The sequence below is a fragment of the Glycine soja genome, chromosome 1, assembly GCF_004193775.1.
Source record: "Glycine soja cultivar W05 chromosome 1, ASM419377v2, whole genome shotgun sequence".
In the NCBI taxonomy this organism is placed as follows: Eukaryota; Viridiplantae; Streptophyta; class Magnoliopsida; order Fabales; family Fabaceae; genus Glycine; species Glycine soja.
Window position 1 is genome coordinate 34,156,350 of NC_041002.1, and position 72,089 is coordinate 34,228,438.

The window sequence follows — 72,089 nt, forward strand, 5'->3', positions numbered from 1 at the left end:
AAATTCTATTATTTTAATTGGAATCTATGATGTTTATTCAAAGATGGTGCAACACCGCTTCACTAGCAGAAGGAGAAGATATGTTGTTAAGCACAAAGAATATAATGAGAAGGGAAGACATATTTTATTGAATTGAATGGAAAGAGAAAATAGGAGAGAGATCTCTCCTCCATGGGTTTCGCCTTCACAAAGAGAAAAAGCTCAATCTACAAATAATACAAGGTTGAAATCCTCTTGCTTACATATAGCCTCCTCATATTTATATACCTCTCAAATCCCCTCTATTTGCCTAACCCTTCTACTAACCAACTAAAATAACTTTCCTAGCTAACTTCTTAATTCCTAACATAATTTGATTTGTAGAAATAAAAAAAAGTGATGCATTTTCTCTTTTTTTATTTTAATGCCTCTGGAATGGTATATTTAAGCCTTTGAATTTGAACATGATAACAATCTTATTTGTTTTCTCCCTGCTTTCATGTCATATACAGTTTCCCCCATTTTTATTAGAAAGAATTCAGCCAAAGCACATAATTCTTTTGTTTGATAATAGTGAATTTAACCATAGAATGAAAAAAAACGTCCCATTCAAGAAGGAATCCTACACTTTTTCCTTCCCCACTTTATCCTACAAGTTATAGCATTCCTTTGACAATTAAGAAATTAAAAAGATTGAATCAACATTAAATTAAATATTTTATAGCTTTATAATATGAAAGCACTATAATTGAAGAAGCAAAGGTATCAGTTATAAAAGAATGCAATCTAACCATGTAAATGATCCTCCAAAGATCCCAATGGCATAAATTCACAAACAAGCAGCCACTGATCACCATTAGCATAATAACTAATTAAGTTCACAAGATTTGGATGATGCAAGAGACTGAGCATTAGAACTTCCACCAAAAACTCTCAATTTCCTTGAAGACAATTTCGGTCAAGTTGTTTTACAACAACTACTTGCAAAGATAATGATTTCATCATTAAAAATTAACAATGAGGCAGAGTCATAGTAACAGAGCAATAATCAACAGGAAAATTGAGAGCAGATAGATAACTTTTCTAAGCTGAAATGCAAAGTGAAAGTTGATGAAGCCTATAATTATAAAAAATTAAACTCAGTACGCAGGATGGAATTCTACCTTAGTTTTTGAATTACAGTTCCAAGGCTTAGTAAACTGTGATTTATGTAGCTACCTTCTCTCAATCTTGTGCATGCTGTCATTGCTTGAGAAGCACGCTCACTTCTGGCTAGATCAACAAAATTCTGTACAAAGAAACCAACTATTCATTTCATCTACGAGTCAATTAACACACATAGAAACACTCTTGTATAGGATAAAAAGTGGAAAAGATCATACCACATAGGCAAATAGAGCTCTGGATCTTGCGGTGTCTGCATAATCACAAGGATTACTTTCAACTGTCTGCGAGAATCATCATTTTGTGAAAATTTAGAAATAAAAAATGAGAAGATTATCTTAATTACTTAGTAATTTAATGATAAAATAAATACCAATCTAAGAATTTGGTGAGATCTGGAGCTAGTTTCATTCATGGTTGTCTCTTCCGTTGTCCTTTCAGCTACAAGATACATGCATATATGGCTAGAAATCTTACAAAGCTTTAAAATAGTAAAATAGTATAATAGAGCACCCAATACCTACACATATTGAAAGGAGTTGCTGCAACTGTCTCCTTTATGTCAGTGTTTCTTCTATGAGTTTCTCAACAATAGTCCCTTTCTGTTTGAGGTGCACATATCACTACTAAAAAAATGACCTTCTATATCAGTTATTACTGATATTCTATGTTGGGTCATAGACCAACTTTGAATATGTTGTTGTTGAAAGTCCAGCCTTATACAACGGTTGTAAAAGACCCGTCTTTGTTTGTTGATGAAACTACGCCAGTGTTGTTGCAGTCACTGTTGTAATATACTTTCATTCAACGACGGTGTTTTCAATAACAACCGACGTTGATTGCCATAATTTCTACGTCAGTGTTAAGGTTAACACCGTCATTGTTTGTGGGTCATTTTAAGTCGGTGTAAAGGTAAACCTTGACTTAATAGAGTTCCATACAATGATGGTTTTTCGTTTATACTCGTCATTGAATATTAGGATTTCTACGATGGTCACCATAAAAAATGTCGTTGAATGAGACTATTCAAAGACGATTTTTTTTTCCAAACACCGTCATAGAAATCCTTACATTCAATGATGGTTATTCGTAATAACCGTCTTTGAATGCATTCCCTGTGACAATAAAATTATGTTAAACCATTGCATATATATATATATATATATATATATATATATATATATATATATATATATATATATATATATATATATATATATATATATGCCAAACAGTATATGAATTCAAATGAAGTAACAAACTCTTGACAGTCACACAAGCAAACTAAATCAGAAATCACAAATTACCAAATTTTGAGCACTCCTGTCTCATATCATCAAGTATCTCATCATATTCTTCATCATTTTTGAGCTCATCTGAAGAAACTGCACGAGTTTGAGAAATGAGGCTGGCTGCAACATAATTAAAGTTTCTATAGATCGAAATCAAAAGTATAAAGCAGTTAGAATTTAAAACACATGTACAAGTGATCTTGGTAAGAAACATATGTACAAGTAATGGAAAATCCCATGAAATCCGATCAGCACCATGAAGTCCAGCGGCCAACCCAGGTGTTAAGCCAACAACACCCCGATTCAGGTAATGGAAAATCCCATGAAATCCGATCAGGACCATGAAGTCCAGTGGCCAACCCAGGTGTTAAGCTAACAACACCCTGATTCAGGTTTGGGTTAGGTTGCCTTGGGCCTAGGGTAGCAGCTAAGGAAGGATTATAATCAATAGGTCGCCTGACCTTAACAGGTGCCCCCTGAATTAAAAAAGAAATTTGGATTACCACCAATGGATATACTTGCATTCTTGCATAAGAAAATGGAAAAAGCAACCCAAGATTTGGATTACAGTCCAAAAGATACCTAAAAAATAATCCCATCCAGAGCCATCGTATTGTTAGCTTCCTCAACAGATCTTATCTCCACAAAGGCAAACTTCTTGTAATGATTAATGTAAACATTGACCACAACATGACCTCCAAACAAATTAAATCAATTAGTCAAATTATAAAGACAACAAACTGGCACAGAATTCATTGTACACTATTATGTACCTGGGCCAGTAGTGTTACCACCAATCTTAGCCATAACTTCAATGAAGAAAGTTGCAATTGTTGACTATAGAATAATAAGATCAGAAAAAGATCATAAAATAAAGCCAAATTAGCTATGGTAGTGAATGAATCCTATCAGTCCAGCTTCCCATCAGTCCAAAAGGAATATGATCGTATAGAATTCATATCAACTTCGAGATTGTTCGCAATATTTTGTAGAATTCATCTACATGAAAATTACAAAAATCACTAGGGATTAGAAAGAGAAATGATCAATCATTTAGCATTGAGCTGCCAAACAATAAAAATACACCCAATTGATTTAGAGACTATAAATTGACCTCAACTATTATGTTCTTCAAGGCAAGAAACTGGTGCAGAACTTTATGCCCTTTTTCCATACGAGTTTTCTAGGACCCGCTGCTCTGGTCCATGTATCAAACGACAATGCTCAGTAAATGAACCAACCATCCTAGAGGCTACCTCTTTAAAGAACACCGATGCAATCTAATCACCATTAAAGAACTTTGCATTATTCATTACAAAAATAAATAAATAAATACAAAATGTAATTTATACAACTACAACCTGTGTAGCCTAAACAATATTTTTGTTATGAAATGAGTTGTGTAGGCAATTGTATGAATACAAATGCAGGTGCATAGGAGGGAAAGTAATGCAAAAGTACTGGTAATGCCTTAACATAGACACGTTTAAGTGAATGAATCGTGAGGACAATATAGAAAAGTGAAAAGTAAGGACGAAAAATGACATGCATGGTACAGTGCTAGAAAATGAGGACAACATAGGATTGTTTTTCCAGTCAAAGCATAAAGGCACCAAAAAGCAAGGAATATGATCTTTTTCTGATCATATTATTCTGCAACCTAAATAAAGGACATTGATAAGCTAAGCAGCCCAGCTTCCCATCAGTCCAGAAAAAAATTGAAATATGATCCCAGAAAACATCCCAAGTTGTAAAAAGGAATATGGTAGTGTCAGTAGCACTTGTGCAACCTATATGAAATGAAATCCAACAACAACCAAGGAAAATCATGAGACCCTTAATTGCCACACCAAAAGAAGTTTTAAATTGGTTCAATATGGGAAAAATACACATAATTATCAAAGCAGTGTGAGTAAGTGCCTCATTAGAAACACAGCTAAACCATGCATCATTAGAAGCACATAACTATGCATAGACAGAGCCAACATGCCTTCAACGAATTAGTATCCATGCACTTGGTAAAACTTGGTCACTTGTCAGAGTTATGCCTCGTTGCCTATATAGTTACTAACACCTCGTTGGTCACAACAAGTTTCGATGTGAAGTTTATTTGTCGGCATCACACAAAGCAACAAAATGTTAATTAATGACCTACTAAAAGTGCTAGGAAAATGGTGGCAAGTTATAAATGTTTTAGAGATCCACCTTCAAGCCAAAGTAGGTTGCTCATAACAAATATAAAATCGATTGCAAAAAAGTAAGTCATTGACACAAATTTCAGAGATGCACATCGCACTTTATTCAAATAGCTTACAAATAAAACAAGCCATGTAGCAACATGTCTAAGAAAGCTAAGTAATAAATCATAAAGACCAATATAAAGAAACACCTTTGATTAGAACCCTCCCCATATGACAAGATCGGCTTGCCTCTTAAGACTCTTTTATTGAAAATCCTACCAGACACGTTTGTCCAAAATGATAGTCACCAAGTAGGAGAATGTAATAAAGTGAATATGTAATAACATGTCATGAACGTACATATTTGAACAGATGCTTCAAGATAAATTTCTCAGTTTTTGAACTTGTGCATCTACTAAGGTTGTCAATCATTCCTGCAAGAAATCCATAGCCTGCTACGACAACAATAATAGTTACACCAACCTAAATCATAAAAAATATAATGATAAAAACCACTGCTAGTACACATAGGCCAATATGAAGGCACACAATAGGGTAAAATAACCATGTATCGGCCAGTTACGAAAATGACTGGATAGAATGTAAGAATAACTTCATAATAAGGGAATCGACTGTAAGCACAACTTTTAAACATCAACATGTCAACAAAAGCACCTCACAACAATGTAATATTATTATTGTCCCTTAATTGTCAACAATACTACAAGTGCTGATAAGAAAATTATACCAATTGTATCAAATACACCAAAATCTTTATTCCTAACTAATGATTAAGCCTTTTTACACCCTATGTCTCTATGCTTTAAAAAATAAGTTGCCCATTTCTTCCGAATTGTTGTCATGGTGTCCTTGTCCAATGGCATGTCATCACCAAACCGCTACAAGTTATAATATTTAAAAGTTACTGATGCAAATAACAAAGTTGAGTACAAGTCATAGTCAACAAATAAAGAAAGTGAACTTTATCTATACCAGGGACCAATCAGTCTTCACCTCCTCGCTTACGATGTTCCACATCCAATGCATCACGTAATATCCACATTCATAACATTCGGTTTGAATGTGACTCTACATATGAAAAATAATTCAATATGCTATACATTACAAAGTTACAAAACATCAGCAGACAACAATAAGGCATGCATGATATGACTAACCTTAACTTCAATCCACTTATGTCCAGCTTGCTTAGTATCACCATGCGAAGTCATCTTTAATTTGTTCATTGCACTGGTTACAAAAAACCACATCAACGCATATACAAGGACAACATATTCTATCATGAACATTTAAGAAGGCATGGAATAAGTTATATGTTATCACTTAACCTGTTAATTGCGGCTTTGATATGAATATCAGGTTTCCTACACAATGAATAGAATTAAACAACATGTTGCATAGGACACAAAACTACCAGCTGCCAATAGGCCCTGCATTTCATGCACATTACATATGTATGACACAAACATCGATTAAAGTATTATTCTTAAACATGATTTACTGATGGAAGTAAGCTCTAAGGCATACCTCTCGTTGGGATTCCTTAAGCCATGTTTCAACGTATTGTTGGCATTCACCATGTCTATCCTTTGCATTGTGCAAGGACTGTGGCTCAAGGAATGCATACACGGAACCATGACCCAAGCTTGAACTCCACTCATCCATATACCTATTGAAGACATTTCAATAAAAAACATAATCATGTATATCATAATGAATATTCATTCTATGAGGAACAAATAAAATAAGGATTTTACTTACATCATTCATAATTGTTGTACAGATATGTTCAAACTTTTGTCACCTACCATTATTTCACTAACATCAGAATATGTTAGGAAGATCGATGTAGCTCCATCTACAATTCCAAATTTACTCCCATCAAACACAAATTCTACAGGCTTGTTGTAAATATCAAAACTCAACTTTATCAGCCCACACATCAGATCATCTGCATCCACATCAGCCGGCATTGGCACATGTGCATCCACTTTGTTTGGAGTAATTTGTGCATCCTGCATGGTTAATGAATGTGGGTTAGTAGTTCATGTCTAATCTATGAATGTGTTAATTCATGTACGACAAAATAAACGTGTTACCTCATGTGATACAACTTTCACAAGTTATGTGGGCCATGTAATGAATGTGTCAAGGGCCTGCCTAACATACTGTATTTCTGACGTGGGGTACGGGACTTCAGCATCACCATGAATTACTTTTTCAACACTGACCCTTACCATATCATCTGCATAAGCCACACTGTGTATGGTGGAACCCTCCTGAAGTATTTTTCCTAATGCCACCAACTGTGTACCAACATGACATTGCACATACAATCCCATACTTGGTATGACATCAGCAACATCTTTCTCTGAAGGGTGCACACCAGTTTCAACTTTACTTCCCTTTATGCTGACACGAGCGCCTAATTCTAGTATGTCAGCCTCAATTGGGGTGAGCACGGGGATCCTTTTTGTGACAACTCTATTTTAATTGCCTCTTTCAACGCCATAGTCATTTTTTCCAAGCTCCCTTTGTTTTCTTCTTCTATCTGACTCTTCATTTCTTCCCTAAGTTGACTCCTCATTTCTTCCCTAAGCCTTGCATTAACTTCATCTAACTATTGTTGGCTGATGGATGTGGAGGAGTTACTAGATGAGTGTGATGCCCTTCCATAGTATTGACTAATCATCACACCTGACCCCGCTGCACGAACACGACCCCCATGGTCAAGTCGCCCAATGGTAGTGTTGAGTATGTCATCACGACCATGGGGTACAAAGCTGCCCTACATAGTCTGCTCTTCTAAGGAGTCCCACACAAAGCACATCACAGACAAACAACAATCACTATTAGAAAATACACTTTCAACATCAGTTATTTAGAACATTCTACATCGGTTTTAAAACCGATGTTGAATGTATGAATGTTAACAGTGGTTTTGGAGAACCGATGCTAACATACATATGACAACATCGGTTCTCTAAATAACCGATGTTAAACACAATGAACAACAGCAAAAAAAGTGTACGCATGATGAATGTTGACATCGGTTTTCCAGTAAAACCGATGTTAATATGTTAGTTTAACATCGGTTTTCGAGAAAAACCGATGTTAATATATACCCTTAACATCGGTTTTTCTAGAAAACCGATGTCAACGTTGATGATGCATACACTTATTTGGTGTAGTTCTTTGTGTATAACATCGGTTAATTATAAATAACCAATGTTAATATTCAAATATTCACATCGGTTAATTATAATTAACCGATGTTAATGTACACTAGTTGACATCGGTTATCTACAGATAACCGATGTTAAAATACAAACGCCGGCATCGGTTATTCCCCAAAAACTGATGTTAATATACAAACGTTAACATCGGTTTTGTATTATAACCGATATTGGTTATGATATTAACATCAGTTTTTGTTAATAACCGATGTTGTTTTCAAATATTTTTTTTTATATACACTTTCTGTTTTTACAGTAAACCCAAAATTGTACCTGTCAAATGCAATTTCAGGAGGCCCAATTCACAGCAAAGAAACATTTTATTCTGCTTTCAAGCAGTTTTAATGATAATAAATATCAAATAGCAGATTTATATATTATAAAGAACAATCAACAAATGAATTCAATGTTCATGTTACATAAAAAATGTCAAAAATGTTAAAAAATTTCCCTAAATCCTAGGCCTGATCTCTAACTCGGAGATAAAATTGTGCCCACTGGATCCGCAATGCTTTTAATCTCTCAGGCTCCAATGGTCTAGGGTCGTTAAAATACTGCATGATTAAATAAATCATATTAAGTTAATAATGTAATACAAATTATAAATAAATCGATTTTGTTGGAAATAAACTTACCGCTTCCCAATTATTTCTAAAACTTCCTAAAATGATGGTGGACATCTAGTGCATGACATAGTAGCCGCACTTAGTAGTTCCTTTTTGTCTATTACACTAAATACATAATGAAATTTGGATATTGATTAAACAACTAGTGTACAGACACATAAAGAAATATATATATAAGTGGAAGTTTTATGTAAATGACGTACCTTGACGACAATCCACCTAGCAGGAGCCTTTGATTTAGGCTGTGGAGCATCATCAAGACCCTTGATAGCACTGTTCCATATGAGTAACAATTAAAAACTGTTGTTGTACGTTGAGGTATTACAATGCAAATGTATTGAAAAGAACACTAACCTATTAATAATTCCCTTAAGGTAGTTGTCTGGCCTGTTATGCAATGAACAAAACCAGACAACTAAGTGTTCCTTGGGCAGGATGACCACCATCTGCCAATGTCCGCTGCAGTGGAACCTAAAATGGGTTAGTACATTAGTAAACATTAATTAAATTTTGTTATTTTGTGACTTACCCATTTAGGTAGGCTCCAAGATACACATCGCGTTGTGAACTCTGCATCCAACTCTTTATGTAACTTTCAGATTCAAACTGCGATTGCCCAGACCTCTGAATGGACTAAGGCTCGAGGAATCCATAGATATCAGAATTCCCCGCTCGCATACATGTTTCAGTGAGATGTTTGTTTATGTTAAGTCAAAGTTAAATATTTATGAATTGAAAGCCATAACTTAGGTAAATAAAAGCCTTTTATATAAAGACTTACAGAATCCACAACTGTAACACTGATATGCTGAGACATTGACCACTGTGTGCGATTTCGGAGAGGTCTTCGTGCTTTATGTACAGGGGGAAATCTGGATTAACGACCCTGAACATGGTGGCATCCCATCTAACCTGATAAGGCCTCAAGAAAAGCTCTGGGATGGTCAATGTCATCAGATAAAGTGGATCATCGACCTCCGGATCGGGCTTCGGAGGTGGTTTTGGCGAAGACACAGCTACCTGTTCATGAAACAAAGTTAAATAGCCAAATTTGAGGCACGCTTAATGAATTAATTTAAAAAGAAGAAACATATAGTAAGGACAATAAGTACCTGGTTTGATAAAGACTTGATCAGATGTGTCGGCCAAGCAAGGAAGGTGTGAAGTGCCTGCCCCACTAAGGAAACCTCAGTAGTGGGTACAGGAACTGCAGCATGTGCATCTTTAACCTCATCCACACTCACCTTTACTTGGCCAAGCAACAAAGGAGTGTTATGAATAAGAGTGGATCCCTCATAAACTCTCCCCACGGCAACCAGGCGGGCAGGATCTACTTCTATGTACAAGCCGCACCTGTCAGAGTCACTCGTCTCAGGATCGTTTCCTGAGGGATCAACACAACTCCCCTTTGTGCTCACCCGAGGACCGGAGGAACCAAGACCAACCAGAGGCTCAGGAGGTCCCTGAGATTGCATCTGTGACTGAAGCTGGCTGAAGGATGCCATGACCTGCCTCGTCACTTTCTCTGTGATGGACTCCTCTAGCTGGTCCCTGATCTGCTGAGTCAGCTGCTGTAATTCGTCAGGAGGCAAGGAGGAAGCGCTGCGGGACGTCCGTGGAGCCGATCCAAAGTATTGCTTGATGGTGACACCGGCTCCAGCAGCACGGACACGTCCAGGGTGCTCTGGACGTCCAATAGTAGCGGCCAGAACATCCTGACGTCCATGGGGGACGAATGATCCCTGTGTGGCCTGCTCCTCAAACGAATCCTGCACAAAAAACACACAGTGGTACATGGCATTCTCAAAATATTCAAACATAATTGTAATGGTTAGTTGAAAATGACTTACAATCTTCTCAGCGATTTCCTTTGCGGCCTCAGTCGTCATCTCCCCTGTCTTCTTTGTGCGGGCCATCTTCCACTTCACGTGGCGTCTGACCGGGGATGGAGGGTCGATGACGCCATCAACGCTTCCTGACTGTGCAGCTTCCTGCATCTTCTTCTTGGTCTTCTCAGCCAGGAGCTTCTGCTCCAAATAATCATAACCCCCACGAGACAAAACATGGGGGGCAGTATTCTGCTTCTAGATGGTCTGTGCCTTGATGCGCACATCCTGGAAAAATTAAACAATAATGTTTGAAATGGGTAGAATGAAGTATAACAACATCATGTTTAATATGAAAAACAACTTAAATGGCAAAGGAACATACCTCCCAAGAAGGGTCTCTGCGAGTCTGGCAAAACTGGGCCCACTTTTCCTTGCTGATGCCGTATTTGTCACAGACAGTGCCCTCGACACCGTCCTGATCGGCTGCAAGGGCCCATTTCCTCGTGAGGTCTGATTTAAACTGCCTCCATCTCTCCCCCACGGTTTGTAGTAACTTCCTTTTCGTCCTACTGTCAGAAGCCTCTAGGATATCAAATTCCGCCTGACAACATGAAACAAAGTTTATTTGTTACAATAATGAAATTTTTTGGCTATTAATTACACACAATCAAATAAGAAAAGAGAAATACCTGAATATCCTCCCAAATCAGGTCCTTCTGAGCAGTAGGGACCTCCTTCCAGTTCTCGTAGGTGATGTCCACCTTATCGCGTGCCACAATCCCCAAATATGTTCTTAATTTCTTCTTGTGGGGACTGTCGGCTTTCCCTGTAGCAGGATCAACATGCACCACTGGTCTCTCAACACCAGGTGGTCTAGTGGACAACGATCGTAGGCGTGAGGCTTTGCGTGTCCGCTTCACGGCAGACGTCGAAGCCGATGCGTCCGAAGTAGGAGGAGGACGAGGAGGAGAAGGAGGAGAAGGAGGAGGAGGAGGAGGAGGAGTAGTGGAGGCAGGTGGAGAACCCATGATCTTTTATACAATAACATACAAAATTGGATTAATGAAAAGAGGATTAGTCATAAGTTTTTTTTGGAAGGCAAAAGTATAACATTATTAAACAAAACCCCACCACATAAGGAGACAAGACAAATTAACCAAAGGACTCTGAAAGATAGGTAGTTGTGCTTTTTAATTGTGATTTCATCCATGTTTTCTTTGATATTGATTTTCTTAGGACTTCATCCATGTTTTCACAGCATTTGATTTTCTTTTTTGCAGAAAAGAAAGAGGGGAACGAGCAACAATTTGAAGGTTGTACATTCAAGAACTAAAGAATTCAAAATAGCTAGTAATAAGAGGGATTTGTTTTTGGGATTTTCTGAGCACCAAGAGCGGCTACGCAAGAAGCTTGCACTTGAGGAGGGAAGGATATTTGCAGCTAATGAACAACTTTCTTAATTATTTGTCCTTCAGATTTTACTGTTTTTTTTTCTTATATGTAAATATAAATAATATAAGGCTATGCCATAAGGACATGGTCATTTTTACCACTAACAATCTTAGAAGTAAATATAGACCATGTTTTTACAGAATACCCTTATACCATTTATATTTACATATTAGCAAAAAGAAACAATAAAATCTTAAGGACAAATAGTCAAGAAACTTGTTCATTAGCTGCAAATATCCTTCCCTCCTCAAGTGCAAGGTTCTTGCATAGCCGCTCTTGGTGCTCAGAAAATCCCGAAAACAAATCCCTCTTATTACTAGCTATTTTGAATTCTTTAGTTGCTGAATGTACAACCTTCAAATTGTTGCTCGTTCCCCTCTTTGAGAATGAGGAGGATCTTCATAGGACTTCATCCAGCTGATGTTTGTCGGCAGTTTCATCATCCACCACCCTTTTCTTCTGTGCCTTCTCACGTTCATTGTTGTTAAACCCATATTTATGCCTTCTTCCCTTCATGTCTTGTTGTATCACAACTTTAGCTGAATTTCCCATCTTCAGCATAAATCAATCTCCTGTCTTATTGTCCAATGATACACTTTGATGGCCTGTATCTCTTTTATTCGTATGGTCTACTGCTTCAGCTTCACAATGCATAGAGCAATCAGAATTTTCCAGTCATCACCAAAGGCTTCTGCATCAGCGTTGACACTCTCCACCCTCTTTGGTTTATGCTTCTGTGTTTTCTTCCGTGCTTCCTCCTTATAATTCTCAGATTTATTGGAGGTCCCACTAGAAGGATCAGCACCAATCCGTGCCTGTTCCTCCTCTACCAGCTCAATATCTTTCGTTTCACCTTTGCTTTTGTAAACTACACTGTAATTTACAAAACAAAAGTTGAAAGGAAACATATTGACCTGATAGACGAGGAAGAAGCACAGATTGGTGGTGATCGTTCTAGTGCAACCTCGAATAAAGCTAAGATTTATAACGAGGAGGCACGGAAGAAAACACAGAAGCATAAACTAAAGAGGGTGGAGAGTGTCAATGATGATGCAGAAGCCTTTGGTGATCACTGGAAAAATCTAATTGCTTTATGCATTCTGAAGCTGAAGCACTAGACCATACGAAGAAAAGAGATACATGCCATCAAAGTGTGTCATTGGAGAATGAGATAGGAGATTCAACTATGCTGAAGATGGGAGATTCAGCTAAAGTTGTGATAAAACAAGACATGAAGGGAAGAGAGCATAAATATGGGTTTAACAACAATGAACGTGAGAAGCCAAAGAAGAAAAGGGTGGTGGATGATGAAACTGGCGACAAACATGAGCTGGATGAAGTCCTAAGGAGGCAAATTGAAACAAAAAACCGATGCCTCAATCAGAGAAAAATGTAGCTGTCACTTACTAGGTTTGGTGACCTCTGTCTCTGCAAAAAATTACATTAGAGGATGTTAATCAATTCTCCTTCATCATGATCATTTCGATTAGTATGAACGTCGCCAGCTTCTTCTTCTCCCACAACGTTACCAGTGATTTGAGCGGTCAAAGGACTAACATAGGTGTCCATGTATGAATCATCATCTTCTACATTAACACCAACTGTTTTGCCCTACAAAACCACACACCACCTTTCATCACAAGGGTCTTGCACGTAAAATACTTGTCTAGCTTGTTCTGCCATGATGAAAGGGTCATTGTGGTAACCAAGTTTCTTTAGATCTACTAGGGTAAATCCTATATCATCGGTGCACACACCGGTATTGCTGTCAACCCATTTACATTTGAAAACACACTGTAAATTTCACATAATTAAGCTCCCAAATTTCATCAATGAACCCAAAGTAAGGGATGGAAGCTACACAGGGATTGGCGTCATTGACACTTGCAAAGTGTTGAGATTCAGCCCTTAGGGTGACCCCACTGTTCTGCATTGTACTTTTGTCATCTTGTGCTTTTGTGTAAAATGAATACCTGTTTATGTCGTATCCTTGCCAGGTTATAACATTTCTTTTAGGCTCATCTGCTAGCTTTCTTAATGTTTCTGAAGCATTCTCATCTGCAAAGATTGTATCTTTAAACCAATCACATAAAGTCTTGTTATGCTTTTTCAACACCCAATTCTTTGACATTTTCGGATTATTCTGTTTGACTAAAGCTTCATGCTTAACTATGTATGGCAAAACTCCATTACTGTTGTTCAAGACATACAAGTGAGCTTGTAACAAATCTTCTACACTTGGAGTGATCACCTGCAGTCCTCTTGAACCCTTACCACCCACTCTGTCATCATGCCAAGACTCAGGAAGCCCAACAGCTTTAGCCTTCTCTAAGTATTCTGAACAAAATTCAATGGCTTCTTCTGCAATGTACCTCTCAACAATAGATGCTTCTGGACGATATAGATTCTTTGTATACCCTTTTAAGATCTTCATGTATCGCTCAACCGGGTACATCCACCGTAGATAAACAGGACCACAACATTTGATTTCTCTGACCAGATGCACAACCAAGTGAATCATGATGTCAAAGAAAGCAGGGGGAAAATACATCTCCAACTAGCACAGTATAATTGCGGCCTCATTTCCCAACTCATCAAACATGACTGGATTAATGACTTTGCTACATATAGAATGGAAGAAAAAGCACAGGCGAGTTATCGTTAACCTGACTTTGTTTGGCAAGATGTCTCGTATAGCCACGGCTAACAATTATTGCATGAGCACGTGACAATCGTGAGACTTTAACCCTACAAGCTTAAGGTCCTTCAACTGCACAAGGCTCTTAATATTTGAAGAGTATCCTTGTGGAACCTTCACCCGACGAAGACACTGACAAAAACATATCTTCTCCTTCTTGGACAAAGTATGGCAGGCTGGGGGCAAGTAAATTTTCTTCCCATCAGACCTTGGATGCAACTGTGATCGTATACCCATATCAGCTAGATCTTAACGGGTATTCAAGCCATCCTTCGTCTTGCCTTGAATGTTAAGGAGCATCCCAATCACACTATCACAAACATTTTTCTCCACATGCATAACATCAATACAATGTCTAACGTCAAGATCACACCAGTACGAAAGATCAAAGAAAATGAACCTCTTCTTCCATGTGCAACTCTGACTTTTATCCTTCTTTTGGGTCTTCCCAAATACAGTATTCAGGTGTTCAACCCGCTGATATACCTGCTCACCAGTCAACGGTATCGGCGCAATATCATGCTCTTGACTTCCATTAAAAGCTTTTCTCAGTCGTCTGTAAGGATGATTGGGTGTTAGAAAGCGGCGATGCCTACTGTACACTGTTTTTCTCCCATGTTTAAGTTGTATGTAGCTTGTATTTTCTTCACAGATGGGGCATGCATGATGACCTTTAACACTGTAACCGCTGAGATTCCCATATGCTGGAAAGTCATTAATGGTACAAAAAAGCATTGCACGCATTTCAAAGGTCTCCTTGCGAAACGCATCAAACACTACAACCCCCTCGTCCCACAACTTTCTCAGATCTTCAACCAACGGACTTAGATAAACATCAATGTCATTTTCTGGCTGTCTTGGGCCCGATATCATCATAGACAACATCATGTATTTTCGCTTCATGCATAACCAAGGAGGCAAATTGTAAATTACTAGCAGAACTGGCCATGAACTGTGTTGAGTGCTTAAGGTGCCATATGGATTCATTCCATCACTGGCTAGTCCAAGTCTAAGATTTCTTGGCTCATTCCCAAAATCCGGATAAAAACCATCAATCTTCTTCCACTGGGAGCAATCAGCCGGATGACGGACCATTCCATTAGAAATCCTTCCATTTGCATGCCATGTTAGGTCTTTTGCGTCGTCTTCGTTAGCAAAAAGACGCTTAAACCTTGGAATGATTGGAAGATACCACAAAACCTTTGCTGGCGGGCCCCTCTGTGACTTTTCATCATAATTGTTTTCCTCGTCATCCTTCACTTTGTACCGCGAAGTCCCACACACAGGGCATTTGGACATTTGTTGGAATTCATGCCTGTAGAGTATGCAATCATTGGGGCAAGCATGAATCTTCTGACACTCCATACCCATGGGACACAGTATCTTCTTCGCCTTATAGTAACTTTTAGGCAGCGTGTTGTCCTCTGCAAGCAAATTGTGCACTACCTCAAGCAGTGAGGTGAAACTTTTGTCACTCCACCCATACCTGGCCTTCACATTAACCAGACTTAACACCGCATACAACAGGGTTAAGGAATTCTTGCACCCCGTATACAAAGGCTTCTTTGAATCATTCTGCAATCCTTCATAAACAGGGGCGTGTGCTTCTTGAAAACACTCTTGTCCAAGGTCACGAATCATGTCCTCCAAGCGATCTCCCATTTCTACATCAAACGGTTCAGATTGGGACCCACTTTGCATGTCAGTCACTTCACCATGCCATATCCACGTCGTGTAATTCTTCTTCATCCCATCACACAATAGATGGTCTCGTATGTCGTCAAGTAGTTGTCGTCTTCCATTCAAACAGTTGATGCAAGGACAATAATATTTTCCTTCTTCATTCGGTCAACCTCTTTCTAAAGCAAATTGCAAAAACTGCTCGACGCCATCCTCATATTCTGGGCTCATGCGACTTTGATTGATCCAACTTCGATCCATCTAAGCAAATCCATGCATGCAAATCTCACTTTTTTATTTATAGGTGTGGCCCTATCCCATTTAGGAAGACTGTCTTTTATGTTAGCCTCAAACGTCAGGGTTACCATTATTTACAAAAATTTGACTAAATTTCTGCAGCATTTCGCATTGGTCTCCAAGTACACGACATGACATCGGTCAAATGAATTTCTCGATAATCAAGTATGCACTCAGAGAACAAGTTGAAATGCATTGAACAGAAATTTAATCAAATTAATGAGAATAACAATAACCTTCACGAATGAATCTAACATAAAAATACCAGTCTCCCCAAACTGTCCAAACGGACAATTCAAGACTAAATACAATGACTAATGCAAACTGTCCGCAAGAGTCATTGCATTCAGTCTCAAACGGGAATCTAAGGTTCACTCACCATGAACAACAGTTGTTTATATAGAAAATTACACTGATCACATACAAGAACATACAAAAGGTAAAATTCAATCACAAACAAATATAGACATCAGTAGTTGTTTATGTAAGTAATTTCAAATGTTGGGTTTCAAGGGTGCTTATGCTTTATTATTGTAGTTGGGCATACGTGTGTGTGTGTGTATCATGAGGGTCTGTGCCATCCAAAGGCAATTCCTTTGTCAGCTCTAATATTAAGGCAAGTGTGGAGAGTAGGCAGAAAATTGTTGAGTGCGGAGACTAGTGGGTGTGTGTGTGTTTGTGTTTCTGTGTGTGTGTGTGTGGCTGTGTATGTGTGTGTGTGTGTTTCTGTGTGTGTGTGGGGGGGGTGTGTGGCTGTGTATGTGTGTGTGTGTGTGTGTGTGTGTGTGTGTGTGTGTGTTTCTGTGTGTGTGTGTGTGTGAGTGTGTCTGTGTGTGTGTGTGTTTCTGTGTGTGTGTGAGTGTGTGTGTTTCAGTCAGTGTGTGTGTGTGTGTGTTTTTGTCAGTGTGTTTCTATGTGTGTGTTTTAGTCAGTTTGTGTGTGTGTGTGTGTGTGAACTACAGCTGCTTAACTCTTCTTTTTGTGTATCTTGGCATACCTATAGGGGCTATTAATGCAACAAAATGGTGAGCTGTGGACCAGAGTTTTGAATTCCAAATATGGTGGATGGAGGAACCTTGAAGAAACAGGAAATTCAGCAAAACAATGTGTTTGGTGGAGGGATGTAAAACAAGCTTTCAATCAATCTCAACAGGAACTGGTTATTCAAAATAACATGAGGTGGAAGGTGGGGGATGGAGAGAAAGTTAGATTCTGGACAGATAAGTGGATTAATCAAGAGGAGTCGCTAGCAGAAAGGTACCCCAGGTTGTTTATTATATCCTTGTTAGACAAGTGGCCTCAGATATCTTAAGAAGGGGGGGGTTGAATTAAGATATTCCAAACTGTTTCCCCTAATTAAAAATCTATTTCACTTTTTACTCAAGTTATGAATTCCCTTAATGACAATCTTCTTAAATATTAATTCAAACGAAGCAACTTGAATATGAATATAAAGCAATAATAAATAAAGGAGATTAAGGGAAGAGAAAATGCAAACTCAGTTTTATACTGGTTCGGCCACACCCTTGTGCCTACGTCCAGTCCCCAAGCAACCCGCTTGAGAGTTCCACTATCTTGTAAATTCCTTTTACAAGTTCTAAACACACAAGGACAATCCTTCCTTTGTGTTTAGAGATCCTTTACAACAAGAGACTCACAGTCTCTTAATCCCTTAGAGAATGAGAAGAAGAAGAGGAACAAATCTCTCTAGAAAGAGATGGATTTTACAGATTGAGCACTCAATTAATTCCTTAATGAATTGCAATTGAATTGGCCAAGGAATTCTTAAAGAGGATAAAATGAAATTGCTTTTTGAGAGGATAAACACTTTGTTGTACTGAAAATCTCTGAGCAATTTCGTGTTTAAGTCACATATATATAGACCATTGGTGATCATGAGTAAAGCCTTTGAAAAGTTGTGACTCTTGATATTATTTTTCTGAAATTCCTGTCTGGTAATCGATTACAGTAATTGTGTAATCGATTACAGCTTTTAAAATTTGAATTAAAACGTTTACTAACTGCTGGTAATCGATTACCAAAATTGTGTAATCGATTACACAGTCTAAAATTTCGAATTCAAATTTTTATAGTTGTTATAAAACGTATTTGGCCACTGGTAATCGATTACATCCTCTGGTAATCGATTACCAGAGAGTAAAACCTTTGAAAAACACTTTTTATTTTAAATCACTTGGCCAAACCTTTGCTAATTCAATTAGGAATTCCCTTCCTAATATTCTAGTGATCATCTTGATGTTGTGCCTTGTAATCTTGAAGTTTTGTCTTGAATTTTAATCTTGAAAAGCCCATTTGCATCAATTGCAACACATCATCATGATCATCATCAAAACATCAAAGCCAATTGCATCTACAATCTCCCCCTTTTTGATGATGACAATACAATACCTGAAATCAAGATTCAAGCAAGCAACAAACAATTGTATATAGATAAAATGTGCATCCGTTTTCTCCCCCTATATTTCGGAATACATGATCACTTGATTTCTAAGTTTGTTAAGCTTTTTCTTAAGCTTTTGCTACAACCTTTTTCTCCCCCTTTGGCAACATCAAAAAGCCAAAGAACTCGGAAATCAACATAGATATAACAATGGAGTAGCAAGATATAAGTATCAGAGTATTAAATACAATAAGTCAAACTCATAATCAAGAAATAATCAAACCAGAATTCAAATAACATAAAATGTCAACAACCACAAGATATCCAAGACTGAAAATTTTTTTAAAAAACACAAGATAAATAAGCAAAGTACTTAGCATAATAATGTAAATTCTAAGAAACTAAAAGCCAAAATACACGGCTTATAAAAGATAAATAATCAGAATCTTAAAAGCTAAGAAGACGGAGGAGGTGGTGGAAGATCGAAACTCTGACGAATGTATCCGACATCCTCTTCAAGCTGTGTAAGACGAATGTCCATACCGGCAAAGCGTGAATCTAACGAGTCAAAGCGGTCACCAACATACGAACGAAGACCCCGTAATTCGGAGAGGACTTCATTCATGAGTGCGGAATCTTCACGTTGAGGAGGCGGTGAAGGAGTACGTTCATCTTGAGGAGGGAGTGCATCCTTCTTCAGCCATTGTCCATTCCGATCTTTACGATACCCAAAGGAGGTCACTGCTCCAGCACCAATTGCAAAGGAACGCTTGACTTGAACAAAGGTTTCATCATCAAGCGGAATTTGAAAATGACGCAAAAACAGAGTAATCAAATGTGGATAAGGAAGAGGTGCATTGGCCCGTAATGCCTTATGCATTCGGTACCGAACCAAATGGGCCCAGTCGATCTGACGACCGGTTAGAAAAGCCCACATAAGAATCAAATCCTCCTCAGAGGCTTGTGCTAAATTTGAAGACCGAGGAAGCAAAATTCTAACAATGATATAATGCATGATGCGATTATCAAAAGTTAATGACCCGGCCAACAATCTACCGGTCATGTCAGCTTGATCATTGCAGACCATGCGACGAGCATCATGACTCGAATAATCGAATTTCCAGTCATCAACAATGGTGCCCTCAAAAGGTGCACCTTGACTGGGTAAATGAGTCAAAGAAAAGAAAAGTGACTGATCAATGACCATAGAAGTACCATGCACCTCAGACATAATAATACCATCCTGAATTTTTAAATTGCAGTAGAAGACTTTTACAAGTTCAGGATAATATGGCAATTTAAATGACATGAAATCAACAAGACCAGAATTTTGAAACACTTGATAGCAATCAAACGTTTCATCATTAAAGAACTCTACGTCTAGGTACTTAGGGTCTAAGATTATTCTAGAAGAAAACTGAGAAAGGTACCGTAGACGTTGATCATCGGATGAAAACAATGTTGATGATCTTGGAGATGACAAAGAAGGAGGAATAGGTGCTGTGGGTGCTCCGGATGGGCCGTGACGGCGATGGGCAGCAGCGGTAGCGGTGGAGGATGATCCCTTTCTCTTCTTTGATGGCTCTGCCATTTGATGAAGTTTTTCTGGATTTTGATCGGTGGAAGTGAAAAAGGAGTGAAAAAGAGGAAGATTGGGCTTTACGGGACGTGATTTGGTGAAGAATCGAGTGAGAATCGAAGGTTTGAAGTTCTAGGTATGGAGGAAAGCGTGGAGGAAGCTTTGGCTGCGCAGCAGCTCTGATTTCGTGAGTATTTATAGAAGATGACGCATTGTAATCGATTACAGGTATTGGTAATCGATTACAGGCCCAATAAGCCTTCTGGTAATCGATTACAGGATGTTGTAATCGATTACAGGCTGCCTGTTCATGTGTAATCGATTACACTGGATGGTAATCGATTACCAGAGCCTATCCTAGGCTAGTTTCTAAGAGAATATCTATATTTATGCTCAAATACATCCTATATGACTAATTTTCACTACTAATACACTAAATTCAATCATTCAATTACTATATACACAAGAAATCATAAATTCTATCATAAAAACAAGAATTCAAAACAAGATCAAACAAAATAATCTACAATCAAAAGGTAAAAAGTAAATCAACCAATCAATCAATCAATCAATCAACCAATCAATTCCTATTTTTCTAAATCTCTTACATCTAAGAGACCTAATTCTCTTCTAATAGAGAAAAACACTTCCTTGGGGAGAGGTTTAGTGAAAATATCAGCAAGTTGATTCTTAGTATCAACAAATTCTAAAACACAATCTCCCTTTAAGACATGATCTCTAAGAAAGTGGTGTCTAATCTCTATATGTTTAGTTCTTGAATGTTGAACTGGGTTTTTGGATAGATTTATGGCACTAGTATTATCATACTTAATAGGTATGCGATCAAGAATGATGCCATAGTCAGATAATTGTTGCTTCATCCATAAAATTTGTGCACAACAACTACCGGCAGAGATATACTCCGCTTCAGCAGTAGATAAAGCAACACTGTTTTGTTTCTTACTATGCCATGAGACAAGAGCCGATCCAATAAATTGACAAGTTCCACTTGTACTTTTTCTATCAGTTTTAGATCCGGCAAAATCAGAATCAGAATATCCTATTAAGTTACATGTTGAATTCTTAGGATACCATAATCCTAAATTGATTGTTCCTAATAGATATCTCATGATTCTCTTTACTGCACTTAGATGTGATTGTTTGGGGTTGGATTGAAACCTAGCACACATGCATACACTAAACATAATATCAGGTCTACTAGCAGATAAATAAAGAAGAGATCCGATCATACCTCGATATTGTTTTATGTCTATAGACTGACCAGATTCATCTTTATCTAAGTAACAATTAGTGCTCATCGGTGTAGACATGTGTTTTGCACTATCCATCCCAAATCTTTTGATCAATTCCTTGCAGTATTTGGATTGATTGATGAATATACCTTCTTGAGTTTGCTTGATTTGTAATCCCAGAAAGTACTTTAGTTCTCCCATCATTGACATTTCAAATTCACTTTGCATATCAAGGGAAAACTCCTTGCACAATGAATCATTAGTGGATCCAAAAATTATATCATCAACATATATTTGAACCAACAAAATATCATTATGCCTTCTCTTTATGAATAATGTGGTATCCACTTTACCTCTGGAGAATTCTTTTTCAAGAAGAAAATTACTTAATCGTTCATACCATGCCCTAGGGGCTTGTTTCAAACCATAAAGAGCCTTTTGTAATTTATAAACATGGTTTGGTTTATCAGAAATTTCAAAACCAGGGGGTTGTTCAACATATACCTCTTCTTGAATTAAGCCATTTAGAAAGGCACTCTTAACATCCATTTGATAAAGTTTAAAGTTCATTATGGATGCATATGCCAAAAGCATTCTAATGGCTTCTAATCTTGCAATAGGAGCATATGTTTCTTCATAGTCTATCCCCTCTTCTTGATTATACCCTTTTGCTACTAACCTGGCTTTATTTCTAATAATTATACCATGTTCATCTAATTTATTTCTAAAAACCCATTTTGTTCCAATAACAGGATAATTTTCAGGTTTTTCTACTAATTTCCATACATTGTTTCTTTCAAATTGGTTTAGTTCTTCTTGCATGGCAATGATCCAATTATCATCTACTATGGCTTCTTTTATATTTTTAGGTTCAATCATAGATACAAAAGCCATATTATTGCATAAATCTTTAAGAGAATGTCTAGTTGTTACCCCTTTTGAGATATCACCAATAATGTTATCGAGGGGATGATCTCTTGAAGTTTTCCATTCTCTTGGGAGTACATCATTGGATTTGCCTTCTTCTGGAGGATCTTCATTGTTTCCTTTGTCATTTCCTTTGGAATCTTGTTCATGAATGTTCATATGTTCTAAAGAATCTGCAATGTCATCTAGCATATTCTTTGTTGACAATATAGCATTAGATTCATCAAAGGTAACATGAATGGATTCCTCTATATTCATAGTTCTCTTATTATATATTCTATATGCTTTGCTTTGTAAGGAATATCCAAGAAAAATGCCTTCATCAGATTTTGCATCGAATTTTCCTAGATTATCTTTACCATTATTAAGTACAAAGCACTTGCACCCAAAAACATGTAGATGAGAAATATTAGGTTTTCTACCGTTAAATAACTCATATGGGGTTTTCTTTAAAATAGGTCTTATCAAGGCTCTATTCATGATGTAACATGCAGTATTGACAGCTTCAGCCCAAAAATACTTTGGAAGATAAGTATCATTTAATAAAGTTCTTGCAATTTCTTCCAATGACCTATTTTTCCTCTCAACAACTCCATTTTGTTGAGGAGTTCTTGGTGCAGAAAAATTATGTTCAATACCATGTTCATCACAAAATAATTCAAAATCTTTATTTTCAAATTCACCCCCATGATCACTTCTAATGGATGCAATCTTGAGATTTTTCTTGTTTTGTATGACTTTAGCAAGTTTCCTAAATGCATGGAATGAATCACTTTTATGTGTAATAAATAATGTCCAAGTATATCTAGAGAAATCATCAACTATAACTAAAGCATAGTAATTTCCTCCAAAACTCATGGTTCTAGATGGACCAAATAGATCCATATGCAATAACTGTAATGGTCGAGTGGTTGAAACAACATTTTTAGATTTGAATGAGACTCTTGTTTGTTTGCCCTTTTGACATGCATCGCATAATTTATCTTTTTCAAATTTCAATTTAGGCAAACCAACTACTAAATCTTTTGAAATTAATTTATTTAAGTGATCCATGTTTATGTGAGCAATTCTTTTATGCCATAACCATGGATCATCATCTTTACTAAGAAAGCAATGATTGTTTTCTTGTTTTATGCTTAAGTCTATCATGTAAACATTATTGACTCTATGTCCTACATGCTTTATATTAATGTCATGCTTATGTTCTATAAGACATTTCTGAGAATCAAATGATACTAGATAGCCTTTGTCACATAGTTGACTAACGCTAAGCAGGCTATGCTTAAGGCCTTCAACAAGTAGAACATTTTCAATGGAGTTTGAAGAATTTGTACCTATTTTACCCACTCCAAGAATTCTACCTTTGTTGTTGTCACCATATGTTACATGTCCGCTTTTCTTTGGAGATATGTGTGTAAAATTTGATGCATCTCCAGTCATATGTTTTGAGCATCCGCTATCTATGTACCACTTCTTTCTCAAAGATACCTGCATAATCAAGTTTTTGACTTAGGTACCCAAATTTTATTGGGTCCTTGCATGTTAGTATAAACTGAGGATCCTTTTGGGACCCATATCATTTTAATATTACTGTAATTTTTCTTGAAGTAGCAAGTTGATATGCCATGTCCTCTTCTTCCACAGTAAAAACAAGTGATAGAATTAGAATTGCATTTTTGTGTGGAAGTGGAAAAGTTTTTATGAACCTTTTGTAGTTTTTCAGATTTATACCCTAGTCCATTTTTATTTGACACATATCTTTGTTTACTTAATATAACATCTAAATTATTTCTACTATATGAAAATTTTGCAAGTGAATTTTTTAACTCTTTAATTTCTTTTACATATTTATCACAACAACTACAAGAATCTGTTATTTTCTTGTCATTAATAGTGGAGATATTAACTTTTTCATTTGTTTTAGAGATTGAAACTTCATTTCTAAGAAGATCTAATTCTTTGTTTAATTTTGAAATTTCATTTTCTAAATTTGAAATTGTTTTCTTTGATGATGAAACTAATTTTGCAAGTTTAATTGATTCTTTATGCAAATCAGCAAATGCATCTTGCAATTCATCAAAAGAAATAGATAAGTTGTTTGAAGATGTTACCTCTTCATCACTTTCATAACTTTTTGCCATAAGGCAAAGATTTATCTCTTCATTTTCAGAATCATCAGAGGATTCCAAATCATTTTCATCCCATGTGATGTATGCTTTCTTTAGTTTCTTCTCACTATGATTTTTCTTTTCAGATTTTTCCATCTTTTTCTTGAAGATGGGACAATCAACCCTCAGATGTCCAGGTTGATTGCATTCAAAGCATTTTAGAGTAGAGGATGAATTTTCTGTCCTTCTTTTTGATTTAAAATTTGGTCGCCTCTGATTTCCTCTTACTTTAAGAAATTTGTTGAACCTTTTTACAAAGAAACTTAGATCATCATCATCATCTGCATCATTATCCTGATCACTTTCTTCTTGAATTGAGGATGATGCTTTAAGAGCAATTCCTTTCTTTTTCTTGTCATTTTCTTCATTTTGGTGCAATCTCAATAGTTCCATCTCGTGTTCCTGCAACTTACCAAATAAAGTGGCAAGAGACATGTTAGACAAATCTCTTGATTCAGAAATAGCCGTTACTTTGGGTTGCCATTCTCTACTTAAACATCTTAGCACCTTGTTTATAAGATCTTCATTTTGAAATTCTTTGCCTAAGGCTGCTAGATGATTTACTATATGTGTAAATCTCTTTTGCATACTCTGAATATTTTCATTTGTATTCATTCTAAATAATTCATACTCATGAGTTAGTGCATTTATCCTAGATCTTTTAACATCTGTAGTTCCTTCATGTGTTAATCGAAGAGTGTCCCACATTTCCTTAGCACTCTTGCAATTTGAAACTCTGAAATATTCATCCATTCCTAGGGCAGATGTTATTATGTTTTTGGCTTTTAGGTTGTATTGTACTCGTTTTCTATCCTCTTCAGACCATCTATCTCTAGGTTTTTCTATGGTTATGCTTTCACTTGATGAACTACCATCTATTGAAACTCTTTCTACTGTGGTGGGTATATAAGGCCCTATTTCAATGGCTTCCCAGATATTTAGATCTATTGCCTCGATAAAAATTTGCATTCGGGTTTTCCAGTAGTGGTAACCCTCTCCATTAAAGATTGGAGGTCTATTGATAGAATTCCCTTCTGGAAATAAGGAATTTGCTGAGGCCATCTTTTTCTTGAAGCTTCTAAACTTTGTACAAGAATGAAGCTCTGATACCACTTGTTAGACAAGTGGCCTCAGATATCTTAAGAAGGGGGGGGTTGAATTAAGATATTCCAAACTGTTTCCCCTAATTAAAAATCTATTTCACTTTTTACTCAAGTTATGAATTCCCTTAATGACAATCTTCTTAAATATTAATTCAAACGAAGCAACTTGAATATGAATATAAAGCAATAATAAATAAAGGAGATTAAGGGAAGAGAAAATGCAAACTCAGTTTTATACTGGTTCGGCCACACCCTTGTGCCTACGTCCAGTCCCCAAGCAACCCGCTTGAGAGTTCCACTATCTTGTAAATTCCTTTTACAAGTTCTAAACACACAAGGACAATCCTTCCTTTGTGTTTAGAGATCCTTTACAACAAGAGACTCACAGTCTCTTAATCCCTTAGAGAATGAGAAGAAGAAGAGAAACAAATCTCTCTAGAAAGAGATGGATTTTACAGATTGAGCACTCAATTAATTCCTTAATGAATTGCAATTGAATTGGCCAAGGAATTCTTAAAGAGGATAAAATGAAATTGCTTTTTGAGAGGATAAACACTTTGTTGTACTGAAAATCTCTGAGCAATTTCGTGTTTAAGTCACATATATATAGACCATTGGTGATCATGAGTAAAGCCTTTGAAAAGTTGTGACTCTTGATATTATTTTTCTGAAATTCCTGTCTGGTAATCGATTACAGTAATTGTGTAATCGATTACAGCTTTTAAAATTTGAATTAAAACGTTTACTAACTGCTGGTAATCGATTACCAAAATTGTGTAATCGATTACACAGTCTAAAATTTCGAATTCAAATTTTTATAGTTGTTATAAAACGTATTTGGCCACTGGTAATCGATTACATCCTCTGGTAATCGATTACCAGAGAGTAAAACCTTTGAAAAACACTTTTTATTTTAAATCACTTGGTCAAACCTTTGCTAATTCAATTAGGAATTCCCTTCCTAATATTCTAGTGATCATCTTGATGTTGTGCCTTGTAATCTTGAAGTTTTGTCTTGAATTTTAATCTTGAAAAGCCCATTTGCATCAATTGCAACACATCATCATGATCATCATCAAAACATCAAAGCCAATTGCATCTACAATCCTCACAGCAGAATCACACCATTAGGCAGATGGGAACTCAAAATGACACGGGCTGGGAAAGGAATTTTTCATGGAGAAGACTGCTTTTTGACAATGAAATTGATACTGCCATCGGTTTCCTTAGAGAGGTACAAGGACAAAGCATACAGCAACAACAAATTGACATTTGGGAGTAGATAGAAGATTCATCAGGGATTTACACAACTCGCAGCGCCTACAATCTGATATGGGAGGAAATTGCTGGTGGCCAGAAGGAGGATTGGAGTATGGAACTATGGAAGACAAAGATACCTCGCAAAATTGCGGTATTCGCTTGGAGATTATGCAGGGGCAGACTGCCCACAAAGCAGAATCTGCGAAAAAGGAACATACAGATCACCTATTTATTCATTGCATCAAAATCCAACCAATTTGGTGGGAATCGATGTCATGGATGAATATCAAAGGCGCTTTCCCCTTCAGCCCAAAACAGCACTTCATGCAGCACATTTCTATCCAGATGGAAGGATTAAGGGCTAAGCGATGGAGGTATTGGTGGCTACCAGTAACATGGTCTATATGGAAGCTCAGAAACAGAATTTTGTTTGCAAATGCAGAATTTGATACTAATCGGCTTTTTGGAAATGCTATCTTTATAATTTGGACTTGGCTTAGACAATTTGAGAAGGACTTCACAGTCCACTATAATCAGTGGTCAAGTAATATTAGACAAGGCTTTTGTTTTTGTAGAGAGAGTGCACATAGTTTCAGAAATACTTGTACACTACACATGTAGACCTATTAGACTACTTATGTACTACATATAATAGTCCATACCTTTGTAATTAGTACCTCTGGTACTTTATTTCAATACAAATTATAATTTTGCTGATAAAAAAAAACATAATACAAGACAGAGAGAACGGCAATGGCAGTCACAACATATATATACAGAACGCATGAACATATCAATCCAATGAAAGAAAGGTCATGTAGACAGGCATAGCATAAGTTACAAATATACCAGTAATGCATACAACAACAATTTCAAATTAGTTTTCGAATCAAAAATATAAATACCTGAGTTCGAGGCTTCAAAGATATAATCAAAGCGCTTCCACAGCAACGCCAATTAGCAGTAGTAAATGATAACCCTAAAAAAAACCATACAGAAATTAGCCACAGTGTATTTAAATCCTTTTATCAACAATATGAGGGTTGTCCAGTATTCAAATAGAGAAGAACCATAATGATAATGGGTTTAGCTTTTTCCGTGAGTAATGGAGAAGGAAAACTTGTCTACAATAGTACTAGTAGTTGTTTCATTTGCAGACTGCACAATTCATAAATGATAAGGGGATCCACAAAATTCAGAAGAAGCTCAATGAAGTGGAGGATTTAGCATCTAATAGAAGCCTATCTGATGATGAGATAAAGTCTAAGAGAGAATTACAGCAAGAATTGTGGGAGGCCTCAACAGCTTATGAATCTTTATTAAGGCAGAAATCTAGAGCTAAATGGCTAAAAGAAGGGGACAGCAACTCAACTTATTTCCATAAAGTCATCAATTTCAGAAGACATTATAATGGTCTTCAAGGATTTCTCATTCAGGGTGAATGGATTCAGAACCCCAATGATGTTAAGAAGGAGGCTGTGAATTTTTCCCTTAACAGATTTACTGAGCAGCAGTTTTGTAGACCCACTCTTGATGGAGTGCAATTCTTTTCAATAAACCAGGAGCAGAGGGAGTTTTTGGCTGTTCCTTTTTCGAATTTGGAGATCAAAGAAGCAGTGTGGAGTTGTGATGGGGACAAATGTCCTGGACCTGATGGCTTCAACTTCAAATTCATTAAAGAATTTTGGGAAATGATGAAAACTGACTTCAGAAGATTTGTAGATGAATTCCATGTGCATGGTAGCTTCCCTAGAGGCAGTAATGCTTCTTTCATAGCTCCAATTCCCAAAACCAAACACCCCGAGTCATTTGATGACTACTGACCAATCTCCTTGATTGGATGTATGTACAAGGTGATAGCTAAGTTATTAGCAAATAGATTGAGACAAGTGATATCTGGTCTGGATATCAGCTTGCCTCCACTCAGCATCTATATGAATTTTGATTAATGGCAGCCCTTCTAAGGAATTTCTCCCTACAAGGGGTTTGAGACAAGGGGATCCCCTAGCTCCCTTACTATTCAATATTGTAGGTGAAGGTATTACTGGTATGATGAGACAAGCATTCCACAAAAACCTCTATAGAAGCTTCTTGGTTGGAAAGAAAAAGGAGCCTATCAACATTTTGCAGTATGCTAATGATACTGTCTTTGTAGGAGAGGCTGTGTGGGAGAATATTCATGTTATAAAGGCCTTATTAAGAGGATATGAATTAGCTTCTAGTTTAAAGATTAACTTTGCTAAAAGTCAGTTTGGGATAATAGGGGGTGGAGTCAATTGGTCTTTGGAAGCAGCCAATATTTTGCACTGTCGACAGCTGGAATATCCTTTCCTCTATTTAGGCTTACCTATTGGGGCTAATCCTTCTAGCCAGCTGGTGTGGGAGCCTCTCATTTCTAAATTCAAGTCTAAATTAGCCAAATGGGCTCAAAGAGATATATCCATGGCTGGGAACTCTCCTCCTCCTCCATGACCTCGAGCTAGACAACATTCCTCTCAACCTCACCTTTGCAAGGAAACATCTCAAGTTCTCAACCACACACATGACATGTGTGTGTAGAGAGATCCTTCAAAATAAAGAGAGAACCTAGCTAGGTACGTAGCTACACCTATGATCTTGTGGTTTGAAGTTTGAAGTATAAATAAATGAAGGAAGTAATTTTGAGTGGAATGAAGTATAACCAAATTAAAAAAAAAAAAAAAACTTCCTTGAGAGTCAATCAGATCCATTTCCAACTGAACCAAAATTGCAAAATCTCACACACCCACTACACAAAATGCTGAAAAGTATACAGTTTTATCTATAATAATTAAAATCGAAATCCATAAGGATAAATATATATACCACTAACATGAATTATACAATCAATCAGCATGACGACATATCAATGCTATACGCATTAATATAGGAATAAAAGTACAAGTTTATATTACTAATAATTAATAATGTTCAATGAAACATGGAGAGGTCATTTTAAAAATAAATAATATAGCACTGATAGTGTATTTTTTTTAAAAGTTATGTAAATATTATTTTTAAAAGTTAATATTTACTCAATTCTTGACGTTACGGAGGAGCCATATGTATGCATATGACTTACTTCAAGAGTGAGCATAAATATCTCTTTAGGATTTCAGTTGTTCATTTTGTCCTGGAGTTTAATTTGAAAGTTAATTATATGCTTGTGTTGGTGAGATTCAATGTTAAAATGTAGTTTTCATCAGTTTGTTTATCCATGTATATGCGTGTTTATTCACTGTCTCCCTTATGTTTTTTTAATTAAAAGCTTCTGCAGAAGTACTATCCCACCTGAAAGGTAAAAAGAATAGTGCTTGCTATCAGTACCAGGACCCTAGTTGTGCTTGTCTACCTTTTCAACCTAATCATATTATAGTATAGCTGCTAGCTAGTTGTGCAGTTTATTCTTTACTGTACTTCTACATTGAAATTTTTGTAGTGAATGATACAAATATAATGAATATATGATAAAACTTAAAAAAGCCTTGAGATTTATTGGACAACATAAAGATGCAGTTTCACAAATATTTCTAGTGTTTTTTTTAAAATCAGAATTTAAGTTTTTGAAAGGAACATCCTAGGTCTGATATTCTGCTGAACAGTTTGTTAAAAAAGTTTATTGGGGGCATAGACAATAGATAAATTTATGTGTAAAATAACAAGAAAATGGAAAGGAGAGCTTTGAGGAGTTGCAACAACTTTTTGAAGACATGTTTCAAGCGGATATTGGATTGGATGGAGGCCCTTCTCTTGCTTCTTTTGATTCCTCAACTTCATCTGCTTACATGACTTATAGTGAAAGTTCTAGTTCAAATAAATCCAATTCCTCTGAGATGAATTTCGGGAAGGCAGAGAATTCTTCTGTCTTTGATACCAGTTACCAGAATTTCTGTTTTGGGGTTAGTATATGCTGCATTTTTCATATTTTTCTTTCAATATATCATATATCATCCATGGCATATACATATTGATTATGAAAAGTGAAAGGTTACATCAACAGTATATGGAAATTAAACTCAACAAGGATTTTGCATGATCTGTTCGATGTATGTAGCTATATGCCAAGAAAGTGTTAAATTGGTTAAGGGAAAAGATAGTTTATTCATGTTGAATCTTTAATTAGAGTATTTTAATCAGTGGTGTCTTTTATGTTGTTCATGTCATCAAGGTCGGTCATGTAAACTATCATTACCATTGAGTGAGGATACAAAAACAATGGAATCTGTGTGAGGTATGTGAAAGTGGTAAATGATTCCCTCTAATCTTCTTCTTATACTACAATGTAATTTATCTCGGGTTCTTTGGCTAGTAATGAAGTGTTTTGTGAAAGTCCCAATTTATATGTGCATCAGACATTACATTACATGGCATACATAATATTTTTCAGAACAAATATTTAAAGATAAGTAGTATTTTTAAAATTTTAATATATTGAATATTACATTCTAATTAAATACTTTTTATTATTTTAACAAAAAAAAGTATAAACATGAGATAAAAGAAGACTGGCATCGTGCTTAAGGACTTTTTGTAATTTTAAATATGTCTTTGGTGCCTTAGCAACTATTATTTTTCCTCCCTATAATATTAAAGTTTATAAACTACATTATCCATATCTAATATAGCTTTATACACTCATAGATGGTAAAAATAAGCTCAAAGTTGACAAATGCTTGACAACTCCTGGAATGGCACCTAATCTTGGAAAGGTATTTTTTATGATCTTCAATAGTCTTATTCTAGCTTGTAAAGTCATCTGAATTAATAGCTTTATCTTCTTTTTTTTATCAGCTTAATAGTTATATCTTCTATTTTTGTTATTTCTTTCAAGTCTGAGCATAAGTGGGGAATGTATTCTTGTTTTATAGCTATTTATGTTTTATACCTAGCAAATATCACTATAGTCATATTTATAAACAGTAAGTTTTTTTTAATACCTTATATCAATTATTTATAGTCATATTTATCACTATAGTCCGATTAATTTTATTTATAGATAATTTTATCATTATAAATTATTTATTTTAATTAACCTCAAATTATTATGCAGGTTAAGTATGTTTTTACATCGATGCCTACGTCACCACCGATGTAGAAGTTCCCATATTCAACATCGTTGCTTTCTGTAAAACGATGTAGAAAGTGCAGCTTACTACATCAGTACCTACATCACTACTGATGTAGAAGTTCCCATATTCAACATCGTTGCTTTCTGTAAAACAATGTAGAAAGCGCAACTTACAACATCAGTACCTACGTCACCGTAGAAGTTCCCATATTCAACATTGTTGCTTTCTGTGAAACGGTGTAGAAAGTGAACCTTACTACATCAGTGCCTACGTCACCACTGATGTAGAAGTTTCCATATTCAACATCGTTGCTTTCTGTAAAACGATGTAAAAAGCATAGCTTACTACATCGTTGCTCAATTTAAAAATGATGTAGAAAATAAGAGATCATCATCGTTGCTTAATTTAAAAACGATCTAGAAAATCCGCCTTCAAAGTCGTTGTTGACGTGAGCAGCGTACTTGAAACTAAGGTTTCTACATCAGTCATTAGTATAACATCGATTTAGAAAAAAAAAAAAAAAACAGCTTACCACAATGTTCGCTTATGGACTGTTGTTGAAATTTTTAAGTTTCAACATCATTATAATCAAAAACGGTCAAGCACAGTTGTTGAATCGCGATTCTGACCGATGTAGAATATGCATTTTCTAGTAGTGCATGCTTCTTTATGCATACATGAATCTAGTGACCGAAATCAATTGCCCCAAAACCATTAAGCTTAATTTGTCATTTTCTCTTTTTTTGGTGAGCAAGCAAGCATCAAATAATGATGCTTTACATAGCTTATCATTTCCAAGAGTCTTTGTTCAATTCCAAGGAGAAATGGCAACAGGATTTCCATCATGATCCATATTTCTCTAAAGATTAAGTTTTGGTCTTCTAGTAGCTAAATGTCAAGTATCTGAGAATTATGGCAAACAGCGAAAGCTACAATAGAAAGATACTTATTGCTTTCAACTAGACAAAGGAATGAGAAACCATTCATGTTTTTCTTCCAAATAAGATTGCATTCGAAGCCTAGCCAAGGCACCTTTTTCATATAGGCAATTCTCACAGATCCCAATTCCATGAACACTAAAATTCAGAAAAGTGTATGGTTAATATTAGCTAAGTTTACTCTATTCTAAATCAATCTAATCTATTTTTATAATCTTTGATGGCATTCAATAAGGTGTTTAATCAATTATGTGGACATTCTCTTCTTCTGGAATTGCTAAATTCTCTGTCAGTTACCCTCTGTCACCCCACTAGAAGGTTTTTATCATTTACTTTTGCCCCTTTTCTTTTGGAAGTTTTTAAGCAGAACCTACAGTGTGTTCCTTTTTCATAAATTCTTATTACCCTCTGGCAAAAGTATTCGTCATCTTTAAAACAAAATGAAAAACCAACTTTAAGCTTTTTATTGGTTAAGGAGTGATAAGTCAAAACCTAATGCTTTAACTTAATAACTTATACCCTATCGCATATATATTTTCTCTCTATACTATAGTCTATACTCTACATACTCTACACTAATAGAATAAAAAACTACATGAAACACCAAATTAAGAAAGGATTTGGAAATGTTTCGAGGAGTGAAGCAAGAAGAGAACATACTTGTTGCTATATTATTGGTGTTACTGATTGAATCTTAGAAAGCAGAAAAAGCTTTACAATTGAAAAGGCTGCATAGTTTAAAAGTAGTTGTAGTGTGTACAAATTGAAGAAAGTAGATGAAACAGAATCAGTAATCGAACTGAAGCTAGAGATACAGTGGCCTAGCACCAACGTACATGAACATGCGAAAGAGATTGAGGTCTAGAAGCATATACTTGCCTTCAAGATTGAGGTGCAGCAGTAGGGAGCAATACCCAACAACCGTAACTTCAGCTGAAAGTGGTGCGAGATGGGCTCCTTTCCTGGAAACCAGCTGAGGGTACGCGAAAGGGGTTCACGAAAGGGAATCGCAAACAAACTGGAAAGGAGTTCTATTGAGCACAGTGGGTGCTTTCGATCTCCAACAAAGTGGTTTATCAGTTGCAGGTAATCGAAAAATTGATTGAGCACAGTCAAAGGTTTCAAATGTCGTCTTTTGCAAAAGGGGTTCGATTTGAGGACGACAGAGGACCAGTCAAAAATTCTTCTTATATAACAATTTATTAACGACAGTGTTTTAATAACACTATCTTTGTATGTCGTTGATTCAAAGATGGATTTTACCAATTTTAAAACACTGTCTTAAATAAGTTGCAATGAAGACCGTACGGTGTTCAAATCCACCGTCATTATATGCTGCATTAAAGACGGGTTTTCGAACACCGTCTTTATTGAGTTGACATTTATATACGTTAATGTCACCGCGTGCCTTACTAAAATGGTTGTCTGGTGACCATCGTTGAAAGTGCGTCATGAAATCTCCTTTTTTTTAGTAGTGTATGCTCAACCATTCAAAAGAACTAAGCAAGAAAATCTTTAACAAAATACGAAAATCATGTCACTAAATTTACCTTTGGATCATCTAGAATTCTTAGTGAAGTAGCACTTGCATTGCGAAGGTCTTTGACAGCTTCATTATAGATCTCCATGGAAGAGAAATTTACAACAAACTCTTTGTCTTTATGCTGAAAGCAACAACAAAATCTCAAATTTTCAGTCACAATGAAAGAACATCATCATCTATTTCACTGTAAGGTGAAACCAGGATTTGAATGGTTAGGAAAAGTATATATATTAACCAGAATATGATCCATATTATGCTTATCTTCTGATTCTATTCGGGGTAATGTATATAATTAACAAGTTTTTTAAAAGTATATATATTAACTTAAATGACAAAGAATATGAGATGGAGAAAATAGTAGTATTTGTTTAGAGATAAAAGATAGTTAGAAAAAGGTTAAGAGAGTCTCTCTTTTCTAGTTGTTAACTCTACGGTAAGAAAAAATAACCACAAGCCCGTGAAATTGCGTCACGTGTTTCTACTGGACCATGATCGCATAGCATTTGTCCTTTCTCGAAGAAGATAGAAGATGTCCTTTTGTTTTTAGTCATGATTGTTTGACACTCATAAATATAAAATATTTAATTTATACTCTTATTTTTTCTTTTTTTATTTTTATTAAATCATATAACTTATCATATTTATATTTTTTTTTATTTATCTCTGAGAGTGAAAACTAGCATTGGGTGTAAAAAATAAAAAAACTCTTTTTTATAATGATAGAAGGTGATAGGTGTCTCTCATTGGTTGGTATAAATTAAAGTCAATTTTTATGCCTGTGTTGGCTGTTTGCTTGCTAAGACTATTCAAAGTTGGTGGAAATTCAAGTCAGGTTGCTGCCCGACATTATTGTATGTTGGGTTCATCTTCTTGCCATTAAATTTCCTCCGCAGTTTGTTCCTCAAGCACGGGTCATCTAGCTACTCCACAAAAAGGGTCAAACAAAAAAAACAATAGTTTTCCAAAAATATATATAAAAAAATTCAAATCAGGTGGTATTAATGCTTATTAGATTAAGTGTTAAGTATAACTTCATTAAAAAAAAAAAACTTTCAAGTTTGAGATCTTTAGATGGAGAAAATAGACTCTGGTTAAGGAATTTATTGTTGAAGAGTTGCATTTAAAATTTTTTAACTTGTATCCTAATAACATTTATTAGTATTTTTCATACCTTTAAATAAGAATACACTTAAAATTTGTTTTCTGCACATTCTTAAGATTTCAAAAAGACCAATCCAAAATGTAAAATCATATTTTTACTTTGGTATTTTTTTACATTCCGAAAAGCTAATCCAAAATATAATTCTATAGATTTGGTGCAATAAACAATTATTTGGTGTAAAAGGCAACTACCTTGAATAAGTTTATCTAACTTTGATCAATTCTAACTCTTCATTTTTTGACATCTAGATATTAAACACTCCATCAAAATTCATTTTTTTTTTATCTCTATTTTTTTTTTTATCATATCACATCATTTATCATATCAATATTTTTATCTCTATCTCTCTCAATGTGAATATTGGTTTTTTATGTCAAGAATTTTTTTTCCTTCTGACTATGACTTTGAAACACGTCAGTTAATTTGATTTGGTCAGCTAACACAGGCCCACATGATTTGATTTTTTTATCAAATTCAAATTCTTTTAGTTAAAATAGTTATGTTTAAATTTATTGGGCTTATATTTGTTCTAGTTATAGTCAGTGTCATCCTTTTTTTTTAAACCTTTCGGTTGCTTAATCATGATCATTCCACGTTTGTAACAAACTCTTATTCATATGCATGAGCAGATAAACCTTAGATATACATGTATGTTCAGTCTATTAATCCAATAGGAATTTTAAAGTGCAGTTAGCTAGCTGGTTTATTAAAATGATTTCCCTTTATCTTGGGTATTCTATTAGAACATGATGAGCTCCCCTTTCCTAATATATATACGAAGGTTTATTGCCAGATGCATCTGGTTCTGTACTCAACTTCTGATTCTGCAGCTCAGTTGGATTTGCTTCAAAATGATCAGATGCAATATTGCTATTCTCATGAACAACATTGCAAGTTTCATTACTAGTCACAATCTGTGAAGCTCCCCCTGATCATACTGGACTGCCCCTGGCTAGTTGAAGAGTTCCAAATATAAATGATGACAAAATAGATATTATATTGCTAAAACAATGTTATCAAATCAATTTTCAAATCATGAATCGCCAAGCTAATTTTGAATGGTGAATCATAATTTATATAAGTTAGTAAGATTCTAAGTGAATGAAAAATAACTTCAAATATATAAAGCACTTAACCATAAGTCTCATAAAGCAATATTATTAGTTGTATATGAGTTCACGAAGCCTCTATTTTCTCGAATGGAAACAAGCAATGAAACAACCAAATGGAGTGCATGCATTGAATCCCCGTATCATTGAGAATGCCAATTCCAGAGGATGCAAAATTGGCACCAATTAAAAAACTTCTTATACTAATCAAGTCATTAATAAAGAAGAAAAACATATCATTTTGTGTCTGGTAATTAAATTGCTTGAGAAAGTGAATCTAACTTATTAGAATGTTTATGTGCCTACCATGTGTTTCATCATGAACTAGGTAAGTCCTATACCTGGGAACTTTGCTACCATTGGAAACTTGATGAGGCAGAATCATATGCCATGATAAATGTTTGGGATATTAAAATGGACAATAGGAAACTTCAGGAATGAAATACAAGTATAGCCACATCTAACAGCTTTCATTTTCTCCCTATCCATTTTCCACTTCCGATTTTCATCCTTTAATACACACTAACAGCATTTATAAGTTTTGCATACAATTCATGACAAGATGGTAAAAGCATACTTACAGAATTGAGAAGTTTTGAGGCCATAGCTTGACAGGATTCCAAAGAGACAAGGGAACCTCCAGCACCTGCAATGACTAGCACTGGAATGTCTCCTACAGCTTGTAAAAATGATTCAACGTTTTTAGCTGATAGGATGGTTTCAAAATCTTATTTATATCATGCAATTAAAGCTTAAGGTAAATGTACTACCTTATCATAAAAAATTCTAAATGTCCATGAGACTGCAGTGTAGGTCCTGTGAGAAAAAAAAAATCAATATAAGCGAGCAAATGGATATATTTATTAAATGAAATGTTTAGAAATAGTTTTTATTTTGACAGAGACGATCCTTTAATTCAATGTCATGTGAATCTTGCATCTCAAACCTCATTCCCACAGGATATGTGTCAACCTCTGCCGAAAGCTAAATATATAGCCATAGTAACTTAGGATTTCATGCTACTTCATATATAGCAGATAGCTCCTCGTCTAATTATATACAGAAAAAAATTCATTCGAGTACAAATTTCATAGTCTCAAATTTCTATAGAGTAATCTTAGTTACAATTGCAAAAATTAAAGTGTTTGAGCAAAGTATATATACAGGGCACAAAATAGGAATTTTATTTTGGTAAAACCTATGACATGTAACTTTAAAGCAAACAGTTGTTACACATATTTCTGATATGAAACACTAATTTTGAACAGAATCATTAACTAAAATAGCATAAACACGTAAGATTTTTTATCTAAGTTTATTCAGAACATGAAAACACAATATACATCACAATAATATCAATTTCAATTTAAAATTAGGGCGCTTAGAAGAAAAAAATAGTCCTAATTGAAATTAGTTGTAAACGAACACAATGCTAGAGTTCTACAAGCAAAATATCCAAATGAGCAACATCACATCCCGCATGAGGCATCAACACTAGATCCAATGAGAGAAAAATAGTTAGTGGGGATAATTATTCTCCTGAAAGCATCAGAACTACACCACCAAAGACCAATACCAAATAAAACTCATTAGAAAATAGTGGTATTTCACTTGATATACTCAAACAAAAAAAGAGGAAGCACAAAAGAAGGTGAAAAAATATAAATAAAACTCAGATCTATAACCTGCGATGTCGCCGTCAAATTTGACACCTAAATCAAAGGGGCCGGTGAGATTGTGATTTGCCCGACCATGTCCTCCGAGACTGTGTGCAGCTCCAAGGAGGAGTCCAAGCCAAGGTCGCGAATATGGGATTGCATGCTGAGAAGACGCTCTGCTTCGGCGTGCGTTGCACTGTGCATTTTGATAGGGACTGAGTGAAGGAGTGAAGGAGTGAGGGAAATGGAATAGGGTTGGGTGAGCAATGGCGGAGGAGTTGTTTTTGTTGTGAAGAGGCAGACGAAGCACCACAAGTTTGCTGCCCAATAAGAGAGAGAAAGTGAAAACTTTAATATGTGTTGCCCAATACAAAAGAAAGAGAAAGCGAGAAAAAGTGGAAACGTCAATATTGAATTATGACAATCTTTAGAATAATCGTCTCGTTAAGCTCTTAATTTTAGGACGGTCATTCAAAGACCTTCTTTGTTATTAGTGTGCTTAATTACAATATTGCTACTGATTTGTTTTTAAAGCCGATTTATGGTTGACCGTCGTTATTAATGCGTCATAATAAATAATATTTTTAGTAGTGTGGGTAATTAATACTCCTACAAATGAAAATTACTCACATTTATAAAGGATCGTGAGAACATAACAAAGATGGTAAGATTATAACTCACCTCAAATAATTTATTACTCTACAAACCCGAGTACCCCACTCAATGGTTACAAGAAATAGTAACACTCACACGAAGACATTTTTCTTTCAACAAAGTAACTTTGTTTCATAATCTTTTTTCTCACACACTCTCTTCATGTGCATCTTCTCAACTAGTTCTCTTCTCTATTTATAGTAAAGATTATCACAACCTATAATAAATAAGTTTTCTTGAAAGTTGAAACAAAAATAACTTTCCAATGCATCCATTCAAATAAGCTTCATGATGCAATCCTATCCCGCAAGGGCATTGGATAGAAGACTCCAAGTAGATTGGGTCAGAGATCCAAGGGAAGGCCCTAGGGTTCTCATGAGCCTTAGGGTAGATTTCGAGTCTGTGGGCTAAGTATGAGCCCACTTATCTTTATAAATATTAAAATAGGTTTTTCCATCGTTTGGGCCTTGTACTTTGGTCATTCTAGTAGTATAGGGTTTTAGCCTTGTATTTCGGGGCATTTTGAGTAGTCTTTGTAGTAAGGATTTTTTTTTTATTTTCATGTATTTTTGACATGGGGTGAACTTAGCTATTATAGGGGGTGTGTAGCTAAGCTCTAACTTCCCATCTCAAGGAGGTGAGCTTAGCTATTAGAGAGGTGTGTGTAGCTAAGTTCTAGCTTCTTTAGGAATCTTTTCAAGGAAGTTTCTCAAGGAGGTGAGTTTAGTTATTAGAAAAGTATGTGTAGCTAAGCTCTAGCTTTTCAAGGAAGCTTCTCAAGGAGGTGAGCTTAGTTATTAGAGAGGTGTGTGTAGCTAAGCTCTAGCTTCTCAATGAATTTTTCTCAAAGAAACTTCTCAAGGAAGTTTTCTCAAGAAAACTTCTCAAGCAAGCTACCTAGTCTATAAATAGAAGCATGTGTAACACTTGTTGTAACTTTGATGAATGAAAGTCTTATGAGACACACTTCAAAGTTCCACTTCTCTCCCTCTTTTATTTCTTCAATTTCGTGCTCCCCCCCCCCCCTCTCTTTCTTTTCCTCCATTAAAGCATCCTCTTCAAGCTTCTTATCCAAGGCACATTCTTGGTGGTGAAACTCCTTCTTCCATGGCTTATTCTCTACTGGATGATGCCTCCCCTCTCCTCTTCTCCTTTGCCTTCCACTGCATCTCCATGGTGGAAAATCACCATTGAAGGACCTCATTGAAGTTCAAAGATCCAGCCTCCATAGAAGCTCCACAAGCAAGCTTACATCAAGTGGTAATCAAAGCATAAGAGCTTCAAGTAGGTGCTCCTTAAACCTCCATTAATTTTTTGTTTTACCTTCTCTTCCATTGTTGTTTCTTCATTTTTCTCTATGTATCTCCTCACATGTCTTGTGCTAAATGTTTTTAACATGATTCTTTAGATTTTCCGCCGATTAAACTTGCTATAGAAGCTAGATTTGATTTTCTATTGTTCAAATTTCTTGTTCTTGTTCTTGAACCATGAATTGTGTTGAGTTTAAGCTCCTTTGAGTTTTGTCTTGTTATTTTTGTGGCTGAAACCTAAACCATAAAATTCTTACAAAAATATTAAAGTAGAAGAAAACCTCAAAAATCTAGAGTGACTTGTTCACCTATTGTAGTTTTGTCATAGAAGTCATGTCTAGTCATGAAACTTGTCACATAAGATTTCTTATGTTGTGTTGAATTTTATTTTTCTTGTTTCTTTGTCTAACTCATTTTTTCATGAGTGTATGAAATTCTTTTAGCCTATTATTTGATTTGAGTCAAATCTTGCATGTTAATTAGTCCTTAACATGTTCATGCAAAATTCTTAGAGAATCTTCGATTGTGCTCCTTTTCTTGAACTTTTAGGTTTCTTTATGATTGTGTCTATTATGAATTTGAGTTTTGGTGAATGAATTGATGCCTGAAATTTTGATTCTAAGTGAATATTGAACTCCTAAAACTGTGGTAAACAAGCCTAGTGAGTTCAACATACATAGGAAGGTTGAAAGTAAGCCCAAGGCAATCAATATTCTATGCTAAAAAAATTCGAAGTCTGAAATCGCTGGTGCTGGCAGCTTGGACATACAAACTTGTAAAAATTACTGAGAATTAGTTACTTTGAATTTTGAGCTGAAATTTTTACTGAATTTTCTAGACATCTTGAAAAAAGTTATAAAAAAAGAACCAAGTGGTTTGGATAAAAGGAAATAAAAATCACACAAGTTAGCAAAAAAATCAATATCCAGGAAAAAAAAGTGAAAGGGAAGTGTGCTTGTTGTTTTGGCTCAAAATTTATTCTATGATTGGTGCCTATTTTATACCAATCTTAGTTCCTAAATTTCAATTGAAAATTAGTGTGAAAATAAGTGCCAAAGCTAGAGGTTTGTTAAGTCTTTTTTTTTTCCAGTTTTTTTACTTTACTCTAGAGCCATTCTAAGTTTCTCTTTGAGTCCTAGCTTGCTTCTATGCCCTTTTCATTGCTTTAATTGTTGAATAATCCTTGAAAATTTGTCTTGCTAAAACTCCATTGTTTTATATTTCATTTCATTTTTCTTTGTCTTTGGTTATTGTTTGTCTCTTTGTTTCCTTGTTTGTGAGTTGCCATATAGGGGAATTGGAAAGAAGGATTGGTGCCATCCCTTGAAGAATTTAGGTCAAGAAGTAAAGGGCCAACCACCTTAAGAGTTATTGGACTAAGAAGCACTCCAAATTGAGTGAATCACCAAAGAGAGAAAAACCACCAAAATTGAGGACCTTTTAGCAATTTTGTAATTGACAATTTACTTACTTTCATTGCTTTCAAATTTTGTAACAAAAAGGCCTTTCATTGGAAGTAAGTTGGGAGCCTCCAATAGGTCACCCTACTTCCCTTTGTGTGTAATAATCTTGGGCAATTTTCCCGTAGGATTGTAAGTGTTTTGTTGGGAACCTTAAATGTGGTCATCCAAACACTCTTAGGATTTGCCTAGTTTACATTTCTTGCTTACTTTCATAGCTTATTTCCTTTACCTTCCATTGTCAAACCACTTAGATAGCTTGCCTTTTACCAATTAGTTTTTACCTTATCTTTCACACCTCTTTTAGTGTTTACTTTGGCTAGTTTCAAACATAGTTTCTTTTACCTTTTGTTTTCAAACCTCCAACAAGAAAGAACCACAACTTAGGAACCAACATAAGTCATCATTCATCTAGTGTTAATGGTGAGGGTACTAGTCATAAAGACCCTTTATCTAGAATCTTAGATGAGTTGAGTTCCCTCAAGTTATGGAAGGAAAAACAAGAGAAAAAAGAAAAAGGAAAAAATAGTGGAAGAAATAAGTCAAGATGAAAGAAAGAAAATAAGAGAGGGAGAAAGAAGAAAAATAATGAAAGAAATGAAAAGAGAAAAACATGTCTCATATAGTAGTCATAACTCTTGCAAGAGCCTAAGTGAAGAACTTCGTGACTATTACGAAGGAAGGCATAGGTCACATCTTAGACCTCAATCCCATAGGAGAGAAAAGGAAAGAAAGCCTCAAGAGGCTAACATTAACCTCCTATACTTCCATGGGAAGGACAATGTAGAGGCTAACTTAGATTGGGAAATAAGGGTAGAACAACAACTTAAAAAGAAGTCTACTTTAAAATCTTATGGCTCTCACTCTTATCCAAAGAAAGACCAAGGTCAAGGCATATTAGGGGTGAAACCTTCTAAGCCCAAAGATGATAAGGGGAAGACAATAGAAAACAAGCCCCTAAGGCTAGTATGCAAGAGAATACTAGCTCTATAAAGTGCTTTAAATGTCTTGGAAGAGGACACGTTACTTCTTAATGCCCTACCACGAAAACCATGATTATGAGGGGCCAAGAAATTTATAGTAGCCAAGATGAGGCTACTACTTCACCTTTCTCTAGTGAAAGTGAAGAAGCAAAAGGAGAAGAATCTAGTGAAGAAATCTACCCCCAAGAAGAAGGACAACCATTAGTGGTTAAAGAGAAGTGTAAGGAGGTAAGTGTCTCCTCCAAGAGGTTAGCTAAGAAGGAAACTCATTTTACAATAAAGACAAACATTAAAGAAACTTCCCCTCTTAGACAACCTCCAGATTTTCTCATTTGTAAAATGACACTTGCTAGCATTGCCACACCTCTTGGGCTTCAGTTTATTCCTCAAGTAAAGGAGTTGTTGGATGAGGGTTTGGTTCGCAAGAGCTTAAATCCTTGTGCTTTGTTGGTGCCCTAAATAGGTATTATTAGGCACCAAATCCCTAAAATAGGTGGTATGATGAATGTTTTGAGTAGTGCAACCCTCTTTTGTAAAATCACTCATGCACCCAACATCTTCATCGTTTGTATACATAGGGACTCATTAGGTAGGTTTTGTTCTTATTTTTAGTTTCAATACAAACTTAGGTACTCATATGGGACACCTTAGGTTTGTCATACTTTTTGGTAGGAATAATCAATATGAAAATACAGAAAAATGTATGTTTTATTGCATTACTTTTCTTAATTTTTCAAATAATGATCAAGGGGTTCCAATGAACCCTAAGAGAATAAAGGTCATTCATGAGTGGCCCACTCCACCAAGTATAAGAAAAATTTGGGGCTTCCATGACTTAACAAAAATTTTACAAAAGGTTTGTCCCATATTTTTCTATACTTGTAGCGCTACTCATTGAGTTGGTAAGAAACCATGTTCCTTCATGGGAAGATGCCCAGGAAATGGGTTTTCAGACCTTACCTTACTTCAACATACCAAACACCACTAATACATATATTTTTGTTCTTTTTACAGGTGTCGAGGGAAGGAGCCCAGAGTATGAAGAACCTCGGGATTTGAGGTCAAATCCTTTCCAAGATGGAGGGAATGATGCAATCCTACCCCGCAAGGGCATTGGATAGAAGACTCCAAGTAGATTGGGCTAGAGATCCAAGGGAAGGCCCTAGGGTTCTCATGAGCCTTAGGGTAGATTTTGAGCCCATGGGCTAAGTATGAGCCCGCTTATCTTTGTAAATATTAGAATAGGTTTTTCCTTCATTTGGGCCTTGTATTTTGGTCATTCTAGTAGTATAGGATTTTAGCCTTGTATTTCGGGGCATTTTGAGTAGTCTTTGTAGTAAGGAATTTTTTTTTGTATTTTCATGTATTTTTGGCATGGGGGTGAGCTTAGCTATTATAGGGGGGGGGGTGTAGCTAAGCTCTAACTTCTCATCTTATGGAGGTGAGCTTAGCTATTAGAGAGGTGTGTGTAGTTAAGCTCTAGCTTCTTTAGGAATTTTCTCAAGGAGGTGAACTTAGTTATTAGAGGGGTGTGTGTAGCTAAGCTCTAGCTTCTCAAGGAAGTTTCTGAAGGAGGTGAGCTTAGTTATTAGAGAGGTGTGTGTAGCTAAGCTCTAGCTTCTTAAGGAAGTTTTCTCCAGAAAGCTTCTCAAGAAAGCTACCTGGTCTATAAATAGAAGCATGTGTAGCACTTGTTGTAACTTTGATGAATGAAAGTCTTATGAGACACACTTCAAAGTTCCACTTCTCTCCCTCTTTTATTCCATCAATTTCGTGCTCCCTCCTTCTCTTTCTTTTCCTCCATTAAAGCATCCTCTTCAAGCTTCTTATCCAAGGCACATTCTTGGTGGTGAAGCTCCTTCTTTCATGGCTTATTCCCTAGTGGATAATGCCTCCCTTCTCCTCTTCTCCTTTGCCTTCCGCTGCATCTCCATGGTTGAAAATCATCATTGAAAGACCTCATTGTAGCTCAAAGATCTAGCCACCATAGAAGCTTCACAAGCAAACTTACATCACTTCATCTAGTAAAATGCAATCTTCTGTGGAAGCAAAGCTTTGCAAGTTTATTTTGATGATGCCAAAGACTCAAGTCATGAATCAAGAGTTAAAGAAAGTTTCAAGAATCAAAGAGTTGTTCAATCAAGAAACAAGATTCAAATCCAAGATTCAAGATTCAAGAGAAGAAATCAAGAAGCAACAAGTCAAGACTTCACATAGGATAAGTATTGAAAGAATTTTTTCAAAAACCCAAATAGCACAATTTTGTTTTACAACAGAATTTTCTCAAAATTTTCTAAGTTAGTAGAGTGATTGATTACTATCTGGTAATCGATTACCAGTTGACAGTAATCGATTACCAATGACCAGATTGGTTTTAAAATGTTTTCAACTGAATTGCAACGTTCCAAAATGATTTTCAAATAGTGTAATCGATTACACTATATTAGTAATTGATTACAAGTGAATCTGAACGTTAGAATTCAAATCCAATTGTGAAGAGTCACAACTTTTCATAAAATACATTGTGTAATCGATTACACCATTATGGTAATCGATTACCAATGAATAGTTTTGAAGAAAAAGTTAAGAGTTATAATTCTTAACATGTTTTTCTCAAAAGTCATAACTCTTCCAATGGTTTTTATGACCAGACATGAAGATTCTATAAAAGCAAGACCTTGACACGCTTTTTTACAAGTATCCAAAGCATCCAAAACACATATCTCTTTCTAAACTTTGGTTTCAAAACTTTATTTTTTTCTGCAAGTGGAAATTCTGCAGAAAATAGAAGTGCGCTATCTTTTATTCCTTCTTCCTCTTTCCAAAAGATTCAAAGGACTAACCGCTTGAGAATTCTTTTGATTCTTCCTTCTCCCTCTTGCCAAAAGATTCAAAGGACTAACTGCCTAAGAATTCTTTTGATTCTTCCTCTTCCCTTTAAACAAAAGATCTCAAAGGACTAACCGCCTGAGATATCTTTTGTTTCCCCCTTTACAAAGATTCAAAGGACTAATTGCTTGAGAATTCTTTGTCTTAACACATTGGAGGGTACATCCTTTGTGGTACAAGTAGAGGGTAAATCTACTTGGGTTGTGATACTGAGAACAAGAGAGGGTACATCTCTTGTGGATCAGTTCAAGTGGAGGGTACATCCACTTGGTTGTTCAAAGAGGACAAGGGAGGGTACATCCTTTCTGGCTCTTTGCTTGTAAAGGATTTTACAAGGTTAAAGGAAATCTCAAGGACCGGTGTGGTTGCTTGGGGACTAGATGTAGGCACGGGTTGTTGCCGAACCAGTATAAAAACTTGTGTTTGTTTTCTTCTTCCCTACGCTCTTTAATTTCCACTGTGCACTTTTTATTTACGCTTTACTTTTGTCTAAGTTATTGTTTCTGTTCTTTATTTTCTCATAACTTAGTAGTAAAGCTTAATTGAATCTAGTAACATTAAGAAGGATAAATTTTAATTAGTCAAGACACATTAATAATTAATTCAACCCCCCCTTCTTAATTATTCCAAGGCCACTTGATCCAACATCTTCCAATTTGCATTTAAATCACCTAAACCTTAGTGATAAAAATTCAATTCCCAATATGCATTAAATGCACCCTATCTTTTGGCTTGGACCTCTACAATTTCCCCCCTTAAGCCAAAAGAGAATTATCCTTCGATTAATTTGAAAGTGAAAATACTCCCATTCCAATAGAAGTATCCCCCAACACTTCTATAACATTAGAAAACTTCACTTTTTTCTTCACTTTGCTATCACGGATTCTCTTCTAGGCTTGTCCATCCAAATAGCAAATGTTACCTTTATTTTTTTGTCCTCGCAACACCAAGTGTCTCCACTTGTACACCTTGCATCCTTATTTTTAACCAACATACTTGTACCCTTGTGATGTCATCTCCCCCATAGAAATCATATTGACAATAGCAAAAGGTACAAACCTCACATTTGAGAAAGTTTGAATAGCGTCATCATGGAGTTTCATTCTCACGCTCCCCATGCCTTCAACCTACATTTTTCTACCATTCCCTAACTTGAAATGGTTGAATTCTCCATCAGTTTTCAAAGTATCAAACATCTCTCGATGTCTACAAATGTGCTTTGAGGTAGCAAAATCCATCACCCATTTTGTTTTAGCAACCTCATCATTTGTTGCCAAAAACACATCATCTTCATCTTCAACACTTTTTACTACATTAGTTTGGGAGTTGACGCTATCTTTATTCATATCTCTTAATTTCTTCAAGTCCTCTTTCATTTGTTTGCACCTCCCTTGCACATGACCATTCTCACCGCAATAGTAACATTGTATGTGTGAATGTATATCATGTAAGTTTTGATGATGCCAAAAGTTTACTTGATGAGCACAGATTGAATCTAGTCAAAGAACAAGATCAAGAAAATCTAAGATAAGGACTTAGTAAATTTGTTAAAAGAATCTCAATTTGATTGCTATAGTTTGGCCTAAAAATCTTTACTGTCAAAATTCTTTTATTAAAATTAAATCAGTTCAAAAATCTCTTTTTGAATTGGTAATTGATTACCAGGTTCATGTAATCTTTTACTAGAGAGTTTGTGAAAATGGCATATTGAAAATTTTGAATTGATGAACCAATGACACAAAATTATTTAAATTTTGATCTGTGTAGTTGATTACCAGTGAAGAGATTTCAGAAAAACTATTGAAAAGTCATAACACTTCAAAGATATGACTGTGTAATCAATTACTGGAGTCATGTAATCGATTACTAGTGAAAAAATTTCAGAAAATCTTTTGAGAAGATATATCTCTTAAAACTGTTATGAATAGACACAATGGGCCTATATATATATGTGTGTGTGTCCTTACTTCGAAAATAAGTGAATTCTCAGAGAACTTAACATTCAAAACCTCTCTAAACATCTTTGGCCAAACTCTTGCAAATTATTGAGAATTCTTCTTGAAAATTCAAGTTGTATCATCTACTCTAAAATAGAGAAATCATTCTGTTCATCTTATTAAACTCGGTTGTAATCAAGAGATTGTTTGTCTCTTGGCTTGTGAGAAACTCGAACACAAGGGTGAAAGATCCCAAGGTATATTCAAAGATTGTAAAGGATTTACAAGGATAGTGGAAAATCTCAAGTGAGTTACTTGAGGACTGGACGTAGGCATAGGAACTGGTCGAACTAGTATAAATCGAGTTTGCAATTCTCTCTTCCCTTATCTTGTTTATTTTTATTGCAATTTACTTTGTCTTGCACGTTTAAAGAACATTGTTAAATTGGTTGTTGCTTCTTCTTTTACATTCTAAATCTATCACATATCATTTAAAAAGGGATTAAAACTTGTTATTCGGAAAATTTTTAAGCCTTAATTCATCCCCCCTTAAGTTAAAGAAGTCACTTGTTCAACAGTATGTTACCCGTATCTCATTGTAGACGCGATTGTGATTTTGATCTTTCTTTTGGCCCATCATATCTTCTTGTATGATTCCTCCCTCGCTCAGACCCCACCACAACTATTGCATGATGTTCATCATCAATATTTTCCATTCTCATCATTCTCTCATTTTCTCTAAGAGTGACAATCACCTCATCCAAATTCAAATTTGATCTTCCCACAAACAGCGTTTGTCCAAAGCTTTGAAGGACCTTGGTAGTGAGGCCAACAACAATAGCGCCTACTCTTATCAGAGAGTTTTATCATATGCATTCAACAATTGACTGTAGAAGCAAGGCTTCATGGTGAATGTGATTCAAAGGTGTTTTGATGATAACAATGATGACAACAAAAGATGATGACAAAGGTGATGAACAAAAAAAGCTCAAAGATCAAAGAACAACTCAAGTGAATCAAAGAACATCTCAAGAGAATCAAGAGTTCAAGAATCAAGATGAATTCAAGACTCAAGAAGAAAGCCTAGAATCAAGAATCAAGATCTCAAGAATCAAGATCAAGATTCAAGACTCAAGATTCAAGAATGAAGAAAAGACTCAATCAAGATAAGTATTAAAAAGTTTTTTCAAAACTTTGAATAGCACATGGTTTTTTTGACAAAACCTTTACCAAAGAGTTTTTACTCTCTGGTAATCGATTACCATATTGTTGTAATCGATTACCAGTAGCAAAATGAGTTTGAAAAAGTTTTCAAACTGAATTTACAACGTTCCAATTATTTTCAAAAGGCTGTAATCGATTACAATGTTTTGGTAATCGATTACCAGTGCCCTTGAACATTGAGATTCAAATTTAAATGTGAAGAGTCACATCCTTTCACTCAAAAGCTTTGTGTAATCGATTACACTTATTTGGTAATCGATTACCAGTGACTGTTTCTGAATAAATCAAAAGATGTAACTCCTCAAAAGGTTTTTGACATTTTCAAATTGGTTTTAAGTTTTTCTAAAAGTTATAACTCTTCTAAATGGTCTTCTTGACCAGACATGAAGAGTCTATAAAAGCAAGGCTTTGTTTTGCATTTCAACAATCTTGAACACTTATTTCATACAATCCTTTACAAGCCTTGAATGTCTTTGAAACTTCTTCTTCTTCTTTGTATCAAAAGCTTTCTGAAGTTTTCTGGTTTTCCAAACCTTGAAAACTTGTGCTATTCATCTTTTTCATTCCCTTCTCCCTTTGCCAAAAAGAATTCGCCAAGGACTAACCGCCTGAATTCTTTTTGTGTCTCTCTTCTCCCTTTTCCAAAAGAACAAAGGACTAACCGCCTGAATTCTTTTGTGTCTCCCTTCTCCTTTGTCAAAGAATTCAAAACGACACAGTCTGAGAATTCTTTTGATTTTTCCCATTCCCTAATACAAAAGTGTTCATAGGACTAACCGCCTGAGAATTCTTTTGTATCCCCATTCACAAAATATCAAAGGTTTAACAGCCTGAGATCTTTGTCTCAACACATTGGAGGGTACATCCTTTGTGGTACAAGTAGAGGGTACATCTACTTTGGTTTGACTGAGAACAAGAGAGGGTACATCTCTTGTGGATCAGTTCTAGTGGAGGGTACATCCACTAGGTTCAAAGAGAACAAGGGAGGGTACATCCCTTGTGGATCTTTGCTTGTGAAATGATTTTTACAAGGTTGAAAGAAATCTCAAGGACCGCAGGTCACTTAGGGACTGGATGTAAGCACGGGTTGTTGCCGAACCAGTATAAAAACTCTTGTGTGTTTGTTTCCTTTTTCCCTACTCTTTTACTTTCCGCTGTGCATTTAATTTCCGCTTTTACTTTCTGTTAAATTTCTCTTCTACTCCTCATTCTCTTAACAATTTAGTAAAAGTCTTAAAAGAGTAATTTTTTAATTAGTAAAGGTTTAGGAATAATTAATTCAACCCCCCCTTCTTAATTATTCTGAGTCCACTCGATCCAACGTTGACTTACTAGCTAACTGAACTTGTTGATGTGGTTATAGAGATGTCCTCCCATCTCCATTTTGAGTTAATACAACTCCATCTTCAAACAAAAGCGATTGGTTAGCAACTTTGACACATAAATATTCTTGAGTTTCTCCTACAAGGCCTTTAACATGGGTTTTATCTCGAGAGCAAGAGCTAACCAAATCGTGCTCACACTTGGTTTCATTTATAGAAGCCGACCTTTCATCTTCTAACGCCCGATCATGATCTTGTTGGACCAAAAGGTCTTGAATAGTACTCTGTCAAATCATAAAATTTATTTTTCCATCAAACAACGGTATCTCAAACCTTTGTATGCTCTCGACCATAGCTCTGATAGCATTGATGGATAATCAACGCTCCCACAAAACAAAAATTACCTACATCTACAAAGGATTGTGAGAACACAACAAGGATTACAAGATTGTAACTCACCCCAAACAATGTATCACTCTACAAACCTAAATACCCTACCCAATGGTTACAAGAAATGACAAAACTTTTATACAAAGACAATTTTCTCTCAACAAAGTGATTTTGTTTCGTAATGTTTCTTCTCACACACTCTCTCTTCATATGTATCTTCTTTGTTAATTCTCTTCTCTATTTATAGTAAAAATTATCATAAACTATAATAAATAAATTCTCATAAAAATTGAAACAAAAACAACTTACAATGTATCAATTAAAATAAGTTTTATCTAATAAAAAACAATCTTCTACTTTACATTTAAATTTCTCAAACCTTAGTGATAAAAATTCAATTCTTAATATACATTAAATGCACCTTATTTTTTGGCTTGAAATTCTATAAATATCTAAAGTATAAAGACTAAAAGTCCTTATTCAAAAATATCTTTCATAATTGTTTTTTAAATAGAAAAAATTAAAACATAGTCAGCTCTTATTATACTATGTAATTGAACGCATTACTAGGTTCCACTCTGCCTTCTTCTGTATCACCGAACACGTGCCAGAAACAAACACTATAAAATCTCCCGCGTCCCCAGAAAGAGTGTGACTGTAGACTTTCTTTTTCTTCCATTCCATTTCCCATTGTTCGCAACGGTTTTCTGATTTGTTTGGATTGCGAGAAAAAAAGAAAATGTCGAACGATATTGGATTCTTCGACCTCAACACGGGCGCCAAGATCCCTTCCGTCGGCTTGGGAACATGGCAGTCCGATCCTGGCCTCGTCGCTCAAGCCGTCGCTGCGGCCATCAAGGTTTCCATTCTCACCTCATCTTACGCTTTCTCATTGCCATTGTTTGAATTTTTTTTTTTTTTTAATTTATAGGCTTTCTTGAAGTTGTTTGATGTTTGTTGCTGTTAATCGTTACACTAAATAATCCTTGATATCACGGATATTATATATGTTTATTGATTTTGTGAATAAATGTGGTTGATGCTACTGGTATAGCAGTCCTAAAAACTCCAAATATCTTGACGTTGTGATTGTCATTGTTATTTTTTTATTCCTATGAATCAAAGCAGGTAACAGGAGGTTTAGTGGTTTACAACGACTCATTCATTCTACTCAATCAACTAAGTTAGATTCCTTGGTGTGATTGTCATTGTTTTAAACCTCTGTGCAGAGAGAAAAGGCCAATCCTGTGAAAATATTTTATTATTGTGAAAAATGAGAATTACAAATATATATCATTAGCAAGGTTTTAAATATCGCTCGTGGTCGTGTTGCGATTTTATCACGTTTGTTGATATCGTAATTCGCAGCAAATCATGGACAAATACAACCGATGTGGTCCCAATTATGGTTGCGGACAATTAAAAAACTTTGATGTTGCAGCCCAAATCACGATCGCAAATCGTTTTTTCAAACCTTGATCATTAGATTATATTTGAATAGTTAAGATCTAAATAATCACGTGATCAATGACTTCTTCATTTTTCCAAATAGTCATACATATGTGTGTGAGGAGGGATCAAATTAAGTAATTCTAAAAATGTTATTCTTCATTTTTATCCTTCATTTTCTTTAACCTGACCGTCTATGATGAATTACTTGTTACAATCGTTGGATTGAAAGGAAATAAATATATTAAAAAAAACAAAACATAAGGATATAGAGTAACTCTAACTTTATCCTTCCTCTCTCAATATATTATAATCTTAACAGCTGATCTATTCTAGAATTATAAATGCATTTTATTTTTTAAAGTGCGTCACTTGTTTTAGAGTCAAACCCTATTGTAGCACCTACTCTACTGAGATATTGCAACCATGTCTCATAATGTTATTGGCATAGAACCTTGGATCATACAGTTAGTTATATCGAGTGATTATATTAGTTTGCACAATGCTTCTGTAACTTGGTTTAGGGAATTCTTGAGTGTCTTTTTTTTGTGTTGCTGTATTCGATCTTTCTTATAATCCAAATAAGATGATTTGAGTCTTGATACTTCGGGTTTATTTTCTACCAAATCCTATTTTCAGTTTCTCTCTTTGTCAACTGATAATGCTTCTTTCCTTTTGTATTAGTCTTTAGAAATCGATGCTTGCCTTCATGGTCAAATCCTTTGTTTGGACTTAATGTTCTTAACTTCGTAATTCAAAGATTTCTATCTGCTTTTCATGTGCTGATTGAATTTTGAAACTGGTTCTCACTTGTTCTTGCTTTGGTCAGCTGTTTCCTTTCTGTGAAATAACTTGTTTGGTTCTCCTGGTGAACATTGGGTTTGCCCCCAAGGATCTTTAGTAGTTTTGTGTGTTAATTTTAAAGGATTGAACACTAGGAGAAATTCCAAAAAGCTTTGGCATTGTTCTCAGTTTGCGGTTGTTTGGTGTACATTGTTGAAATTTAATATTTAGAACCTTTACTAGATGGTGGTTTTCTAATAAGTTCAGTTGGGATTGAGTAGTTTTTCTTGCTTCTTTGTTAGATTTACAGAGAGATTAATATGCTGTGCTTCATGTTTCTTGTGCTTAGTTTTCTAGTTTTATTCATTTAACTTTTTGTCTCGATTTCTTTAGTTCTCAAAGATTTCTTATCCTCTTACATTTGTACCTTTCTCTTCTACCTTAATTTATTTATCTAAAGATGTTTATTGTTCTCTGATTTGCAGTTGTAGCTAACAACTAGTTTCAGTTTCCATCTTTGTATGCGCATATATAGTGTACACCAGCTAAATTAGTATAAATTTTCACTTACTCATTTTGGAAGTCTGTTATTCTATATAATGATCCTTAATTTGATCAATTTGATGCAGGTTGGTTACCGCCACATTGATTGTGCTCAAATCTATGGCAATGAGAAAGAGGTAATTGTCAGAACTTAGTGTTTGTTGTGTTTGTTTGGTGTTGTGTTATCTCGATTCAACAGCATAACTAGCTATTTGGAGTAAATGATTGAAAGTAGGATTGGTCTTGTCATGTGTGAAGGAATTTACTCATTCTTTCTATTGCAGATTGGCTCTATGTTGAAGAAGCTGTTTGAGGAGGGTGTAGTGAAGCGTGAGGATTTGTGGATTACATCTAAACTATGGTTTGTTTTTAGATTCTAGATTAATTTGTTTGGTTTCCATTTTTAAGCTAAATTACTAGTTCTGGTAGATTCATGCATATGATAGTCTTCACTGCTTAGCACTCAAGGATTTAAGATGATATGCAGGAATACTGATCATGCTCCAGAAGACGTACCACTGGCATTGGACAGGACCTTGAAAGATTTGCAGCTTGATTATGTAGATTTGTATCTTGTATGCAATATCACTCAATCTCCAAAAATTTTCTCTGTTTGGTGTTAGAATTTTATGCTAAATTGATGATTTTATTCCCCATTTTCTCTCTGGGTTGAACATGATTATTATTTTGTCTGGATTTTATTTCAAAATTTTGAGTGAAAATGTAGTCTGAAATATTGATTTCCTGGGAACAGCCTTCTGATGTTTTCTTAATCAGGAAAGTATAAAGCTAATTATACTGTGAACTTTTATTGTAGGAGAATCAGTGATAGTCATTGCTTGTTTAATTGTAGAATGCATAATGGTTTTTGAAAATACTATATTGATAGTGCTTTTCTTTTCTAAACTATTCATACAGTATAATATGGAACTATTTGTTAAACCATGTGTCTCAAGACTTTTCCACCACCCAATGTCTCTTGTCTAGAGAGTCTGATAGAAGCTGGAACACAATTTTAGAAAGAAAGGCTTCTATTCACAGAAAATAGTACAAATGCTTCTCAAGACTTTCAAGAGGTCTGGACTCTCTCAACAATCTGAAATCTCCCTCTAATCATAAGATAAAGGGCCTGTTTGGAAGAAATTGTTTACAACTTATTTGGACTTATGACATAGCGCTTGTGTAAATATTTGGCAGAGCTGATGAAAATAGTTTAGAAGCTGTTTTTACTTTTTAGGTTATTTCAATAGGCTCTCTAGGGTAACTTATGAAAACAACTTACAACTTATATGAAAATAGTTTAACTCAATTTCCTAATCAATTGTAGAAACAATTTATACACAATGTTTACATGATAAGTACCTATTCAATAAGTCCTTAATTGAGTTGTTTACCCAAATGGGCCCTAAATCTTCCTCTCAACCCCTTTGATTATTTATAGGCAACATGTCTTATTTCTCTAACTATCTCAGCCTCAAACTAACTCTAATTACTCTAGTAACTGAATATCTCCATCTGTCAAACTCCAATCTCCTAACCAACTAATGGGTATCTATCAGAATCTAAATTAGCATTTCCTGCATATGCTGCATTATTTAGAAGCTTTTATTTTATTTATCTTTATTAATTTTTCCCTTCTAAATTCTAATGCATGCGGGTTTTAGTTTACTTATTTATCAAAATTTGGTGTATTAATAGTTTATTTATGACATACTCAGTTGTAAACCGATCAACCTGCCTTTCCAGATCCACTGGCCGACTTCAATGAAGAAAGGATCAGTTGGCTTTAATCCTGAAAATCTTGTGCAACCAAACATACCTAACACATGGAAGGCAATGGAAGCACTCTATGACTCCGGCAAGGCTCGGGCTATAGGTGTAAGCAATTTTTCCACCAAGAAGCTGGCAGATTTGCTGGCAATTGCTCGTGTTCCTCCTGCTGTCAACCAGGTGGAGTGTCATCCTTCATGGCAGCAGGACAAGCTGCAGGCTTTCTGCAATTCCAAAGGAGTCCACCTCACTGTAAGTTTACGACCCTAGAAACATTATTGTGGCTATTTTCATAAACTGACTTGTATGTTGTCATCAAACAGTATTTGTGTAACAAGTTTTTTTAACCAAGTCGTTGGTTTGAGCAGTCCTAGGCTTAGTACCCTTAAGCAAGATCTCGAGTTTGAGTCTTGTGGATGGAAAAAATGTGGTTGGAAGGGAGATTAGTCATTAGTAAAAAATCTGATATCTTTTAATTGTATATGTTTAGGGATATTCACCTTTGGGTTCCCCTGGAACAACCTATTTTAAAAGTGATGTCCTTAAGCACCCAATTATAAATATGGTTGCGGAGAAACTAGGCAAGACTCCTGCACAAGTAGCTCTTCGCTGGGGACTGCAAATGGGCCATAGTGTTCTTCCCAAGAGTACTAACGAAACACGGATAAAGGAAAATTTTGATGTTTCTGGCTGGTCTATACCTGAGGACTTCCTTGCTAAATTTTCTGAGATTCAACAGGTAAGTATTTGATTAGTTAACCATAGTGTTTCTAGTATTTTAAAATCTGAATATATTAACTATATTTGTGTTGTGCTCTAGCTTTATGATGAGAAAACTCTTTGCCATGTAATCAACTAGATTCATTTTGCAAATCCCTATTTGTCTTAATTCTTATATTTTGGGGCTGTACAGTTGGAATTCGTTTTGAGTATGATACTATGCTGTGAAATTTACTTTTAGCATTTTTATGACCGTGGTGGTGGTTGTTGCAGGCAAGATTACTCAGGGGTACCACATTTGTCCATGAAACTTACGGTGCCTACAAATCTGTCGAGGAATTATGGGATGGTGAAATCTAAGAAGTCTGTTCTGTAAATTTGATAATTGAATGGATCGAGGAGTGAGAGTTCTGTGAAACTGTGAATCAGTGTACTACTCCTTTGGTTAAGTTCACCCAATACTGTTTGATTGTTGACTTGAGCAAATTTTGTTAAATTCCTGGGTTGATGAAACTTTGCATCATCACACTCATCGACATCTCTCTTTCCAAAACCTTTTATTTATTTATTATTTTATCTATTATTGGATGAATTGTCATGTGGTTTCCACTAATAGAGTGGGCTGAAGATTATTAAGTAGAGAGTTCATGTTAAAATTCATTCACTAATAAATAAAAAAGTTTTAAAAAATATTGCCAAAGTTTGCGTTGCCAGCATTCTTTATTTAATTTTCAGATCACCTTTTCTTAGATGCATTTGTTTTGAAAATTTGTGTACATTTAAGCTGACCATTGTTTTGCACACGTTTCTTCAATGAGTCCATGCATAACTTTGGAGCAATGTTGAAGAATATTGAAAATAAGATTGTTGGTGCTAATAAAATCAATCATGACAGCAAATAACGATAATCTACTAGAAATTTTTACGTCTATATAGAAAGAATTGTTTAAAGAAAATTGTTAACTGTTGAGTTTATGTAAACATGTTATCAAGCCCATTTAGTAAATATTAGTGTTACAATTAATTCTGTAACTCCCTCCTCGGTTTAGTAGTATTCACATAGTTGAGACTCAAATTCAATATTAAATATTAGTGTTAAAATTCTCATCAGATTGGATTGGTAATTAACTCAAGTAACATGTTAGAAAGAGTTATAAATTGGCTTGGTGGTGAAGGAGGAAAAGAGATCATGAATTTAAATTTGTTTCCCTCACAAAAACTAACAACATTGGCTGATTAAAAAAAAAAGTAGCATGTCAGATTTATTATGTAACATGTTAGATTGATTATCTCAGTGTCATGATTTTACTTGGTTGGTTTTCTCTAGAAAACTTCAAAAACTATTGTTTTCTTTATTTTTGGGGGTGGGGGAGGGTGGAGATTTAAAAGGTCGATGGAAGTATTAGAGGGAAGAGTAAAATATAAAACGAAGAGTTGGATACCAAAAAAACAGTAGGAAAGGTTATTAAGAGAAATCTCACCATAAATAATATTAGTACCTCTGAAAATTTGAATTTTTAACTATGTCAAGTAATATCGTGTGATTCTCATTAACAACTTTAACTAGTGAAGTAAATTTGTTGTTATTGTTGTATTTATACTAGAGGTAGTTTCAATTAATGATATCAATAAATATGGATACAAGCCAATTGGGGTGTTTCTTGTTTTCTTATAAGAAAATAACATAAATATATTAAAATAAGAGAAAAACAATTATGCATAGATAGTGTAAAAAGTTTTACATTATTATCCAATCACAATTCATCATGGATAATAAGTAAATTATGCATAGATAGTGTAAAAAGTTTTATACTATTATCCAATCACAATTCATCATGTAATAAATTTGTTAACTTTTACGATAATTACTTTAAAATTCATAATTATGATTAAATGATAGTATAAAACTATTTTATATTATCAATAGAATATATGATTATTAAACTCTTAAAACAAAATCGTGGATGGGTTTGGAACTCGTGTGTGCAAGCAACTTGTGTTTGGAAGCAACATGGCTTCCCTAGCAACGTGCAATGCTTTTGCGTACGGATAAAGTTTGAGAAGCACGGGTTCCTTGGTGAAGCACCGATGCTTACCCTTTTATTTTTTATTTTTTAAAAAAAGCTTTTTATTATTTTATTATTTTTGAAATGAAACATTAGATGGTTGGATGTGAATTTTTTTAGGGTAAATAACTATTTTTGTTCCTAAAAGTGTAGAGCACTGACAAATTTGTCCTTGAAATACGAAAATTCAAATTTGTCTCTGAAAGTGTAAAAAGTGCGACAAATTCATCCATCAATTAACTTCTGTCTGTTAATGAATTGGACAGCGTTATACACATTTAGGGACGAAAATGACTATTTCTCCAAAATATAATTTAATCTCCATCTTTCGCCTCTTTTTTAATCGTTGCGCATGGTTATCAAACTCTCGAGTTAATTTGCTAACTCTTACGAGTTTACAAGTCCACTTATCCTCTATGAGTTGACTCGTGTGTAAACTCTCTTTTTAGTAGACTCTGGGTAAACTCGATAAACTCTAAGTAAACTCGGTAGGTTCTCGAGTTTACCACTGAGTCAGCAGGTTAAAAAAATTAGACCAAAATGTAAGTCATTTTGGGTTGTTTTTTGTCTGTTTAGTGTTCAATATACCTCTATTTAATGTTTTGTTTGTAGAAGCAAACTTCATGATGATGAACCAAGCAATTTTGATGATGCCAAAAGCCCAAGTGATTGATTCAAGACTTCAAGATCAAGCATCAAGAATCCAATCCAAGATTCAAGATTCAAGAGAAGAAATCAAGAAGCAACAAGTCAAGATTTCATATAGGATAAGTATTAAAAGAATTTTTCAAAAACCAAATAGCACAGTTTTGTTTTACAAAAGAATTTTCTCAAATTTTCTAAGTTACCAGAGTGATTACTCTCTGGTATTCGATTACCAATGACCAGTTTGGTTTTCAAAATGTTTTCAAATGATTTATAACGTTCCAAAATGATTTTCAAATAGTGTAATCGATTACACTATATTAGTAATCGATTACAAGTGAATCTGAACGTTGGAATTCAAATCCAATTGTGAAGAGTCACAACTTTTCATAAAATACATTGTGTAATTGATTACCAATGAATAGTTTTGAAGAAAAAGTTAAGAGTTATAACTCTTAACACGGTTTTCTCAAAAGTCATAACTCTTCTAATGGTTTCTTTGACCAGACATGAAGAGTCTATAAAAGCATGACTTTGGCACATGTTCAAAAGATATAATATATTTTTCCAAACAATCCTTTTTCACAATCTTTTTCTAACCATTGCCCATTGCTTTTTCTTTACCAAAAAGCTTTCTAAACTTTGTTTTCAAAACTTTGTTTTTCTGCAAGTGGAAATTTTGCAGAAAACAAAAGTGTGCTATCTTTTCTTCCTTCTCCCTCTTGCTAAAAGATTCAAAGGACTAACCGCCTGAGAATTCTTTTGATTCTTCCTCTTCCCTTTAAACAAAAGATTTCAAAGGACTAACCGCCTCAGATATCTTTTGTTTCCCCTTACAAAGATTCAAGGGACTAACCGCCTAAGAATTCTTTGTCTTAACACATTGGAGGGTACATCCGTTGTGGTACAAGTAGAACGTACATCTACTTGGGTTGTAATACTGAGAACAAGAGAGGGTACATCTCTTGTGGATCAGTTCAAGTGGAGGGTACATCCACTTGGTTGTTCAAAGAGAACAAGGGAGGGTACATCCCTTGCGGATCTTTGCTTGTAAAGGATTTTACAAGGTTATTGGAAATCTCAATAACCGGTGGTTGCTTGGGGACTGGACGTAGGCACGGGTTGTGGCCGAACCAGTATAAATCTTGTGTTTATTTTCTTCTTCCCTACACTCTTTATCTTTCCGCTGTGTACTTTTTATTTCCGCTTTACTTTTGTCTAAGTTATTGTTTCTGTTCTTTACTTTCTCATAACTTAGTAGTAAAGCCTAATTAAATCTAGTAACATTAAGAAGGATAAATTTTTAATTAGTCAAAACATGTTCATAATTAATTAAAACCCCCCCTTTTAATTATTTCGAGGCCACTCGATCCAACAAGTGGTATCAGAGCAGGTATCTTGAGAAAAGTTTCACAACTTCAAGATAAATGGTCTCTTTAAATTCTCTGTTTTTCAAAAGTAATTTCATGTATAGGTCAAATCTGAAATCATTTCAAGATCATGATGAAGACCAAGCAAACTTATGTCTCATGACAAAATCTCATGAGAACAACTAGAAAGAATTTGTAAGGAAGAAGTGGTACATCGATAGTGGATGTTCCAAGCATATGAAGGGAGATGTATCCAAGTTTACAACCATTTTCCCCAAGAAAAGTGGACATGTTACACATGGCGACAACAACAAAGGCAAAATCATTGGAGTCGGCAAAATAGGTACGAGTTCCTCTACTCCCATTGAAAATGTGTTACTTGTAGAAGGTTTAAAGCATAGCCTATTAAGTGTTAGTCAATTATGTGATAAAGGATATAAAGTATCTTTTGATTCTGAAAAATGTGTTATCAAGCATGAGCATGACAAAGACATTAAGCATATAGGTTTCAGAGAAAATAATGTTTACATGATTGATTTGAAACATAAATCTGAAAATGATAAATATTTTTTAAGTAAAGATAGTGATCCTTGGTTGTGGCATAAGAGAATTGCTCACATTAACATGGATCATCTAAATAGATTAATCTCCAAAGACCTAGTTGTTGGTTTACCAAAATTAAAGTTTGAAAAAGATAAATTACGTGATGCATGCCAAAAAGGTAAACAAACAAGAGCATCTTTTAAATCTAGAAATATTGTCTCTACCACTCAACCATTACAATTATTGCACATGGATTTGTTTGGACCCTCTAGGGTCATGAGTTTTGGTGGTAGTTACTATGCATTAGTAATTGTTGATGATTATTCTAGGTATACTTGGACTTTATTTCTTACTCACAAAAATGATTCATTTCATGCATTTATGAGACTTGCCAAAGTCATCCAAAACAAGAAAAGTCTCAAAATCATCTCCAATAGAAGTGATCATGGAGGTGAATTTGAAAACAAGGATTTTGAAATGTTTTGCGATGAACATGGCATAGAACGCAACTTTTTTGCACCTAGGACACCCCAACAAAATGGTGTAGTAGAAAGGAAAAATAGATCTTTAGAAGAAATAGCTAGAACCCTTTTAAATGACACTCCACTTCCAAAATATTTTTGGGCTGAAGCTGTTAACACCGCATGTTATATTATGAATAAAGCCTTAATAAGACCCATTCTTAAGAAAACCCCATATGAACTGTTTAACAATAGAAAACCAAACATTGCTCATTTACATCTTTTTGGATGTAAATGTTTTGTCCTAAACAATGGTAAAGAAAGCCTAGGTAAATTTGATGCTAAGGCGGATGAGGGCATCTTCCTTGGTTATTCCCTACATAGCAAAGCCTTTAGAATATACAACAAAAGAACCATGACAATTGAGGAATCAATACATGCTTCTTTTGATGAAACTAATATTATCTCTCCGAGAAAGGAGTTTCTTGATGTTGTAGATTCTTTGGAAGATATGTACAATCAAGAAAGGAATCTAAAAAGGAAGAGAAATGAAGAAAACAAGGATGTTCAAGATGACCTAGCTCAAGAAAATGATGATCTTCCCAAAGAATGGAAAACTTCAAGAAATCATCCTCTTGACAATATCATCAGAGATATCTCAAAAGGGGTAACAACTAGACACTCTCTCAAAGATTTATGCAATAACATGGCATTTGTTTCTATGATAGAACCTAAAAACTTTAAAGAAGCCATAATAGATGATCAATGGATAGTTGCTATGCAAGAAGAGTTAAATCAATTTGAGAGAAATAATGTTTGGGAACTAGTTGAGAAACCACATAACTACCCCATTATAGGAACAAAATGGGTATTTAGAAATAAACTAGATGAAAATGGTATAGTAATTAGAAATAAAGCTAAAATAGTTGCAAAAGGGTACAACCAAGAAGAAAGGATTGACTGTGAAGAAACCTTTGCACCCGTAGCTAGATTAGAAGCCATTAGGATGCTTTTAGCTTATGCATCTATTATGAACTTTAAACTATATCAAATGGATGTCAAGAGTGCCTCCCTAAATGGTCTAATCCAAGAGGAGGTATATGTAGAACAACCTCCCGGGTTTGAATACTCACAAAAATTAGATCATGTCTATAGATTAAAGAAAGCACTTTATGGGTTAAAACAAGCACCTAGGGCTTGGTATGAAAGATTAAGTAAATTCCTATTAGAAAAGAATTTCATTCGAGGAAAGGTAGATACCACCTTATTCATAAAGAAAAAGGATAATGATATCTTATTGGTACAAATTTATGTTGATGATATAATCTTTGGATCTACTAATGAATCTTTGTGCAAGGAGTTTTCTATTGACATGCAAAGTGAGTTTGAGATGTCCATAATGGGCAAGTTAAATTACTTTATTGGACTACAAATCAAACAAACAAATAATGGGATCTTTGTCAACCAAGCAAAATATTGCAAGGAACTCATCAAGAGATTTGGAAAGGAAAACTCAAAACACTTGGTTGCTCCTATGAGCACTAGTTGCTACCTTGACAAAGATGAGTCCGGTCAACCTACTGATGAAAAACAATATAGAGGTATGATTGGATCTCTACTTTACTTATCTGCAAGTAGGCTAGATATTATGTTTAGTGTGTGCATGTGTGCAAGATTCCAATCAAATCCAAAGTTTTCACATCTAATTGTAGTAAAAAGAATCATAAGATATCTCTTAGGAACTGTTAACCTAGGATTATGGTACCTTAAGAATTCTTTATGCAATTTAATAGGATACTTAGATTCGGATTTTTCCGGATCTAAAACTGATAGGAAGAGCACTAGTGGCACATGTCAGTTCATAAGGTCTGCTCTTGTTTCTTGACACAACAAGAAGTAAAATAGTGTAGCATTATCCACAGTTGAAGCAGAGTATATCTCTGCTGGTAGTTGTTGTGCACAGATCTTGTGGATAAAATAACAACTATCTGATTATGGGATTGTATTAGACCATATTCCCATAAAGTGTGACAACATAAGCGCCATAAATCTATCTAAGAACCTAGTCCTCCACTCTAGAACCAGGCACATAGAAATTAGTCCTCCACTCTAGAACCAGGCACATAGAAATTAGACATCATTTTCTTAGAGATCATGTCCTAAAAGGTGACTGTGTTCTAGAATTTGTAGATACCAACAACCAACTTGCAGACATCTTCACAAAACCACTACCCAAAGATTCTTTCTACACCATTAGAAGAGAATTAGGACTTCTAGATGCTACTGACTTAGACAAATGATTTGTTTTATGTTATGATGTCTTATGACTTATTTGATACATATGTTTTTATGATTTGTGGATAATTTATTATTATCTTGTTTGATTTTTATAAGTTTCTGTGGATCATGCATTGTTTTGATGATGTCAAAAAGAAATCACATGATTGTCATCATCAAAAAGGGGGAGAATATGAATGTATGTATACATGATTTTGATGATGCCAAAGATAAGCGCTTCTCAAGTTTGATCCAAGTCAAGAATTCAGAATTTCAGAAAATAACTCCCAAGAGTCACAACTCTTCAGAAAAAAATTCCTGAGAGTCACATCTAATCAAGAGATTTTTGAATGGTCATCAAAGGCCTAAAAATAGGCAATTTGTGATACAAAATGTATGTGAGAGATATTCCAAGAGAACTTCATTGCCAAATGCTCTCTCAAAAAAACTCCTGGGCAAACACTTGCAAATCCATTAAGAGTTTCTCCATGGACTTCAATTGTAATATCCTTCTCTTCAAGAGAGAATTATTCTTTCTTTCTTCTCATTCAAAGAGATTGATTAAGGGACTGAGGGTCCCTTAAGTTGTAAGGATTCCTAAACACAAGGGATGGGTTGTCCCTGTGTGGTTTAGACTTTGTAAACAGATTTTTACAAAGGGAGTGAAAAATCTCAAGTGAGTTGCTTTAGTACTGGACGTAAGCACGGACTTTTCCGAACCAGTATAAAAACTGTGTTTGCATTCTCTCTTCCCTTATCTCATTCATTTTATTGCAATCAATTTTGTCTTGCATGTTTAAAGAATATTATTAAATTGATTGCTACTTCTTCTGCATTCTAAGCTTATCCCTCTTAACTTATTGAGACCACATGTCTAACAATTTCTCCTTTTTTCTTGCATGAATACATTTGTGTATGATTTTATGTCACAACACACTTTGGCCTTTTTGTTGATACCAAAGGGGGAGAGAAAGTTGGGATTAAATCAAGAACTCTAACTTAATTTCAAGTGAAGCTTAAATTCAAAAACAAAGGGGCGGAATTAAGTGAGTGATTGATTAGAAGATAGAGCTTGTATGCGTTTCTTGATTTTAGGTTTGTCATCATCAAAAAGGGGGAGATTGTAGAAGCAAGCTTCATGATGATGAACCAAGCAATTTTGATGATGCCAAAAGCCCAAGTGATTGATTCAAGACTTCAAGATCAAACATCAAGAATCCAATCCAAGACTCAAGATTCAAGAGAAGAAATCAAGAAGCAACAAGTCAAGACTTCATATAGGATAAGTATTAAAAGAATTTTTCAAAAACCAAATAGCACAATTTTGTTTTACAAAAGAATTTTCTCAAATTTTCTAAGTTACCAGAGTGATTACTCTCTGGTAATCGATTACCAGTTATCAGTAATCGATTACCAGTGACCAGTTACGTTTTCAAAATGTTTTCAAATTATTTATAACGTTCCAAAATGATTTTCAAATAGTGTAATCGATTACACTATATTAGTAATCGATTACAAGTGAATCTGAACGTTGGAATTCAAATCCAATTGTGAAGAGTCACAACTTTTCATAAAATGCATTGTGTAATTGGTTACACCTTTTTGGTAATTGATTACCATTGAATAGTTTTAAAGAAGAAGTTAAGAGTTATAACTCTTAACATGGTTTTCTCAAAAGTCATAACTCTTCCAATGGTTTCTTTGACCAGACATGAAGAGTATATAAAAGCATGACTTTGGCACATGTTCAAAAGATATAATATATTCTTCCAAACAATCCTTTTTCACAATCTTTCTCTAACCATTGCCCATTGTTTTTTCTTTGCCAAAAATCTTTCTAAACTTTGTTTTCAAAACTTTGTTTTTCTGCAAGTGGAAATTTTGCAGAAAACAAAAGTGTGCTATCTTTTCTTCCTTTTCCCTCTTGCCAAAAGATTCAAAGGACTAACCGCCTGATAATTCTTTTGATTCTTCCTCTTCCCTTTAAACAAAAGACTTCGAAGGACTAACTGCCTCAGATATCTTTTGTTTCCCCTTACAAAGATTCAAGGGATTAACCGCCTAAGAATTCTTTGTCTTAACACATTGGAGGGTACATCCTTTGTGGTACAAGTAGAACGTACATCTACTTGGGTTGTAATATTGAGAACAAGAGAGGGTACATCTCTTGTGGATCAGTTCAATTGGAGGGTACATCCACTTGGTTGTTCAAAGAGAACAAGGGAGGGTACATTCCTAGTGGATCTTTGCTTGTAAAGGATTTTACAAGGTTATTGGAAATCTCAATAACCGGTGGTTGCTTGGGGACTGGACGTAGACATGGGTTGTGGCCGAACCAATATAAATCTTGTGTTTATTTTCTTCTTCCCTACACTCTTTATCTTTTTGCTGTGTACTTTTTATTTCCGCTTTACTTTTGTCTAAGTTATTGTTTCTGTTCTTTACTTTCTCATAACTTAGTAGTAAAGCCTAATTGAATCTAGTAACATTAAGAAGGATAAATTTTTAATTAGTCAAGAAACGTTCATAATTAATTCAACCCCCCCTTCTTAATTTTTCCGAGGCCACTCGATCCAACATTGTTCCCAAATCCAAAAAATTCTCACCTCTAATAACATCAAACCCTCGATAGAAATGCTCTACCACTACTACGACATCTGCAAGTTATTATCTAGTAGTGATACATTACTAGACTTGGTTATTTAAGTATTGTGAAAGTCATGATTTACTACTTTTCTTTATTATATTGTTGAAATGTTTAATTGGTATGTTATTTTATAGATATTTTGTTATTATTTTTATATAAAGTTCACTTTTACGAGTCTACGAGTTGAGTCCATGAGTCGAGTCTATGGAACCATCACTAGTCTACATAAACTCTCTAGTTTGATAACCTTGGCTGCAAGCATAACATTACAATAAACACTTAAAAAAAAGGAAAACAAGCATAAATTAAAACAAACATAATAATATGCATAATATTGATTAATAATCATAATCTGTCTGTTGCTCTAGAATTTTACAACATCCGGTAGTGACAAAATCAAGTTGAGTCTTATTTTTTTTTATAAAGATTAACTTAATGGCTGTGCATTTTTGTTTGAGTCTCATATGACAACATTAGGTAGTGACAAAATCAAGTTGGGTCCCATTTTTTATGTAAGGATTAACTTAATGGTTGTGCATTTTGTTTGAGTTTCATATGTAAACATTAGGTAGTGACAATCAAGTTTGGTCTCATTTTCTTGTAGGGATTAACTTAATGGTTGTGCATTTTTGTTTGAGTTTCATATGATAACGTTAGGTAGTGACAATCAAGTTGTGTTTCATTTTTTTGTAAGGATTAACTTAATGGTTGTGCATTTTTGTTTGAATCTCATATTTTGGGTAAGGTATTATCATATTAGAAATTCCAGAGCAACAGACAAATTATGCTTATTAATTAATATTATGCTTATTTTTATGTTTGTTCTAATTTATGCTTGATTTCCTTTTTTTTAAGTGTTTATTGTAATGTTATGTTTGCAACGATTAAAAGGAGGGGGGGGGGGGGGGAAGATGAAGATTAAATTATATTTTGGGTAAATAGACATTTTTGTCCCTGAATGGGTAGAGCTTTGACAAATTCATCTTTCAATGTGTCATGTAGGTTCTTTCATTAACACTAATGGACGGAAGTTAACAGATTGATGGATTTGTTGTACTTTTTTCACTTTCGAGACTAAAATTTGAATTTTCATCTTTCGGGGATGACTTTGTTAGCACTCTACAAATTCAGGGACAAAAATCACTATTTACCCATTTTTTAACTGCTCTTTTTGTTAATGTTGGAAAACGACCATATTAAAACAATGCTGCTATATGGTACGAAGGTTTGGAGTTACGAAACACATGAATTGAAGAGCTTCCTTGTTATTACTTCATAATAAAAGCTGACAAGTTCATGATGTGCAATTATTATTTTTAAATAATAAATTAAAATGTTAAAATAAATAAGAAAAAATATCAAACTTCTGATTTTATCATGTTAATTGTGGAAAGGTGGTTTTGAAAACTATTTATTAAAGATGATTGATTTTGACTTTTGACATTTGATTGTAAGTATAATCGTTATAAAAAACTGACTTTTACATTTGTTATAACCACACCTTATGTAGAAAGTCATTTTCCTACATCAGTTATAACTATAACCAATTTAAAAGTCACTTTTCTACATCATTATAATTATTAACGATGTTAAAAATGAAAATCAATCATCTCTAGTAAATAGTTTTCAAACCACCTAATTTGATAAAAGAAAAAGTCTTAATTATGGAAGATATCTCACCAAACTAAAGAAACAATATCTTGATGCAAATTCTACAATTTTGTTTGGGGGAGCACATGATAGTCATGTTTGAGAAGGGTAAACAAATCACTAGGTGTAAAAGTCTAAGAGCAACAACAAATATAATTTAGATGCATAATCGAAGTGATGAGCATTTCATGGAGAGGTGGGAAACTTGCGATCACAAAATTAATTCAACACAACCATTACAGACACTTGCATTAAAAAAGTAGAAAACCTCACCATAATAGGCCACGCTAGCTAACCACTTCATTTGTTTTAAAACTATGAAATTATTTTCGTACCAAAAATCATTTTCCATATTAAAATAGCATGACAAGATTCACTTGAAGTTGGTGATGATGTCTCAGATCATGAACTTCATCTCTCATTTGCAAGTATAGTTCAAGGGTCAGATGAGGACCAATATGTATATCAGTTGTAAAGACATTATTGATGGAATGTGTAGTCGTCTTTTACGACTAACTTTTGTATAGAAAAGTTTTCTAAAATGTATATAAATCTCCCAATTTATGGTTATTTTTGGTAGAATTGTAAATATTTCTAGTTTAGTTTTAATATGTGCTCAGTAGAAGCCTTCCTTATGATTTTAATGTAAATTTCACCTCAATTTCAGGTAAAAAGGAGAAAATTATGAAGGTGCAAAAGTTGCTGTCTTGTTAAGCCTAAACCATGCGCTTAGCGAGACCAAACCGCTAAGCGAGATAGCAGTGGCTTAGCGATTAAGGATAGGCCTGAAGAGAGTTCTTCCATGCCAGCACGCGCCCAGCACGTATGCAACTCACTAAGCAAGATGGTTGTCTCTTCTGCGCTAAGCGCGAGATTGGCGCTAAGCCAAATCTCACTTACTTGTGCTTTGCGCAAGAATGGCGCTAAGCATCCCATTTTTAAGCCTGACTTGCGGAGAATTTGAGGAGGTCTGACTAGACGGTGAATTGTGTGTAGAGAACAAAGGAAAAACTGAGCAAGGAAGCAAAGGCCCTAAATTTTAGGTAGATTCTAGGTTAAAGACTAAGTCCTAGGTTTTTAGAGGAGGAGGAGGAATCCCCATAGCTTTGTAATCTGGTATTTTCTCTGAAACCCTTCTCCTATTTGTGAAAGTTGCTCCCTTGTAATGGAGGGCTAAAATCCTTTGTTGGGAATCTCTGCTGAATACTTGATGTAAATATTATTATTATCTATTTGAAGTTATTTTCATGCATTCAATGTTTCTATCTATGCTTATTGTATGCATGCTTGTGGTTTGATCACCCATTGGTGTGTGCTGTTAGGAACTTTAGCATTGGAAAATGTACTATTTCCTTAGAACTTGATAGAGCAGGGCTAGATAACTGCATTGCTAGGAATAGAGTGCATGGTTTTGGTTTTTATTATGTTGTGATTATAATGCTATTTAAATTAAGCTAAGTTCAACAAGAGACATCTGCGAATGAAGTTTAGTTTAAATTAGTCCAAACTCACGAGACATCGGTGTTTGGTATTTTTGTCCTCAGTATAGAACATAGAAATAATTTTAAATAGAGAAAAACTCTAATTGGATCAAGTATCTCGATAGAAGGACCCAACGCTTTTACTTATTTGTTTTCACACTCAATTGCTTACGTTTACTATTTCTTTGATTAGAATAGAAAATACCTTTGTTTTCAATTCATGACACTTAATTCATTTTGCAAACACTTGCATTTTGAATGACACTTTTCCAAGTAAAACAAGTTCCTTGAGTTCGATACTCGGTTCATTCCGTTTTAATTATTTACTTGATGACCCGATGCACTTGCCGGTTAGATTTCACATCCACAAAAAATAAGTAGTAGTACCTAGATGTGAACAAAATGCTCATAATATTGGTCAAAATTACCATTATATGTGTTTCATTCATCTTCCAAAATCATGTTATGCAATATGATTTGTGAATATAATATGTTAGATTGTGTTCATCTTCCAAGCACGCGTAGGGCCACATATAATTGCGAACCAAGATTAAAGCACTCCAAACGTAGGCTTCGCATCCTTTCTTCCTGTTTCTTGATGTTGAGCAAACAATTTTCTTTTAAGGCCTTGTGGCCTTGGGATGGTCTTCACAAGTGTTGCCAATTCTTGATAAATACCATTTGCTAGATAGTGTCACATGACCCATGTTATATTGGGTTCTATTCATTGTAAATTGTATTAAAGGGGATTCTCATTCCATAATTTCATTAAACATAGAAGATTCATCAAGCACATTGATGTCATTGTTTGAACTTGAAACCCCAAAATATGCATGCCAAGTCCATAAGTCTTATGATGCCACGACTTCAAGCATGATTGTGGGTAGTGTCCGTGATAGAATTGACCTTTCCATGCTTTTGGACATTCTTTTCATTCTCAATGCATACAATCAATGCTACATTACATACCTAGAAAATCACATTGCTCACCTATTTGTAGTAGGTACTGAATGCCATTATTGTTGAGTCTTTTGTATTCAAATCCAAATATATCGTAGACACCCCTTACAAACTTATCAAAGCATTGTAATGTCATGGTTTCTCCAATTCAAAAACAATCATGGACACTATCAACAAGTTATCCATATGCCAATATGTGAATAGCAGTAGTGCATTTCTACAACAAAAAAGACCCATCCTTTCAGTCACATTATCGTCTAAAAATTCTAATAGTGATTGCCAAGGGCTTCTACAATGCGAAGCAAGACTTTCACATTCTAAACCTTTGTCAGAATTGTTCATATATGTGTATACTGCATTGTTGGAGAAGTAGTCATTGAAGAATCAAACATGCCCTTCTACACGATCTTTTTCAATGTACTTTTGTTTATACCTACTTCTCATAGTGGCTAGTTCTTGTAGTTTCCATTCCATCATCAACCTCATGTATTGTTCTATGTACTCATCATTTAGCAAATCTTTGAGAAGTTAATCTTTAAGAGATGAATCACTAGAGTCCATCTTAAGCAACACTGTAGAGTTATAAAGTTATGAAAATTTGATACAACCTTTGCACAATTGAGATTTGTGAAAATCTTTGTTCAAGTAAACACTATATAGAAGGAGTTACCACGACTACTTTTACCAACAACTAGTTTGCATAATGACTAGTTTGTTACAACAAGTAGTTTGAAAAATGGCTAGTTTTTTTGGTAGATGAAATAATGACTAGTTTGATATAACAACTAGTTTTTTGGTAAATGAAATAATGGACAGTTTGTTACAATGAGTAGTTTTTTTTGTCCAACAAAATAACGGTTAGAGTTTATTATTATTTTTTGTAAACGAAATAGCGATTAGTTTGTTACAACAGCTAGTTTAAAAATTACATGATTATAACATAAATAATTAAAAAAACACATAAGAAAAATTTCATAATTAAAACCTAGATAATTAATAAAGTCCATATATTCTTTTTTATTTTTGTTACACAAGGTTTGATGAATTTGTATTTGTTCACTAATCATACCAATAGTATCCTCATAGATGATTTGCAAGTCGATCTCTTTATTCCTCAACTTGATTACTTCATCCCTCAAACTGTTGTATTCATTCCTGGCACGTGTGATATCTTTTAATGCTTTTGCATCGGTCTTGATTATATCTTCCATAGTCGAGAGATCAACAACAACAAAAGATTTTTCCTTTAATTTTGTTTTTGACCTTCGCTTTACTACTTCTATCCTTATTGGACATCCATGGTAGGTGATGTTCACTCGTAACAAGATACTGTATCCAGATTGGAAGAGGATGAGTATGCTTCATAAGCATAAACCTTTGTTCTGCTACTAGATCCTTCAAATTGAGACAACAGTTGAACATGCCCTTCCTCACGACTCCTTTCTGTGAACACCCAATTTTGTCTGGCCTTTGGTACAACATTTCAAATTTACATTAAAAAAATATGTCCAAATTTTCCTTGTGAACATCTGATTTTGTCCCCTTTTTGAACTAATTCCATCTTTTTTCTTAGACATGCTTTTATGCATCTTAAATAATCCCCAACATAATTCCAATCTTCTTTATTTATTACTTTATCTCCCTATTTACCATCTCTCTCCTTCTGATGCTACAAAGAAAATTTTATTTCTCTTCATTTTTAAAACTATATTGAATGAGTTATAAGCAAAAAACAAATTCTCCTTTCTTTTCTATCAAAATTTCACAATGGGGACATTTGGGCATAGGTCCTCTAATTATAGTTTATCCTCATCTTTCCCTTGTTTTTTTTTGGGCATGGAAACTCATTTTTACAAGAAAACAAAAAAAAAATAATGATGTATCAATGAATTTGGGTTTCAAGATACATTAAA

The 72,089-nt window shown here is 34.9% G+C and overlaps 3 protein-coding genes and 1 long non-coding RNA gene across 5 annotated transcripts; 2 read left to right on the top strand and 2 right to left on the bottom strand.

Moving 5' to 3' along the window:
• Positions 1-1,007: 1,007 nt before the first annotated feature.
• LOC114425753 lies at positions 1,008-24,078 on the bottom strand (the record flags this gene model as incomplete). Its single annotated transcript, XM_028392740.1, has 16 exons — positions 1,008-1,096; positions 1,198-1,267; positions 1,362-1,427; positions 1,517-1,584; positions 2,451-2,555; positions 3,209-3,272; positions 4,976-5,098; positions 5,455-5,514; positions 5,609-5,704; positions 5,794-5,866; positions 5,965-6,000; positions 6,164-6,305; positions 6,432-6,651; positions 6,874-6,942; positions 21,097-22,566; positions 22,840-24,078. Coding segments are annotated over 16 exons (3,990 nt in total), but the record flags the coding sequence as incomplete, so codon positions are not given.
• Positions 24,079-29,197: 5,119 nt separating this feature from the next.
• Positions 29,198-29,617, top strand: LOC114425846. Its single transcript, XM_028392843.1, has one exon. The coding sequence runs from the start codon at positions 29,198-29,200 to the stop codon at positions 29,615-29,617; it is 420 nt and encodes a 139-aa protein (XP_028248644.1).
• Positions 29,618-36,446: 6,829 nt separating this feature from the next.
• On the bottom strand, positions 36,447-39,062 carry LOC114415007. 2 transcript variants are annotated; one of them, XR_003667297.1, is made up of 4 exons: positions 38,670-39,062; positions 37,755-37,800; positions 37,566-37,663; positions 36,447-36,827 (listed from the first exon to the last, which is right to left on the bottom strand). It is a non-coding gene; the product is annotated as an uncharacterized LOC114415007 (long non-coding RNA). The 2 variants fall into 2 exon arrangements; XR_003667299.1 differs by having other exon boundaries at positions 36,447-36,823; positions 38,670-39,061.
• Positions 39,063-51,405: 12,343 nt separating this feature from the next.
• On the top strand, positions 51,406-56,614 carry LOC114415017 (NADPH-dependent aldo-keto reductase, chloroplastic-like). Its single transcript, XM_028379516.1, has 7 exons — positions 51,406-51,670; positions 53,673-53,723; positions 53,871-53,947; positions 54,074-54,161; positions 55,333-55,608; positions 55,847-56,095; positions 56,350-56,614. Exons 1-7 carry the CDS (start codon positions 51,551-51,553, stop codon positions 56,434-56,436), a joined length of 948 nt encoding a protein of 315 aa, XP_028235317.1. The 5' UTR covers positions 51,406-51,550; the 3' UTR covers positions 56,437-56,614.
• Positions 56,615-72,089: the final 15,475 nt, after the last annotated feature.

Excerpts from the sequence above, each read along its gene's own strand:
- LOC114415017 (XM_028379516.1), top strand. The coding sequence starts at position 51,551 with ATGTCGAACGATATTGGATTCTTCGACCTCAACACGGGCGCCAAGATC. Across the intron at positions 51,671-53,672 it reads CCGTCGCTGCGGCCATCAAG|GTTGGTTACCGCCACATTGA; the intron begins GTTTCCATTCTC and ends AATTTGATGCAG. Across the intron at positions 53,948-54,073 it reads TGGATTACATCTAAACTATG|GAATACTGATCATGCTCCAG; the intron begins GTTTGTTTTTAG and ends GATGATATGCAG.
- LOC114425846 (XM_028392843.1), top strand. The coding sequence starts at position 29,198 with ATGAGACAAGCATTCCACAAAAACCTCTATAGAAGCTTCTTGGTTGGA.